Below are 72,089 nucleotides of genomic sequence, written 5' to 3'. Positions count from 1 at the left end.
CAATATGTTGGTTGGGCAGGTGGATGTCGAGGTCCCTGCTGCTGAGGAGGTGATTCAAAATTTACAAAGATCCTGTCAGATAGCTTCTGCAAATCTCCATAAGGCAAAGGGGACATACAAGGTGCAGGCAGACAAGAAGAATAGAGTAAGTCCTATTTACGAGTCAGGGGAAAAGGTTTGGATTTCCACTCGACACATGCGGTTGAGGGGAAATCGGAAGTTCCAACCGAGATTCGTGGGTCCCTAGGCAGTGGTTTGGATGGTGAATCCAGTGAATGTAAGAGTAGCGCTTCCTAAGTCACTGAAGATCCACCCAACTTTTCATGTCTCGTTGATTAAAAGAAACCCCCAAAATTTCAGACGAGTCCTACCACCAGCCCCAATCCAAGTGCAGAGTTCTGAGGAATTTGAGGTTAAGAGGATCTTGGACTCGAAATTGAGAAGAGGGAAAATCTTCTATTTAGTGGACTGGAAGGGTTATGGTCCTGAGGAAAGGTCTTGGGAACCCAGTAGCAATGTTCATGCTCCAAGATTGGTCACAGAATTCCATAAGACTCATCCATTGAAGCCCAGGGAGGGGGCTTTGGTGGGGGGTACTGTCAGGTCTATGCCAGGTTCCATCAGTAGGCCCCCCTCAGTTCCTATTTTCAAGGGTAAAGTAAATGCTTTGCAGCAGTTTCTGATTTGGAGTTCCATCCAGAAACAGGTTCATGCCCGCAGTCTGAGGGAAGGTTGGTTTACGCTTCCTGATTGCTCCGCTAGAGTGTTGGGTTAGCGTTCTAGTCTTCCTTGTTCGGTCCGCCATTTCCTTTCCCTGCACGTTCTAAGTGGCGCACTTCAACTGTCCTTTCCGGCAGTTCGACGTCCCGCTTTTGGCTCCTGACATAATCACTAGTTTAGCCTAGTTTCAGCCCGTTTCCCATCAGAAAACTCTCTAAATCATATTTAGTGGGCTAAGGGGAGAAAGAGAATTCTCTGGTCCAATTCTTTTCACACTTCGTTTCCTGCCGCAGCTCCTCTCTTCGACTTTCCAGTAGAGTCGGTAGGAATTCCTGAGGCAGCTTTCTTCTGCGGATGATTCCCAGTTGGCAAGTAATTCTTCCGCTTCTATCCTGAACTTGAGCGGTAAGAATATTCATTTCTTCATTAAGACTTCATTGCAGCGCTTGTGTAGTCCAGTGCAAATCTTGAACTATACCTTCTGAGTGGCAGAGACTTCATTGACAGGGAGAGTCTGCGCAGTTCTAATTGACTTTGTCAGCAATGCCTAATCTTTGAGCTGTTATTGAAAGGCAGTTTTCAATTGTAATTCAGTCAACAGACTCTCCAGTTATACTGCTAATCCTTGAGTACAGAGAGCTTTGGATATCCTTCTGTAATTCTACGATGGCATAAACTCTGCGAATTTCTACAAGTAAATTGGAGTATAAATTATATGCATATGGTTATACTGTTATTTACCACCTCTACTAGACGCAACAATCAAAATAGACATTAACAAACAACTAGAGTCCTACTATTCAACAAGTAAAGACTATTGGTAGCGTGCTCTAAGAGAGAGGCAAAATCCACATTGTATCAGGTATTGAGAGGTGGAGCGGAGAGAGAGTAGAATTTCCAAAAGTTGTCTGAACTGTAGTAATGATTTGTTAATTGTTTCAGGTGTTCGCCAGCTTCTCGAATTCAAGAGGTTGTGAAGAAGGCACCAGTGTGGAAGTCTCTCTTTGTTGTTTGTTATCCACTTCCCCTTTCCCTTCCATTCCTGGGCTTGGAGAAATCCGGGTGCAGGGGTGTTTGGAATTTGGAAATATTCAGCATTGAAGCTTAGGTCATTCGCTCCCACGGAATCAAGATAATTCAGGTACTGCTTCTGACACCTATTAGCAGAGATTACAGATTGAACCATGGAAAGAGCATTAATGGTGTGAACCCTGAATATCAAGGCATGCAAATATCGAGGGTAAAATAGTATATACAAAATATTGATAGGTACATACAGATTTTCGATACCTGACTCCACAAATTCAAGGCAAAACTAAATAAAACAGATACCTTTTTCCTGGCGTACCCTGACATCTGGGAGTCAGGCTATACCTACCATGCCTCATTTTCTTTATTTTTCAACTTTTTTTTGGGACTTGGCTTCAAGTCAAGTCCCAAGATGGCTAACAACACTTCCTGTTGAATTATTGGAGCCAATCAAATTTCAGCAGGATCTGCAAGTCCACTGTATGACTCACGTCCCCAGAGATCTATATTGTTTAAACTTAAATATTTCTAAAAGTACAAATCACAAAAAGCAGGCTTTCTGGGCTAACATCTAGCTTTCTGCCAAATTTGATGTAATTCCATTCAGCGGTTCTGGCTGCAGTCATGTTCAAAAAATGAAAAATCCCCCTGGACATAACATGGGGAAAACACATTTTGGGACTCAGACCTTGCTTTATGAGTCACGGTTCAGAAACATAGCAACTGAACCAATAAGGGCACATTTTTGTAAATTTCCTGAAGATTCATAAAGCAGCACCAAAGTTATTGGCAAAACAAAAAATTGTTTCCTATTGAAACTTTGGTCCAGACTATAACTACCTACTGTCTAACACTAACAGAATTCTTGGTTGCACATTTTGCAATTCAGCCACTGTATGCTATTTCAATCAATAAATCAATCAAGCAAGCAAGGGCTTGTAAAGCGTGGCTACTCAGCTGGGGGACTTAAGATGCTGGGGGTTGGGTGTCTGCTGGTGCCTCTGGGTGTAGGATCATTCAAAGAGCCAGGTCTTGAGGTCCTTCTTGAACTAGGTCAGCGACAAGGTTGAGGGGCAGTGTATTACAGGTCTTGGCAGCAAGGTAAGAGAAGATGAGCTAAATTATAACACTGTGTTAAACAAATACAAGCTTTGGATATTAAATAGAGGCATTTCAAGGAGTCTTTCTAGAACAATGGTACTGAATTAATGGACGGCAGATAATATTTATTTTAAATTTTAATAAAAAGCTGAAATATTATAAATGATTTAAAATTATTTCTTATGTTTCTACCTCCATTACTTTCTATGGTAGTGTGTTCTAGTACCTGTGAGTGGCGATGTCCGGTTCTAGACATACCCCAAGGCTGGGCTGGAGTACATTTACAACTGTTTTATGGCTTTTTGAGCTGTAGTAACTTTAGATGCACAGTATATCAATAGCAACGCTCCTACTTTTTAGTGGGTAGCTATTTGTATTAGCGTGCCCTCCCTAAACACCTCCCTACCTAAGCCAAACCCTTCCATTTTGCAGTAAGCATTCCCTTGTATTCCCGCCAATAATCCTGCAACCTCCAGTAGTTCCTCCCATATTTACACTTGGGCCTTCAAGAGGAGCTGAAATCCATCTTGGGAGTCAGGCCTCATTTCCTGTTTGTTTTCTGATTGAGTAAAGGTACACCGCCCTTCCTTCTCGAAATAACCTTCCCCTGCCCTCTTCTCCTGATCCCACCTCACACCTCCACTCTATCCAGTGACTCCTACTTACATTTACCAGCTAATCAGAGCAAGTGGTGAAAGTATGCATTAAACCCCATAGAATTGCACCTCATAATGAGGGCCCAAATAGTTTACTTACATGTGAAGATGTCTTTACATAGAAAATATGAGAGAGGTGGAGTTGGAGACTTCGACCCATAGGTTTGCAAATTACTTTTCGTTGCACATAAGTTGTACTACTGTGGCACTGCTATATGTATTAAAAAATGCAGTTTGGGAATAAGGCCTAAGGCATTTGTTCCTGTATGTAAGCATGATGAGAATGTTTACAATGTATAGCCTTTGCAGGTACAATGTTTAAACCGACTACAACTCATTCATATCCACACTATATTTTTTTTAAATACAATAATATTATTATAAATTATGTATAATAACACACATCCTAGAAATGTACACTTTTGAAAAATTTAGTTTATCAATCAATTATGAAAAAGCATTTAAAAAGAAGCTAATTTATGTCAAACAAGTACATAATAAATCCTGTTACATACTAAATGCTTCTCAGTGCAGAATATCTGAGTGTACACTACTAACATCCTCAAACTGTATCTTAAATTGTGAATATTATCAATTTTTAAATCTTCTGTCAGTTACAATGTTATTTATCTTGTCTACTTGCTGTCTGATAGATGAGGCAGGAAATGTCAATGCGTGCTGTAATACACCGACCGATGTGCTTCACCACCCTTACATTAAAAGAAATAACTGAGTTTGAATTGAAACTGTTGTATTGAGGTATTCGTATTCTTATTTTTCCTCTCCTCATTCATAAAACACTGAAGGCCATTGGTGAATGTGTAACACACTTTAGAAATGGTTGTTAAAAGATTTCTGAATTGCAGTGTGACCTTTGGAGAAAACGTTTGGTCCCATGCATGATTGACAAGAGTGGCTTGCTTATTTGAACTTATTTTTTATCTCCTAAGTGGTGATGGAGTGCTTACTCATAATGTATAATCATGTCTGTTGTTTGAGAGGATATGAGTTATGAGTGCGGCCTATTCAGAATGTATTCTAGTGTTGTGTGTCATGAGTAGTCAATGAACTTTTGTTTGAAGTGCACCCTAGTATAAGAGATATCTGCACATGTGGACTTACCCTGCTTTCTAGATAAGGACAAATTATGATTCTTGATTAGGTTTTCTGCAGAGGAGGATCATCCCTCTTACCTGTATGTAGTGAACCACAGCACATTTTCTGAACACTCTTCTGAGGAGGTACAGGTAAGCATCCGAAAGGTTTGCAGTGTACACAGAGAAACCCTATAATCTTAAACAGTACCTTTTGTGTAAAACTGTAAATACTGGAGACCAAAGTTGTATTCAGAAGTGAACGGCAGGCACTATTGAATGTTGATTTGCAGAATATAAAGGATGCTTTGTCGTGCTTTATCATCATGCTTCAGTAATCCACCCTCAGACACTCTCTTCTCCTATATCTTACTGTTTTGGGTTCTCTTTTTTCCTGCTTTCTCTTTTTAGCAAGTTATTTCTGTCTTTTGCTTCCACCTTGTCCTCCTTCTGTTTTTTTCTCTCTATTCATCTAGCTCAACATCTGATGAGGGAAAAATGCTAGTCCCCAAAGATGAGTGCTGTTGGATCTCTTGTTTATCAAAAAAGGAGACAATAAGGGGGGGCTTTTTAGAGGTCCAACATACGTGCCCAATGTAACAAGATAAAAACGGAGTATGCAGTTCCTAAATAGACTAGAAGTGACTAGGGAGAAAGGTGCAATTAGCTGTCTACCAGGAAGGAGGATGGGGAATTCCTCCTTTTGGATTTAGGGCCTTCACACACCCAGCCAGCTGGGTGTCATGCTTCCTCATTGGGCATGGTCCTCGTCAGGACGGCGCTGCAATACCCTCAGTGGGTGTTCTTTGGTGGAAATCTTTTAATCCTTGCCGTTAAGATGAGTGCGTTTAAGGGGCCTTAGAGTGTAGAAGTGTAGTGAAATGGTGTATAAAAAAGTGAGTTAAAACAAGGAGAGGAAAGGATCAGGGCAACTAATTTAATAATCCTGTCTCCCACCCTGGGAAGTGTTGGCGACTATCTATAGTAATCTTATAGGCAGTTGCTCAAAATCTCATGTGGCAACATGTTTCTTGCCTTGTTTGTCCCCTAGGGGATCAGGCGGCAATTCATCAGAACCTATAAATAGAAAGTTGTGATCTACACTATGAAACTGATAATGAGGTGTAGTATTCTAAGTATTACCAGTCTTGTGGCGCCAGTGGCGTCCGGTGTCCATTGGTGAAGTAGACAATCTATATGAAGTGTAAGACTGGCCCCATCGGGATTGCGTCATCAAGTGGAAATGTTCATCCTACAAGTGTCAGTAATTTGCGGCCACTCGGCGGGAAACCTGACCCTGTATGCCGGTTCTAGGTAGACCTTCCCGGAACCGGCATATAGATTGTCTACTGCACCAACAGACACCGGACGCCACTGGTGCTACAAGACTGGTAATATTTAGGTTACTTCACCCTGATTGGGGGGGTCTCTCTTTGTCTATGGGGGCCATTCCTGGCCCCCACCGGCCCAACCGGCATGCTACTTGGGGGCGGGGGAGGGCTCCAATCTCTAGTCAGCGCTCCACCCTCGTCCCTATCGAGTCCTGCTTCGCCTTTCTGGCCCGGGTCCAAATTTACTTCAAAAACAAAATTTGAAACTCTTCTAAAAATTAAAGGAATTGCATGACAAAGTAATCAGTGCTATATGGTTCTCTCAGAATTTAAAAGAAAATTAAGACTAGAAATGAATAATCTATTCTCCATCTTCGCCTTTTATATTATGTTGTCTTCCTTTTGAGTGTATTACTTTTGAAACTGCTGCATTCTCTGAAAAACATATTGATGTATAGGAGCCTCCTGGACTTTCAGTGATTTTGAGGTAAAGATAGAATCCTACTGGTTCTGAGCATTTTGGCACTTACTTTCAAACATCCATCTATTTTCTAGGGGGTATGATACTGTGAAAACATGTATAAATGAAAAAGAACTAATAAATTATGTTGCTGCTTTTCTCACCCTACTCCAAACAGATTTTCCCACAACCTCAATGTGTATCCATTTAATGGTGCCACAGAATTTTGATGAGAGTCTCCCCTTCATATCTAAATCATTCAAAATGCGAAATAATTTTATGTCTCAGGTGCTGCAAATAATGTAATTGTATCATTTAACATTTTTTATTAATTTGTTGAAAGAAACACAGTTAACATGAGATTATGTTTCTAAAATACTACTATAAAAGCCAGGAAATTATTGTGCCCCTGACATGAAAACTTTAATGACCACCAAATGAACTTCTTGAATGGCTCCCACTATGTATAGCAATAAAGAACTGTAATTAACAACACAGTATCATTAGATTATAGACGTGCCCACCAAACGATGGTGCTGTACCCATAGTGATATAATTAATGATGCCTATGATAAAGTGATATGTAAGAGCTCCAGTGATATTATATATCTAATTTGTGATCCAGTCTGTAACAGAATGTTTGCTTTACTAAACATAATTGAAGAAAAGTGGGAATGCACATTTAATGGCCAGTCCATAACGTGTCTTGTCTTGCATTGAACTGCCAAATTAATGACGTTCTTTGGGATTTTTACTGACAATTAATGGTCACTCAGTGTTGGTGAGGATGGACAGAAATGCTCTCTGACATTGTATGAACAGAAAGCGTGGTATGAGTGTACGTCAGTGACTTTTATTTCCTATCTAATTTTCCTTTGTGCCAAGGTTAACCTCCTGCCTCTATCAGCAACTCATTTGTTGAGCAAAGAGGACACCTTTCTTAATCATATTGCCTGCGTGCAGTTGTCAGCAGATCACTGCCCTTGGATCACTGACATTTGACCTGTTTCATCCCCAACAAATAAAAAGCTACCTCCTTTTATGTACTGGCTTCCAAGGATGTGTAAGGGATGGGTAGTGGAAGCCCTGTCCTTTCCATATTTGAGAAATCTGGTATATATCTTTCCTCCCATTTCCTCCTCCCCATGGACCTGGAGAAGTGTTTGAACAAACTGTATTTCTGATTCCTTTATGGCAAACTCAACCTTGGTTTACACTGATGAGAAGTGTTGCAGTTAACAAACACTTTGATAACCCTTCTCCTTCCCTCTCTTTAGTCAAATCCAAGGTGTCAATAAACAATTTTGGCAGTAGAGGGGCAGGGGAAGCAGGTCACTTACCTGTTTGCTTTTGGATGGCCAAGACACATGCTATGGGGGAAATTGAAATAGGATTGGAAAAGTCTAGATGTAGTGCAGTAAAAAAGGCCTCATCTACAAGAAGTGCCCTTTTCTGCAATTCTGACACTTTCTCAGGGAACATTTTGAGAGAAGATTTTGTCCTCTCATCTCTTCATTGCCAGTGAACTGATATCAGGTATTTCCAAGATCCATGATAGTCTCTGGCTGAAGAGGAATTTTCAGGTGCCAAATATCTGTAAAGGTTCTATGACAAAAATCTTAAATATAAGTTGCCCTTGCCTAACCGGGATTACCATTTATGGATCTGGGGTTACAGTCTGCACCTTTTGAATCAGCGGAGGAAACCCACAATGGGATTCTGAGGAAAGTTGCATTCTTGGCAGCTATCAGTTTAGCTAGGAGAATTAGATGCTCTGACTTTTAAGAAACCTTATCTGAGGATTTGCAGGCTTGGCTAATTTAAGGTCATGTTCTTTCCATGTTCCGAGTGTTGAGTCAAAGTTTGACACCAAACAGAACATTGATATTTTTTATTTCTTTACGTGGATTCTCACTGAGAACTGGAAAGGCGCTGAATCCATCCTTGGATTTCCATAGAACAAACCTAAGCTAGTTGGACAGAATTAACTGCTGAGTTACTTTTTGCTATCATTTTGCAAAATTAAAGGTTAAAATACCAACCGTCCCCCTCTTCACTTGTCACAGAATCGAATATGCCATTGCAAATTATTAGGATTCAAGGCTGTTTCTCTTCCTCTGGGTTTTCAGTTTTGATGAACCAGGTAGCTGTCAGTGGGATCCAGGTTGGAGAGACAGAACACAGTCTGTTCTGGTACTTCTAAGACAACTACTTCAGCAACTAAGTATACCTTTATTCACTGTTATTGTCTAACAGTGAAGAGCACTTGGGTGAATGTCTTTGTTGACACTGACCTTATCTCATTCTGCTAGAGATGCAGAATAACATCTTTACTTAGGCCCTGATTACGAGTTTGGCAGTCTTGGAGCAGGCCACCATGCCAGTGCCCAGCACCAAGACTGCCAAACCAGTAGTCAGTCCTACCATTGAATTGTGAGCTGTAATCCTGGTGGGGGGTCATGTGGCAGCAGTTTCTTGGCAGTACCTTTCAAAGGCTCAAAGGAGAGCCATAGAAAGGCAGCACGGGAGTGCCACTGCACGTTTCTGAACAGGAAGAAATGTTCGATGTCATGCACTTCTTCCTGTTCAGGAACTGTGGGTGCAAACATGCAGCAGGGCACAACATTTGCCCCTCTGAGTACACCCCCATGCACTGAGGCCAGAGCCCCCTGAGTTGCCTCATAAACACCCTTTTAATGGTGGGGCTCACTGCCATGGAAAGGGTCTCATTGGCCAACTCCTAATATGCTCAGCAGTGCCACATTATCACCAGCAGTATATCGTGGTCTCTGACCAATGCTCCACTTATGTGGGAACCTTGATCCCCGGCAGTTGTGGCTGTCCTGTGGTGGTCCGACTGCCAAACTCAAAATATGTCAGTCGGACCGCTGATGCAACATTTGCCGCACTGTCACCAAGAGTTTGGCAGTCCTATGGTCCACCGAACTCGTAATTGGCCCCTTTGTCTGAAGGAAAAGAGTTGTCCCCTTCGAGCACATAATAAAGCAAGGAAATCGCGTTCTAGTATGTGTGTTCTTGGAACTAACAGTGTAGTCTATAGAACAATGGCTGCCATAAATAAATGTTTCTGTGTAATTTGCTCATGTTAGTCAAAAACATGTTCAAGTCACAATCTTAAAAAGATGCTAAATAAAAAAGAAAAACTAACATGGAGACTAAATATAATCCCTGTCACCCCCCCCTGTGGTTGGTGGATGGGACTATATAAAAATAGCAGTAGCACTAAGTTTGTTCAAAAGCCTTGTGATCATAAGACCACTCTGACAGCACAAGCAAACTAAAAGCTCATAAAAAACTGCAGATAGAAACACAAATAATCTATGGAAAAATGGAAAAATTCCAATAAATGTGAATCTGAAAGACTAAGAGGCTTCTGAACAAGAGGATGGCATCTCAAAAGCATCCACAACATCCATGTCAAGAATGTCATTAGGGCCCAGGAGGGACCCCGCATGGGCTGAAAATCCGTTCCACTCGCGGAATTAGCGAATTTTTGGCAATTTCGCGGTCCGAGAAATCGCGCGAATTTGCCCAAAAATCCGCAATTCGCAAGTTGGCGGATTATTTTGCTTGGTCGCGCTTCAAAATACAATCTCGCGCGAGCAGCGTTGACTTACCGTGATTCTGAGTTCGCCGAGTTGTTTTTCCTCCGGTTTACGTGCGCTGCACCATTTTGGATTAGGGTGCGTGATCGCGCGAGACTTTTCGACCGCGAGTACTTCATAGCGACCCACCATCTTGCACTGCGAGAGTTTCAGAACTCGAGTACGTCATAAGGGCCCGCGATCACGCATCGCGGGAATAAACAATTGCGAACACGTAGATGCGACGCTCAGCTGACTTCTGGAGGGAGATTTGAATAAGCATGGGCTGAAAATTTGTTCCGCTCACGGAATTTGCGGATTTACAGCGATTTCGCAATCTGCGAATCTTGCGAAATCGTGGTAAAATACGCGAATCAGCGGGGACGCATTTTCACCCAAGCACTTACAGGGTTACAGCAGCAGGTGCAAAAGTTGAAGCTAATTTTTTGTAACCTTTTACAAAAGGGTTACAAAGAAATTTACTTCAACTTGGGCACCTTCTGCTGTAAGCCTGTAAGTGCTTCCTGGCGCCTCGTTGCCTACTTGCAACTATTCTCTGACCCTGCTCTGACCCTTGAAGCAGGGTCAGAGAATAGTTACAAGTAGGTAATGAGGCGCCTGTCACGAAAATTAAACCTCAACAGGAAGCACTGACAGATATAAAAGCAAGCATTTGCAATGCAATCGGTCTCGCATTAGGAATGTTTGAGCTATTAGTCTTGTAAATGACAATTAATTTTATTTATGTGTTGGTTTTGAAAATAGTTCAAATAATGGCTTTGTCATTTACAATGTCAATAGTTATAACTTTCGCAAATGTGACACCTATAGCATTTGTAATGCAACATGTTTTGTATTTACGTGACTTAGCAGTATTGATATTACAAATTACAATGGCGTTAATTTTTTTAAAATAATTAATACTTAAATAAAAGTGATTTTAATTTATAATGGCAATAGCTTAAACTTTTGTAAATAACATTTGTGAAGATTATGTTCAGTGTATTTTATTGTGACAAAAATCCAAGAACAGAAGTGAAATATTAACATCTTTTTGTGACATTTGTAATAAAGTTTGAAACATTGAGAGAACATATTTGAACCAGTTGTTGTTGAATGGTTGTGCAGATTGATGATGGGGTGGCGCTGAGTGGTGCTGTGGTGGTGCTGAGTGGTGCTGTGGTGATGCTGAGTGGTGCTATGGTGGTGCTGAGTGATACTGGGATGGTGCTGAGTGATGCTGGGGTGGTGCTGAGTGGTGCTGTGGTGGTGCTGAGTGATAATGTGGTGGTGCTGAGTGATGCTGTGGTGGTGCTGAGCGGTGCTGTGGTGGTGCTGAGTGGTGCTGTGGTGGTGCTGAGTGATGCTGTTGTGGTGCTGAGTGATGCTGTGGTGGTGCTGAGTGGTGCTGTGGTGGTGCTGAGTGGTGTTGTGGTCGTGCTGAGTGATAATGTGGCAGTGCTGAGTGATGCTGTGGTGGTGCTGAGTGGTGCTGTGGTGGTGCTGAGTGGTGCTGTGGTGGCGCTGAGTGGTGCAGTGATGGTGCTGAGTGGTGCTGTGGTGGTGCTGAGTGATAATGTGGTGGCGCTGAGTGATGCTGTGGTGGTGCTGAGTGATGCTGTGGTGGCGCTGAGTGGTGCAGTGGTGGTGCTGAGTGGTGCTGTGGTGGTGCTGAGTGATGCTGTGGTGGTGCTGAGTGATGCTGTGGTGGTGCTGAGTGGTGTTGTGGTCGTGCTGAGTGATAATGTGGCAGTGCTGAGTGATGCTGTGGTGGTGCTGAGTGGTGCTGTGGTGGTGCGGAGTGGTGCTGTGGTGGTGCTGAGTGATGCTGTTGTGGTGCTGAGTGATGCTGTGGTGGTGCTGAGTGGTGCTGTGGTGGTGCTGAGTGATAATGTGGTGGTGCTGAATGATAATGTGGTGGTGCTGAGTGATGCTGGGGTAACGCTGAGTGATTATGTGGTGATGCAGAGGGCAGAAAGGCACAAAAAGCAGTCTAACAAAGGACAGAAGGGCAGAAAAAAAGGGAAAACGAGTCTAACAGAGGGCAGAAGGGCACAAAAAACGAGTCTAACGGGGCAGAAAGGCACAAAAACAAGTCTAACAGAGGGCAGAATGGCACAAAAAACGAGTCTAACAGGGGGCAGAAGGGCTGAAAAACAAGGGAAAAACGTGTCTAACAGAGGGCAGAAGGGCAAAAATACAAAGGAAAAACGAGTCTAACAGAGGGCAGAAGGGCACAAAAAACGAGTCTAACAGGGGGCAGAATGAATCCCACCCTGCGTGTTTGTCCACGAAGATGCCACCTTTTTGTGCAATGCCTCTACTCAACTGGAGTACTTTCTACTGTCTAATTAGTAAGTGCTCCCTCGTTGGCTAAATGTATAGGGGCAGATTTACAATAACTGGTGCATCCCCAGGGACGTGCCAGTTATTGTGCGCTGCAGCTCCGCCACCCATGGTGCGTCGCATTTACAATGCGGCGCACCATGTGGCAAAAACGGCACAGATGCGTCACACATCTGTGCCGTAAAAGCAGCGCATTGCTGGAGCTGCGTCATGCTTGTGACGCAGCTCCAGCAATGCTCTGGTGGCCCTATCTCCCCAATGCTGCATCAAGCCTTGCTCCTGCTTCAAGCAGGCGCAGGGTTTTGACAAAGCATTGTCCTAAAAGTGACTGAGTGAAATCTCACTCAGCCACTTTTAGGAGGCGTTCGTGTGCAGGAACGCCCTCCCCTGCGCCGGAATGCCTCCTGATGGCGCAGGGCTTTACAACGTGACGCATCTCTTAGAATCATCTCATTGTTAATACCCAGCACCATGGCGCATCTTTTGTGCTGCTGCTGCCTCACAAAAGGTCTCGGTAGAGGGTGGCAGTGGTGAACCAGAGGGTGGCAGTGAAGAACCAGAGGGTGACAGTGATGAACCAGAGGGTGGCAGGGGTGAACCAGAGGGTGACAGTGCTGAACCAGAGGGTGGCAGTGCTGAACCAGAGGGTGGCAGGGATGAACCAGAGGGTGGCAGGGTTGAACCAAAGGGTGGCAGTGATGAACCAGATGGTGACAGGGGTGAACCAGAGGGTGGCAGTGGTGAGCCAGAGGGTGGCATGGGTGAACCAGAGGGTGGCAGTGGTGAACCAGAGAGTGGCAGTGGTGAACCAGAGGGTGGCAGTGCTGAACCAGAGGGTGACAGTGGTTAACCAGTGGGTGGCAGTGGTGAACCAGAGGTGCTGTGATGAACCAGAGAGTGGCAGTCGTGAACCAGAGGGTGGCAGTGGTGAACCAGAGGGTGACAGTGCAGAACCAGAGGGTGGCAGAGGTGAACCAGAGGGTGCTGTGATGAACCAGAGGGTGGCAGTGGTTAACCAGAGGGTGGCAGTGGTGAACCAGAGGTGCTGTGATGAACCAGAGGGTGGCGGTCATGAACCAGAGGGTGGCAGTGGTGAACCAGAGGGTGACAATGCTGATTCAGAGGGTGACAGGGGTGAACCAGAGAGTAGGAGTGCTAAACCAGAGGCTGACAGGGGTGAACGAGAGGGTTGCAGGGGTGAACCAGAGGGTGGCAGTGGTGAACCAGAGGTTGACAGTGATGAACCAGAGGGTGGCAGTGGTGAACCAGAGGGTGCTGTGCCCATACACGACCGCATGGGTAACTTTGCCATGCAAGAGGCCCGCGAACACGCAAAAAGCCCCCAGAACATGCAAAAACCCCGCGAACACGCAAAAAACCCGCAAACAAGCAAAAAAACAAAAATCCGCAAATTCGCACGAATTCGCAGATTTTATGGATTGCAAATTCGATTTCGTGCAAAATCGCGGATCGCAAATTTGCAAACTTCGCCCATACTTAGATTTGAACAGCTCGCTTTCCCGAACTTGCAAAAATTGCAATTCTGCACAGGAAATCTACCGCAGGCAGCATAAACCTTCTGAAGATGATGATTTGGATCAGAATAACAGATTTACATTTGGCTGCACTTTATTGTGCAAGGAGTCCATTTTGGGGAGGGGGTGGGAGGAAGGAAGTGCCCCAGACTCTCCAACTTCCTGTTCCTGTCCAGCAGGCTCCTGCCAGTGCTTTGTCCAGGTCCTGGTCACTTTTCATTTGGATCTGGAGCTAGAAGGATTACTTTTTGTGGCTGCTGCTGGATATTTGTATTTGAGGACTTTCTGTTTGGATCACTTTTGGACTACTTTTGGATTTGAGATTTAGTAAGTTGGTGTTGTTTGTTTGTGGCATTGCAGGTGCAACTTTTTATAAAATATATTGCGGGTAGGCACAGTATCCAGTAGGCCGAGGGTTAGTCATGGGTGCATTATACAACTGTTTCTGTGAGTTTTGTTGAACTTAAATATCGTTTATGTCATGGAATTGAATAGCTCACTGTTATATGTGGATTTTTGTTTTTAATTTTGGGGTGTGTGTAAAGCCACACTAGCCAGTAGGCCCAGGGGTACTCAGTGGTGCATGGACCAAGGCTTTCTGTGGGGTCTCTTGAATATTTAAAACAGCATTTAGGGCATGGATGGCATTGGATTGTGGTGTTTACTGTGTGTTTTTCGATTTTTTGGGGTGGTGTTGGGGCCATGTGGGTGGGGGCCATTTTGAGGCCTGGTCCAGGCAGGGCCTGGCCATGTGGGTGGGGGTCAAGGGGCCATTTTGAAGCCAGGCAGTGTGCTTTGTGCCATAGGCCTGCACCTAGTCTGTCCTGCTTCCATCCATTATGCCCAGGGGTACTCAGTGGTGCATGAAACAACTCTCTCTGTGTGGTCTCTTGAATATTTTAAACATCATTTAGGGCATGGGATTGTGGTGTTTTTTGTGTGTTTTTCGATTTTTTGGGGTGGTGTTGGGGCCTGGCCATGTGGGGGGGGGGGGCATTTTGAGGCCTGGTCCAGGCAGGGCCATGTGGGTGGGGGTCAAGGGGCCATTTTGAAGCCAGGCAGTGTGCTTTATGCCATAGGCCTGCACCCAGTCTGCCCTGCTTTCATCCATTATGCCCGAGGGTACTCAGTGGTGTATGGACAAGTCTTTCTGTGGGGTATCTTGAATATTTTAAACATCATTTAGGGCATGGATAGCATTGGATTGTGGTGTTTTTGTGTTTGTTTTAATTTTTTGGGGTGGTATTGGGGCCTGGCCATGTGGGTGGGGCCATTTTGAGGCCTGGTCCAGGCAGGGCCTGGCCATGTGGGTGGGGGTCAAGGGGCCATTTTGAAGTCAGGCAGTGTGCTTTTTGCCATAGGCCTGCACACAGTCTGCCCTGCTTTCATCCATTTAGCCCAGGGGTACTCAGTGGTGCATGGACCAAGGCTTTCTGAGGGAGGTCTCTTGAATATTTTAAACATCATTTAGGGCATGGATGGCATTGGATTGTGGTGTCTTTTGTGTGTTTTTTTTATTTTTTTGGGTGGTGTTGGGGCCTGGCCATGTGGGTGGGGGCCGCTTTGAGGCCTGGTCCAGGCAGGGCCATGTGGGTGGGTGTCAAGGGGCCATTTTGAAGCCAGGCAGTGTGCTTTGATCCATAGGCCTGCACCCAGTCTGCCCTGCTTTCATCCATTATGCCCAGGGGTACTCAGTGGTGCATGGACCAAGGCTTCTGTGGGAGGTCTTTTGAATATTTTAAACATCATTTAGGGCATGGATGGCATTGGATTGTGGTGTTTACAGTGTGTTTTTTGATTTTTGGGGTGGTGTTTGGGCCTGGCGATGTGGGTGGGTGCCATTTTGAGGCCTGGTCCAGGCAGTGCAATGTGGGTGGGGGTCAAGGGGCCATTTTGAAGCCAGGCAGTGTGTGCTTTGTGCCATAGGTCTGCACCCAGTCTGCTCTGCTTTCATCCATTATGGCCAGGGGAACTCAGTGGTGCATGGACCAAGTTTTTCTGTGGGGTTTCTTGAATATTTTAAACATCATTTAGGGCATGGATGGCATTGGATTGTGGTGTTTCTGTGTGTTTTTCGATTTTTTGGGGTGGTGTTGGGGCCTGGTCATGTGGGTAGGGCCATTTTGAGGCCTGGTCCAGACAGGGCCTGGCCATGTGGGTGGAGGTCAAGGGGCCATTTTGAAGTCAGGCAGTGTGCTTTTTGCCATAGGCCTGCACCCAGTCTGCCCTGCTTTCATCCATTAAGCCCAGGGGTACTCAGTGGTGCATGGACCAAGGCTTTCTGAGGGAGGTCTCTTGAATATTTTAAACATAATTTAGGGCATGGATGGCATTGGATTGTGGTGTCTTTTGTGTGTTTTTTTGATTTTTTTGGGTGGTGTTGGGGCCTGGCCATGTGGGTGGGGGCCACTTTGAGGCCTGGTCCAGGCAGGGCCATGTGGGTGGGGGTCAAGGGGCCATTTTGAAGCCAGGCAGTGTGCTTTGATCAATAGGCCTGCACCCTGTCTGCTCTGCTTTCCTCCATTATGCCCAGGGGTACTCAGTGGTGCATGGACCAAGGCTTCTGTGGGAGGTCTTTTGAATATCTTAAACATCATTTAGGGCATGGATGGCATTGGATTGTGGTGTTTACAGTGTGTTTTTTGATTTTTGGGGTTGTGTTTGGGCCTGGCAGTGTGGGTGGGTGCCATTTTGAGGCCTGGTCCAGGCAGTGCAATGTGGGTGGGGGTCAAGGGGCCATTTTGAAGCCAGGCAGTGTGTGCTTTGTGCCATAGGTCTGCACCCAGTCTGCATTGCTTTTATCCATTATGGCCAGGGAAACTCAGTGGTGCATGGACGAAATTTTTCTGTGGGGTTTCTTGAATATTTTAAACATCATTTAGGGCATGGATGGCATTGGATTGTGGTGTTTTGTGTGTTTTTCGATTTTTTGGGGTGGTGTAGGGGCCTGGTCATGTGGGTAGGGCCATTTTGAGGCCTGGTCCAGGCAGGGCCTGGCCATGTGGGTGGAGGTCAAGGGGCCATTTTGAAGTCAGGCAGTGTGCTTTTTGCCATAGGCCTGCACCCAGTCTGCCCTGCTTTCATCCATTAAGCCCAGGGGTACTCAGTGGTGCATGGACCAAGGCATTCTGAGGGAGGTCTCTTGAATATTTTAAACATAATTTAGGGCATGGATGGCATTGGATTGTGGTGTCTTTTGTGTGTTTTTTTGATTTTTTTGGGTGGTGTTGGGGCCTGGCCATGTGGGTGGGGGCCACTTTGAGGCCTGGTCCAGGCAGGGCCGTGTGGGTGGGGGTCAAGGGGCCATTTTGAAGCCAGGCAGTGTGCTTTGATCCATAGGCCTGCACCCAGTCTGCCCTGCTTTCATCCATTATGCCCAGGGGTACTCAGTGGTGCATGGACCAAGGCTTCTGTGGGAGGTCTTTTGAATATTTTAAACATCATTTAGGGCATGGATGGCATTGGATTGTGGTGTTTACAGTGTGTTTTTTGATTTTTGGGGTGGTGTTTGGGCCTGGCGATGTGGGTGGGTGCCATTTTGAGGCCTGGTCCAGGCAGTGCAATGTGGGTGGGGGTCAAGGGGCCATTTTGAAGCCAGGCAGTGTGTGCTTTGTGCCATAGGTCTGCACCCAGTCTGCTCTGCTTTCATCCATTATGGCCAGGGGAACTCAGTGGTGCATGGACCAAATTTTTCTGTGGGGTTTCTTGAATATTTTAAACATCATTTAGGGCATGGATGGCATTCGATTGTGGTGTTTTTTGTGTGTTTTTCGATTTTTTGGGGTGGTGTTGGGGCCTGGTCATGTGGGTGGGAGTCATTTTGAGGCCTGGTCCAGGCAGGGCCTGGCCATGTGGATGGGGGTGAAGGGGCCATTTTGAAGCCAGGCAGTGTGCTTTGTGCCATAGGCCTACACTCAGTCTGCCCTGCTTTCATCCATTAAGCCCAGGGGTACTCGGTGGTTCATGGACCAAGGCATTCTGTGGGAGGTCTCTTGAATATTTTAAACATCATTTAGGGCATGGATGGCATTGTATTGTGGTGTTTTTTGTGTGTTTTTCGATTTTATGGGGTGGTGCTGGGGCCTGGCCATGTGGGTGGGGGCAATTATGAGGCCTGGTCCAGGCAGGCCCATGTGGGTGGCGGTCAAGGGGCCATTTTAAAGTCAGGCAGTGTGCTTTGTGCCATATACCTGCACCCAGTCTGCCCTGCTTTCATCCTTTATGCCCAGGGGTACTCAGTGGTGCACGAAACAACTCTCTCTGTGTGCTCTCCCTTCTGTCAATGTAAACATCCATTTTTGATTAGAAGGAATTGCAATTTTTATTTTTGGTCTTTCCGTTTTTGTGTGTGTTGTAATAATAATAAATGCCTAGTTGCAAATAATAATTGAAGCACGACGTATGCAACATTTATTTAACTTATGTTCCTCTGGCTTCCTTTGCTTTTAGGTACACAAAGAGTACCACAAATAATCCTCATAGTTTATCATCAGTTCAGGAAGAAGTCCAGCTGCGGTGTGCGCAGCACAACATCACATGACTTCAGAAGTGACCACAGACAACTTTGCAACTCGTGCAACTGCGGCCTGCTGTTCTGCCATCTTAAGAAGATGGGCCCAAAGAAAGGTGGCCATTGCTCCTCTACCAAGAAAGTTGCCAGTGTCACTGCCAGTAAGAAGGAGCAGAAGAAGCAAATGGCGCATTTTACCTAGGAGACAGGTGTGCCCACAGACACTTTTTTGCGGAGAGAAAAAATTTACGCCTACAGCAGCGGTGTCCACCGGGGACCAAGCTGGGAGCAGCACCTCAGCTTCATTGGTCTCAGTGTCACCACGCCAAGTTAGGCCCAAGACCATGAGTGCCGCAGAGGCAGCCACTTTAATTGCTCAATCACCATCGACCAGTGATGTTGGCGTTGACTCATCTCAAGAAAGTAGCATTGAATCAACGCAGGGTGTAACTCATCTGACGAGTGTTCAACCACAGCCGCAACGACAACCACAGGTGCAACAGGGAGATGCACAATGAGAGGCGCAAGGAGTGGCGCAAGGAGTGGCGTAAGTAGCGGTGCAAGTAGAGGTGCATGGAGAGGCGCATGGAGAGGCACAACTGCCCACAATGCTTGTTCCTCCAGAAGTAGGGGCACATCAGGAAATCAAGATTCAAGCAGAGGATTCATCCGAGCAAGCCACTCCTCCTGATGATCCATTGTCTTCCAGATCCCCAGCGAGAAAAAGGTCATGGAGGGCTAGTACAAGTTCTTCTTTAAGCCCCCTTCCTTCTGATGATCTTCATCTTGATTAGAACCCACCAATGCAGTCTGGGAGGGAGGCATGCCATGAGTCGACAAAGGTAGCTAAGCTTAAAAGGAAGGTTCCCGCAAGGCTTTCACTTATGGGTGATGACGACGAACAAGAAGTAGAAGTGGTGGATTCTGCTGCTGATGAACAGTCTGATGATGACGACCCAGTCATCACAGTCGTCACTCCAGCCCCAGCGGGCATGCAGCAGACAGACATTTTTACCCTATCACGAATTGCTGCTGAGCGGGATATGGGCGGCATGGCACTGGTACCACCACCAACAAAGGTAACTACTACACCAACACGACCTACAGCTGCCATATTTTCTCTTCAGAAGGGCTGGCAGGGACCTCGATCCAGCTCGACCTCCGTTACCTCAAGTAGCCCATCCTCCACTTCATCTGGCATTGAAAGTAGCACCTCCACCACCATCACCAGAAATCTCCAGTACCCAGTTTGGGACTTCTTTAGTATTAGCAAAAAGGCGGAAAACCTAGTCATTTGTAAACAAGTAGTTAATCGGGGTATGCTTGGTACCAACTATGGTACCGGAGGCCAGAGAGGTCCTCTCAAAAAACACCAATTATCCAGTGGGAGGCGCACCTAAGTAACATCCGGAAAGCCAAAAGTACAAATCCAAATGTAGACATTGATATTGCATCTGATGATGAAGAGGAGCTGATCGTGCAGGGGGAAGTGATTAACCGAGAGAAACCTTTTCTGGTACACACAGAACCCTTGGCAGCAGCACTGCAGTGGTAGTGCCTACACCCTCCTCTACCCCAACAACATCAAGGAGGCACAGTAGTCTGGTAGAGACACCAATGCGAACAAGTACATCAATGAGTTTAACTGGGTTGAAGAGGTCTGCATCCTCATCACATATGAAAACGGTCCAGACCACCATAAAAAGGATGCGCCATTGGAACGCAACCACCCAACGGCACGTCTTTATAATGCAATGCTGGCTAAAATGTTAGTGCTGGACCTTCTCTCTTTTTCATTCGTGGAAGGGGTGGGTTTTCGACAATTTGTGGCAACAGTCTGCCCTAAATGGAAGGTTCCGAGCCGGTCCTATTTTGCGAGAATTGCGGTTCCAGCACTACATCAAGATGTGCTGGAGGTGATTGGGGCAGCTTTGCAGAAGAGTGCTGTTCACACTATCCACCTGACAACAGACATGTGGACCATTTGCCAAGCCCTTGATTACATTTGCATCACTGCACACTCGGTCTCTTTTGCAGGTGTTAGAGAAAAGATGTCTCAGGTGTTGTTGACACTACCACAATTGTTTAAGCTAGTCGAAAACATGCAACAGTAGCCATGTTTGCCATGGAGAAACCTCATACTGCAGTAAACATTTTGGAAGAGTTTAACAGTAAGGTCTTTGAATGGCTGCATCCAAGTGCATGATTGGTTATGTTTCCACGGATAATGGCTATAATATAGTTAGGGCCAATGAATGATGGTGGCTATTTCAGAGTGCCGTGTTTGGCGCACAGTATTAACATTGTTGTTCAAGATTTCTTGAAAAAAGAAAACACAGTCAGCAAGTTACTGACCACCTGCCGAAGAATCTGCACACATTTCAGCCATTCTTTTAAGGCCCGGAAGCAGCTGAGGAAACTTCAACATGACTGTAGAGTGCCAGACAGAGGTCTCATCCAGGAGGTGGTAACACGTTGGAACTCAACCTTCTACTTGCTTGAGCGTCTGTCTCAGCAGTACTTGGTAATCAATGAGTATGTCTTTGCACTGCGTTCTTCTATGAAAGACATGAGGCTAGACTTGGAGGAATGGGACCTAATTAAACACCTGACAGACATGCTTCGTCCTTTTGAGGTCTTCACGCGTGAACTCAGCAGCGAGGACTGTACTTTGGGCAAAGCTATCCCATTGTTGTGCATGCTAGAGCACCAACTGAAGGCGGTGTCTTCAACGTTCAAAGATGATGCTGACAAGCAAGACGCATATCCGTTGGCGGAGAGCTTATTAACCCGCCTAGTTGACAATGAAAGGCTTAAAAAAATACATACCGAACAACATTACATTTGTGCCACTATTCTGGATCCACGGCACCAAAAGGCACTGGCCAGCAAAACATTCATTCCTTTTACTGAAGCAGATGTTACAAAGTACAAACATTGGCTAGCTCTGTCAGCCACTCGGTTCGAAAAAGAGCGGCAGGAAATTAAGGGAACCGGCAGATGTACTACTGAATCAGCAGGCCATCCGGCATCAAGGTCCTCTTCTGTGGCCGAAGGCAGTCACTTTCCCTCACAGCCGTTACCTACACCAGCAACCGTATCATCATCCTCACCTGCACCATGCCCAGCCATAATATTGTCGGAAACGGATTGGATAACTCATCAAGGGTTTGCTCGTTACAGTGCTGATGCAAAGGCCACAGATGGTACGCAAAGTGGAGCAGCCCTGGATGACCTTGAGTGGATGGTGCAGGCCTATATGGATGACCCAACAGAGGTCTACATTGATCACAACCGATTGCTGTATTGGTTTGGGAAAAGGGGTCAATGGCCACTGATCACCAAGCTGGCTCTAAATTATTTGTCTTGCCCACTTGCAAGTGTGTCTTCTGAACGTGTTTTCAGTGCTGCTGGTGCCATTGTAACTTCAAAAAGGACCCGCCTCTCGCCCAAAAATGTGGAGAGGTTAACAATGATCAAGATGAATCAGCACTTCATACCACCAGATTACAAAATACATGAATCCTCACAGGAAGAAGAGGACACCGACTTAGGTGACAGAAGTTCTTCTCTGTTAGCTGACCTACTCCCGTCTCAATTCACAGAGTTTGAGGATGAGCTCTCCTTCACTGACACCTAGGCCTGAAACTGACTTCCTTTTTTTTCGTCCTGACTCCTTATTCACTTTTACTCCTGTGTGTCTTTCTTTGTTTTGCAACTTTTACCAGAACAAAACTCTAATCACAACAAATCCATCAGCAGCACTGTCTGCGTCTTATTTCCTTATTGAAGGTGCCGCTGTCTGTAATCCTAACTCAGTCATGCTCCTTTATCCTCCTCCTTCAGACTCCCTCTATCCATTTCCCTCGAGGCAGATGGCTGGATTACGCAGAATGAAGAAACTGTTGCTTCGTAGACGAGTCCTCTCAAAAGAAGTGGGACTGGAATCACTGACTATATGCTGATTGCTGACAGTTACTTCTGAAATTGACACGAGAGGCTGCCCTGTGGGCCTTCACTTTAAGAACAAGATGCGGACAAAAAGTGGAACAGGTAATGAATAATGAAATGGCATGCAGTGGACAGCACTGGCTGTCTGGCTCTGATGAAACCAATTGCTGTTTGTTTGTTGTGCATGAAATGAATCATCATATGTCTTCTGTTATTATTTAATCTTTTACACACTAAATGTAACTCAAGTATACTCTGTTTTTTTACCTTGTTTAATTCAAATTGTACTTCTACTGCAGGGGCCACTACATCAAATTTTTTAATATGCAAAATGTCCTTGGACTCACTGTGTGTGTAGACTGAGACTGCATGAACGACATTGAGTTTGTCAATACACCATGATGATGATGAGTGTTGATGATCAAAGCTCCATAATATATTTTTTCCTTACAGTCACTCACTGGGATGGATGGATCATCATCGTAGGTTTATGGAAGAACTATGGCCATTTTGTGAGTGGCAAACAGGTAAACCAGTCAACAACAACTACAGCAGAACTACATGTCTGTCTAGTCGTGTTATGGAGTGGTCGAGCCAGTGTAGTGTTGTTATGCCAGAGTCCAGACAGCACTTCATGTAAAATTGTGGCTATGGCTATGTGGCTTGCTGCATACAATAAAAATATGCTTTGTCTGTCTGTGCCAAAGAGGTATGCTACATCAGGTTGCTTCACTCAGTGGTGCCTGCATTGACCGTCTGCATGGCCCTGGCCTGCTGTGCTGTGTGCTAATTACTATCCTTGAAAAGGACTCTCAGAGTACCCACTTTAGAAATGATGCTTGTATGTAATACTACTGTTGCCTCTGAAACTGAAAGTGTTATTTTTGCACTACACACCGTACCTTATATTTTTTTCTCCATGGTGTTTTTTAATATCACTTCCTGTTTCACAATTACAGGTCGCCTTTTACCCTGTGCGATGGGAAAAACGATTAACTCAGGCTTACCATTAGCGATCCGCAATCCCGCATCCACCAGGTAGGCAGTGGACAGTGTGTCTGTCTGGTCACCAAGATTGATCGACGGAGCGTCATATGGAATGGAGGAGTACCGCGAATAGGAGGAATGGCTGGATGCATGCCACTTCCCAAATTGAACAGTACAACTACAACATACAGTTACAGTATCCTCTTCACTTCTCCTTATCTTTTAAATATTGTTATTGTTGTTAACTTCTATGAGTGTGACTCTGTGCGTCTGTTTCCTCTCTGCTTCAAATTCATCCCTCCAGCTATTTTATGAGTTTCTTTGCTATTTTTATAAACTAATTTAATGTACTAATAAGTGTTTATTCTCTCTGAGGGCAGAAAGGCAAGTGAAATTGCGTAATTACTGCAGCCCTGTACTGTCAAATAATGTTTCTTCATAGTAAGTAGGTTGTAGTAAGTACTACTTTTCAGTAACCTAACCATCCATTTAGCAAACAACTTCACGCATGCAGTAGTGCACTTCCTTTATGTCCCTTAAAAAATTTATGGATATCTTTGCATCCAAAGACTTGTTTTTCTTCATTTGTTTGTCCATGCTGTGTTTTTTTTCCTCTCTCCACAAAACGTTCCCAAAAATCCCCATTCCATCCAATTTTCAAACCCGAACCCTCTTCCCCCAGGCTGTGTGGTTTTCAATGAGGTGTGACTAAATGACAACAATAATTCCACACACTTAATGGGGGGATAAGGTCAAAGCAACAGAAAATCAAGTTCAAGGCTGGTAAAGGAATCCGAGGATATATTCTTACTGTGTACTGTACTATCTATAGTACTGTTCGAATGATACGCTCAGGCCACTCAATGTTTCATTTCCTTTTTTTTCATATGATTCTACTGCCAGTGTGTACCACTACTACTACCACCACCACAACAATGACATTTCATCTGTCCAGGATTTCATAGACAACCTTAATCGCCATTTGCCATGCAGCCAGCCCTGTGCCTAGCCCTATTCTCAAACACGAATCACAGGTAAGATAAGCATTTTGGGGGAGGAAGAATAATGGAGTAGGAGGAGAGGAGAGACTGACGCAAGTACTTGTAAAGTAGTAGGAAAATTGAATTCACTAACTCTGTCAGTGGCACTTTTGTACAAATTTGGGCGATTAGACAATTTGAATCAACCAGCCAGTTAAGTTTCAGGAAAACAAACGTACAGTTAACCTCCCCGCCGCCTCCCCCACAAAACAGTAAAAAACCGTGTATGCTATGTTTAAGTAGAGAAATAAATAATGTTTGGAACCCTAACAAAAATAAACTATCCCACAAGAAGACCCAACCCACCCCCCTCCCTAACCCCAACCAATGCCAATGAATCAAATCAGTCCCCAGAAGTCCAAAAACCCCAACGCCCACTTCCAACCCCCCTAAAAGTCTTTAAAAAAGGGGCAAGGGACAGTCTCTCCTCTACTTTCACCAGTGGTGTCCTTTGGCCAGGTGGTCACGATGCTCTCTGCGGAGGTCCTTGAGCAGGGTTTTCAGCCTTGCCACCTCCTGCTCAAGGTTGGACACTCTGAGGTTCAAGCGGTGCAGACGAGTCCTGCACCTGCTCTGGGGGGCAGCTGAATTTTTTGCAGCTTTGCAGTGGTGGCTGGGTGCCAGACCATGGCTCCGTACCGCTGAAAGCTTGGGCTGACTGGATGACCCAGGGTTGGTGGAGGATGTTGATGTCGATTGCGTGTCCTCCTCCTCCTCCTGGACCACCAGCCGCCAATATTCGGCGACAATTGCCTCCAACTTCCGTTGACGGGCCCGTCTTGTCAGGTGTACTCCACGGGATCCAGTCGATGCCAATATGGTTCCACCTCCAAATGTCACCAACACCCTGAAGTGTAAACACAGGGTGTTCGAGCCATTAGGCGGGGGAGAAAAATAACAAACTAAAATAAAAAATGTGGGATGGGTAAAGGTAGGGTCAGCAGGGAAAGGATACCTGTAACAGAAGACAAGACAGGCATAAGTGAAGGGCTGTTCCAATATACAAGGCTACTCTTATATAGTCTCACTAAATAACCTAGGAAGTAGACAAGTACCTTAGCACAAAGAAAACACGACCATGGATAGGAAATACTATTGCCCTTCTGCCACAATCTGTGAGGAAAGCCTAAGAAACACATAAACATATAGTTAACGAACACACTCCTGTCGTACCAACCACACCTGCGTCATATTAAGACATCAAACCCACTACTCACAACATACCACAAACATGGTAGAGGACTCAATGTACAAGGGGGTTCCGCATAGTCAAAGCAAGGATGTATGTTCCAACACAAAGGAAGGGGGAAACGGTAGTGTGTAGGAAGCAAGAACTACAACACTCCGCTCTCCAAGTAAATGACCCAGTAGAGAATATATGGTGAAGGTCAAACAGAAAAACGTAGTTGCGACCACCACTGAATTCTGCCAACAACACACCCCACGGTGCACAACACAATGAGAACTGGGGTAGCCTGTAGTTACCTCACTACATGCCCAGTTATGGAGGTTCTTGAAAATACACAGATGTACAACGGAGACGCGTAGTTGTCCTTACTACCGCGCCCCGTTAAAAGTACCAAAACGATCCCCTATGTGAACGGTAACACGTGGTGAGACCCGCCACTGTGCTCCGCCACACAATACAGCCAATCAGGAATTTCAGCAATTGAAGAAGTCTGTTAGCAAACAGTCACTTAACATGCCCATAGAATCCGTTCGGGAAAGTAACAGCTGACCGCACGGGCGGTCGAAGAGATTAGAGCGGCTTTACCTGCAGGCGCTGGAGGTCCGTCACCCGCCGAAGAACGAACACGGAAGCACTCCCCCGCTGAGCCTCAGGGGGAGGGGAAGGTGATTGTTCACAGGAGACTCTACAGAAAAGCATGCCGAGCGTCCGCTCTCATGCCGGAGTTGACCAGAAGCCAGAATAACGCGCAACAGATAAACTTCCTGCAAGCCTCCCGCCTACTCATGGGAAATGTAGTTCCGTAGTGCGGTAGGCACTAGGGGCTGCGGAACCTGACACGTCTAGCCAGCTCCTTCCTTGTTAGTTTAGAAGGAGCATCTATATGAAGAAAGTAAAACATACTGTAACCAATGCTCTTTAAGATTAACACAAAATAATTCAGCAGAAAGTTGTGTCACAGTAGCACTAGCAACTTGCAAGCACAGTACATAACATTTGTGGCACGTATCTATCGAACCTCCCACTTCGTCGCCCTCTGCTCTAACATTAGTGGGAGTTTCAGGAATTCTACTAGCACTATATGGACCACTACATTAGACTCAGACAGTACACCAGTCTTCTTCTTCTCTCTTGTTTAGCGAAATTGGTACGTAAACTTGTGGAAGCCGGCATAATGCCAGCGCAGTCAACTTGCACCCGAAAAAAACAGACGCAAGCCATGATGACACAGACTTGCGTTACTGTTACCAGTCCAGTACATGCAGGCGATGAAGCTCTTACTTTTCTATTATGGGTGGCACTGGCCATACTCTGTTACAAGGGAGAAAATTACAAAAAACAATTTGATGGACAGAATGTAGATCAATGTCTTACATTCACCCCAGTACAAGGATCTGGGCATAAATCCATCGTTTTTTGCACTCCACACCACCCTGGGTCAGATAATGGCTTTATGCAAATCAGCTCTGACCCTGTGCCCCATGGGAACAGTCCAGTTCGAACTACAACAGCCATATCTTTCCCAGACCGGAATCAAGCATCCGAGGACCGGACCGCTTTCGAGGTAACACCTCTCATCAGCCCAGCTAGCTTGACTCCAGTGGTGTGGAGGCTCTGGGACCCACGTCTGAGCTAACCCAGTACACTCAGGGAGAAAATTACAAAAAACAATTTGATGGACAGAATGTAGATCAATGTCTTACATTCACCCCAGTACAAGGATCTGGGCCTAAATCCATTGTTTTATGCACTCCACACCACCCTGGGTCAGATTTTGTTTGCAATACTCTGTTACAAGGGCTACTGCTTAATTAATTTAACGTTCACCCTGCCCTGCCCCTGACTACTACAAAAGGAAAATGAAGAAGATAAATAATATGATCATCTATCCCTTCACAGGATATTTGCTTACATATGGGATGACATTTAAATGCTTTGTTTTTGATTGAATGAACACCAATAGGCCACACATGAATGACACAGTTGTAAAAAAATTATTATATTAACAGAGGTAGTGAGTGAGTGGTCACTGTATCGCCGATATATGCTGTGCTTGCAAACTACTGTTACTAGTCATGATAGTATTCTGAAAAACTACAACTTCTACTTTCCTCGGCTTTGCTACTCTGGCACGGACATGCGGTGTTACATGCTCTTCAAAGTAACACTCTTCTTCATCCAGTGACCGTCTACTCTATCTACATACACCTATGCTAACAATGAGGAAGATACCATCCAGGCAGGCAGGCATCCATCCATTCAAAGTAAATGCCAATCATTCTTCTTAATGTCTGACTCTCAACTGGACCAACCTTACATTTTCTCACCGAAAAACAGCCTTTTGCTTTTTTTTGTAAAACGCCAGCCATGTATCCGTGCTTGACTTGCATTTGAATTTGAACCACACATACATATTCTGTTTCACCCACCCAGGCAGTCCTCTTTTCTTTCTCCTTCCACCCATCCTTGCTTCAGCCTTCAACTAGCCATGCATCAGACCATGCATCAGATTCCCTGCCACCTCGGGCAGCATTCAAAAACATGTATCATTCTTTGCCAGTCATTAATTTTTACTCGCTCGTCCTTCCTTACACCCTTCTTTCCTTTTTTGTTCATCCCATCCATTAAGTTCATCTCTGATCTGACTTGGCTTCTCGATAAAACTTTCACAGCTGAGTTGAAGTCAAATTTAGAGGAGGCCATTGGTTACTTGCCGCTATTGCTAATGAGAAGTCAAGGGTGACAGTCTTCTACCTGGTTGACAAAAATGTAGTCCTAAATTTGTAAGTCTTCTTAACAGTAAAGTGTACTTGTACTGTACAACATATACACCTCTGCAGAGAGCCCACTCTGCAATCTCAATAAGTAAGGAATATAATAGCTTACCAATGCCCGCCACTACCGTGGCATCCCCCACAGCAGTTCCTGCTGGCTGTGGCACCACATCCGACCCTGGAGTGCCCACCTCTGCGCTGGCCCCGGCACTGGTGGTTGGCTGTGCCAATGGTGTTACGCCTAGAAAAAACATTTAATACTTTTAGATGCGATATACTATATATTTTGCCTAGGAATGATAAAAAGTTACTAGTACTACATAAACAAATTTAATAATTTGTGACTCTCTAGTCTAAACCAAAAATGTCCCTTTCTTCAGGGAAGGGCGTTTTTTATTGATGCTTAGCCATAACATGTGATGCTACCCTTTTTGACACAACTGATGAATGCTTGCTTTTTATCACACACCATTTTCTCATAACAGACAGAAGCTTCCCTTATAGTAACAAGAGCAAGATCATCATCATTTCTTAGTCGGAGTCGTCAATGATTCATCCCCACCAAGACTTTAAATTCCAACCAGGTGAAGGCTCTCCCACAATTAATGTGTTTACAGAGTACAAACATAGCTACTTGTTTTACTTTTAATAAAGCTTTAAAACTTACATAGACTCTGGGGTTTTTGGTCATGAGTGAGTGAGCGAAAGGGTTTGCAATTTGCAAGCATGAGTCCTTGACTCTGAGAGGTCGGGACTCTGACTCAATAGTCTTATGTTCTCTGGGTTGGATAATCATTGAGGATCATCGCTGCATTCAGGAGCAAAATAATTACTCTCTGACACACTAGCTAGTCAGTAAGGAGATTGGGGGTTCAACTTCTGGTATGACTGAAGTATGTGGAAAGTCTAACTGCGCCTATTATAATTTATAGCCAATGCCCTATTTCTTGTCCATAGTTCTGTATGTGCAGAATAGTCCCTGCAACAGTAGTAGTATGTCCGCCTGTCCAATCAAAAAGTAAACTAGTATCTTATTCTTGGTGGCCATTGAGATTTTATTGTTGGGAATTGTCAAAACATAAACATTTAGAAGACTTCAATAGACATTATGGACAACCCAGATGACTGCACTCAGTGCCTAGAGCTATTGCTTAATAGAAGTTTTGTTTAACTGTACACCTTTTGCCAACTGTGCAAGCTTAGCTAGCTGCACAGACAGACTAATAATAATCTAGTGGTAGCACAGAGAGTCATAGTAGAGGCAGGATAAGAATTCAGAAACCGTCTACAATAAGATCAAAGACGATTTAGGAAAAAATAGAATTATGAGAACCATTTGGAATAAATAGGTGCTGTAAAAGATAGGGCAGTATAATTAATAATATTAACAGGAAGACTTACTGGGGCCAGCAGAGGAGCCCTCGATGGACCTATCCTGGCCTTCCTGCTCTGCCGTCGCCGCTACCTCCACCTCTGTCCTCTTGCCCCTGGGGGGATCTGATGTACATGAAAGAAAGACACAAACACACGAATGTTTGTTGTCAACCCAATCAAACATTTCAAAAAAACAATAACAAAATATTTCGGGGAAATAGACAACAATTGCACTAAATTTATTGACCTATCTGATGTGGTCTACTAGGATATTAGTATTGCTGGATTCGCGGACCATCTACTTGGAAAGTTATGTAACTCACTAAACCAACTACAAAAAGGTTCTACTAGGACTGGCAGGTAGCACTCCGCAGCACCCGAAGTGACATGCACAGTCCGTCATGATTGCAGACCACTAAAAAGTTTCCTATTAAAAAACCAGTCATAATATAGTCAAACTATCAATCCACCACCTCTATCCCTTGGCAGGAGTACAAAGGAAGGACTGGACTTGAGTCTCTAGTGTCTAGCATTACGCAGCTCTGCAAAGTACTCACTCACACATAATCACTGAGGCCAAATGAGCACAAAATTGAAAACAAGTAAGCATAGTAGCACCGCCAGTGAGCAGGCAAGCACCTGCAATCACAGAAGCTTTTGAAACATAATTTACCTGCAATGTAATCAACTGCATTCTTGCTCTTCAGAAAATCTAATTGCAATATCATAACACAGAGCAGGAGAAAACAAAGTAGTGATTAAATACTAGCTACTACTACTCACCAAGGCCCGGGATCTCGACTCCAAGCAGGTCGAGCAGGTCTTGCTCCCGGTCTAGGATGTCGGACCACTGGTGCGTCATCTGGTTGTAGGTGCGCCGGACCCCAGACTCCCGATACATGACACCTTCCACCATAGCTGGCGACGCTCCCAGAGCCCGTACCTGGCACCTAGGCCTGCCGCCTGCCGCGACGGTCTTGGGGAGGTGGCGCTGGACAGAAAACCAGTGCGGCCACCTCCACTGTGCTGAAGATCTCCCGGGCTACTACTGCCTCCCCCCTCAAGCGCCCGCAAGGGAGCCGGGTACGGGGTGTGGGTCCCTTCCCCTTCATGTTCTTCCCGGCTCCCTTTGCCATGGTCCTGGACAGGAAAGGAAAATAAAATAGGAAAGAATGAGTAGGGAAAAAGTTAATAAAAGAAAAGAGTTAAAACAAGTAGTTTTAAGTAACCAAAAGTAGAAAAAAACACAAAATATAGATGTAGAAAAAAATGAAGAGATAGATAATGAGTAAAAAAAATAAAAAAAGTTCAAAGAAACAAAGGATTGCAACGATTAAGGGAGGATTGAAAAAGCATGCCCAGAACCATAGCAATGAATGAAAAACAAGATATCACTTTCAAAGAAAAGGCTCGGTCAGCACACCAAATAGTGGTCTCAAATATGCTAATTCTAGACAGTACTAGATCTCCATAAGGTGAATCAAAGTTTCACCCATTAAATAAGGAGGCAAAGGTCAACAGGAAAAATGTCCATTCAAAACGTTGTATTTTAAAGATATAAAGATCCAAAGCAGAAGATATTCTTCAAATTCTTTATTCCAAAAGTTCATATAAAAAACTTCTCAGCTCACAACGCCGACACGTGTTTTGTCTCAATCCTGAGACTTTTTCAAGGCTGGAAGTGTCAAACAAATACAATAGTGAGTAATCCATCCAGTATCTAGGTAAAAAACCCACCATCCTAAGTCTAGACTCAATAATTAATCACAAAACTAATACAATGATATCACCTAAATAGCAACATTCTAAGCTAGAACAAACAAATTAGACAATGCATTACAACTAACCCTGGGCGGAGTTGGCGGAGTGGGGCTTCGCGGAGCTACGCGAAGTGGGAGAGAAACTACGCCCACCTCCGCACTCCACGTAGCCCCACTCCGCAAACACCACTGGCCGCCAGCCCCGCCACCCGCCTCCCTCCCGCCCTTCCTAAATACTTTCAAATAAAGGTATCAAATAATTTAAAAAGCACTTACCTTGCCCGCCGCTGCCCGCCGCGTCCCCGGGGCTCGCTATCTTCCGTCCGCTTTACTAATGCGCATGCGCGGGCGGCCGAGCATGCGCATTTTCTCGTGAAAATGCGCACGCGCGGCCGCCCGCGCATGCGCATTAGTAAAGCGGACGGAAGACGGAAGATAGCGAGCCCCGGAGATGCGGCGGGCAGCGGCGGGCAAGGTAAGTGCTTTTTAAATTATTTGATTCCTTTATTTGAAAGTATTTAGGGAGGGCGGGAGGGAGGCGGGTGGAGGCCAGCTACGCTCCGTCTGCGGAGCGTGCGTAGTGCCGCCTGGCTATGCCAGCTCCGCAAAATGCGGTGTAGGCGGCACTACGCACACTCCGTGCACGGAGCGTAGCTGGCCGCCCACCCCTAATTACAACACAAACAAAATGTGAATCATTATTTACACATTAAAAACACATTATGTACACATGTACAATAACTCATTGTTCTCTATCTGCTATTGGCAGAGGTTTTAATCTTATAAAAGTCTAAATTTAAGGGAGAAACAAGCAGCACTTAGACATCGCTGTTATCCTGAAAGTGTTCAATCACCAGAGGACTGTACACCTCTTCAAATTCAAGGTATTCATCTAGTAACCTCACATAATTAATCTGAGTCAGTCAATTGTGGTTGAAAAACCCCATCTGCTAACGATACACATACCCTATATTCAGGATGCTCATCTACATGACAGTCTGAAAAAGTCAGTCATCAAGGTAGGCCCCGTCTAATAACGTTAGACATACCATATATTGTATGAGAATCCTTCTGTTCGCTAGTTGTACGTGGTGGATCAATCTATCCGTTGATGCGAGAAAGAACAAGGGAAAAGTACTGGTGCACCCCAAATCACAGGCTGTTTATGACTTAATAGTCACATTGGCTGCCTGATGAACACATGGTAATGGAAGAATATATATGTAGAAACAAGTACTACCAATCAAAGGCATGATGTATCAAACCTACTGGGATAATATGGCACCCTCACACACATGTCTATCACATTGGGATCACTGATTTAGGCGATTGCTATACAAACACATTCCGTGATGCAAAACTGCCCATCTGGATAAATAGACTAATCTCTATAAAACCCCTATAAAACCAAAGTACAAAAAGGCTCAATTCTCACCTCACGTGTCTTCACAAGGCACAATCCATTGCGTGTATAACAATTGGCAGCACCTAAAAGAAGTATATAACAGCATGTAACATGTCTAGCCTACGCTATGTGGAATTAATTGAGCAGATGATAAGTATATGGTCAAGCTGGCAAGAAAGGTAATGAAACTGACCTCTTAATAAAAAAAATAGGGTAACGTGTAGGCCAAATTTTTTAAAGATAGTCTGTTTCTTCTAATATTCATTAAGACAACAAGTATCTGGGTCTTTCACCTATTGAGAATCATAAGGGCAGAAAAGATGTAAATATTCCACCCTTGTATCGCGTGTGTAGAGAGCAAGATTTACGTGCAAACACGGAGTTACTGTAAGTGGAGACCCTCTTCGACTGCTGTTTGCTATCTTCGTTTCTTCAACAATAACAACGATTCTAGGTAAGTCGCCTATACAGAGAGTCAGATAAAAAGAGTTATAGTAAGCAAACCTCAGCTAGGCCTACTTAGTGCAAGGGGTTCGCCCTTCTCTGCACGGAGTCCTCAGACCTTAGGAAGAAGTTGGCAATTAAACTGGAAAATACAAAAGCAAAGTTTATTAAACCTTTAAAGGTGGTAATACAGTCCACACAACACCCTTCAGTATTGTATAGAGTAGCACACCGAACTAAAGCACATGGCCCCTTTTATACACAATGAGGGGGCTCAAAAGAAGGCGGTACAGAAGACAAGAGCAGTTTCATGACCATAAAAGGACATATTGGAAGGCACAATCGATAAATGGGTGGAGTTAACAGTCTTCGGCAACTGGTAAACACATTCCTATCTGGAACCAATTAGTAACGGTCATTGGCCCTACAGCGCATGTCTGGACATGCTGGAAGCGGGGAATGCTAAATATAGCCTGTTGCCGGGCAGACTTAAGGCGCAGTTAACAAGGAGGTAGGACAAAGCACATGACGAGCACATGGCGATGTATGGCATACAAAATGGCCGTTGCAAATACAAAATGGAGTCGGTACATTAGTTACGATAATGGTCAAACAAAGCATGTCTTCTGCTAGTGCTTAACCTAATTGCTGTTGATTTACAACAGACAACCCTTTCAGCATTAGCTGAAGACATTCGACTTCCTGGGAAAAGCTAGATACTCATCCCTTATATCAATGACCATCATGCTAGCTATCTCCTCCTTCAAATCATTCTGCATTTTGACTTCTGCATTATTGCTTTTGCTCGGTATGCAAGCAGTAACACACATAGAACATCTCATCGGGCTGCACTGGATACATATACAGCAGGTGAAGATTATTGCAATTATGATACATAGGGGGGTCAATACTTTCCAGCCCCAAGCAGAAATCAGAGTCCAAAGCCACCCTGTAAAAGTCCATGTACCATTTTCTGTGTGAAGGTCTGCAGCGATTTTATGAAGTTTATTAATCGCTTTGTACACTGATGGGGTGTGGTCAGGTATGAACATGCAGCAGCTACTACCTATAACACGGCATGCACCACCTCTATCTGCTAGCATAACATCCAACACCATTCTATTCTGCAAAGCCACAATTCTAGCAATTTGCAATTCTTCAGTGATGTTTCCTAAAGCTACAGCTGTTTGATCTGTGAAAGCTTCCACTCCTCTAGTCAATCATCGCACTTTTCTGCTGTTTAATGCGGCACCCACAAAAAAAACAATCCTAAATTAAAATCTATATATTGTTGTAGGCTAGTGTCAGTTTGATCAATGCTATCAGTAGTCAAGGTTCTTTTGTATCTATTTACAGTAATATTGTTGAACAATTTAAGATTTTGATGATACAATGCAATGAAGGTGCCAGAAACACAGGGGGCAACAAAAATGACACATAACAGATGCCGGTCCAGCCGGCTGGCAATTGATAATATCCACGATTTCCACACACGAAATAAGTATTATGTGAAGCTAAAAAGGTACTATTATTTAAGCCATCTATATTCAACACAGTAATACAGTCACTGATCCCAACAGGGGTATGTCCAATGCTCTGTACACATAGTTCTGCTTGAGGTTGAGTAACAGAAATAACAAAATGTTCTGCATTGTTTGAGTCTCTTGTGTTGGTGAAGATATATGCCATTGAAATATTGTCCGGTCGATATTCGTCCCACTCCCATTTAGTTCCATTCGCCTGGATATACCCATCTTTGTCTTGATGGCACTCTTTATTTAACCGGAAAAGCAGTCTGCCCACTGTAGGCTTCTTGGTCACAAAGAGCAAAGTATACCAAGCTCGACAAGAGCCATTATGCGAAAAAGGAAGAGGTATGAACGGTGAACCTCCTTTCTTTTGATGTGCAGGCATCATCCCACAAATCCAACAGTTTGTAGCATTCGTAGCAATGTGGGTATGATGTAACATTTGAATGAAGGTATTATTGAGATAAGATTGTCGATGTTTCAATTCTTGATATGGGAGCGTAAAGAAATAATGCTCCTCTGGTGTAGGTGTAGTAACAACAAAAAACTTGCGAGCAGGAGTTGTCTCCTCAACAGACCATGTTATTGTTGCTGCAATCACCAAAGCAACAACAAACCGTACAGCACAAAAAAATCTTCTTCTTCTTTTCCATTTATTCACAACACAAAACAAATCTTCCTGAAACTAAAGTAGTTTTCAGAGCTCTTATCGCTGGGTAGCCGTTGATTTATTCACCACGGGCCAAGACGGGTGTCACTACTCTAATGCAGGGCTGATCCCCCCCTTGCCACATCGGCTCTCCGTTTCACTGACCCAGGGAATGCTCAGACAACTTTCACAAATGCTGCAGATTTCTCTCTCGGTCTCAAATTATATCTTGTTGCTCCAGGGACGTATGGTCCGGGAAGAACTCCTGAGATCCATCAGGTGTCACAGCATGGCCTTTCTCCACAGTCAGAACCTCTCGATGGTCGGTCAACACAACAGGCTCCACCAAAGTCGGAAGTACTCGTTGACAATGGGTACCATGGACCCAATTTTTCTGGTTCATGACTCGAACTGCTGTTATTTTGGCAAGTAACACTTGCTCTGGCCCATGCTTCCTTAGCTCCAAACTGCTCGATCTCTCAAAGGACTTCAGGAGAACGAAGACACCAGACCGGAGGTTGTGGCCCTCACCTGTGGATCTGTTAGGAAGTGCTTCTCAAACCTGTTGATGAATAGAAACCAAGTTATCAGTTAATTGTGCCAAATAGTCATTCATTAAGACACAAGGTACATCATACACAGAACTCGGTTTAGGAATTCCCCAGATATTCATGGGCCTTCCAAACAGGACCTCATAGGGTGTGAGACCTGTTCGAGAATGAGGCACTGATCTTATTGACAATGCCAGTGGCAACGCATCTGGCCAATTCAGAGAAGTAGAAGCCTTTATTTTAGCTAATTTCAGTTTCAGAGTAGCATTGTATCTTTCCACCAATCCTGCTGATTGTGGGTAGAACACTGCATGAAACTTCTGTTTGTTCCCTAATCCTTTCAGGACATACTTTATAATGTCCTGTACAAAATGAGGTCCGTTATCGCTCCACAAAAATCTACAAACACCATAGCGTGGAAAAAATTCCTTCAAAAGCACCTTTGCAGTACTAATTGCAGTGTTGTTGTTATCCTCTCAATCCTCAGGATCAGTGTAATGATGAAATATAGGCCACCTCCTGATCTAACCAAACCCAAAATTCTGTGATAGCCGTGGGTTCAGGAAGGATCAAGCGAGGGCAGAGAAAAAGGCGGGGAAGGAAGGGAAAAGCAGGGAGGGAGATCTGAAATACAAAGAACAACAAGATTGGTACTAGGTTCTACAATCCCTGTAGCAATAATACACAACAAACTAATCTGTACCCTCTACCTGTAAATGAAACAAATGTGTAAGAAACTGAGAAGATACAACTCTTCACCACATCAGAGCCCTGGACGGATGAGAGCTTTGCTACTTCCTTCTGTAACACACAAATAACAGCAACCTTATCTTCTTGTTCTATAAGTTTTTATCAATAGTGTGAAGCAAGGGTGAGGAGATACATAGCCCTTGTGATTTTGCTCATGATGGGAAATGTGGAATAGACTCGAGCATATCCTTGGACCCAGTGTTAAATAGTACAAGAAACAATCAAGTAATGTCAATGGGTTACGTCACCCAAAGGTAGAATGAACGTACAGTACCTGTGTTACCCCACAGTAGGTTCCCACGAGATTCCTTTGTCCTAGCTACCAGACGCAGACTCTGCCAACAGAAGATTGTTTTACCAAGCCTGGTAAAAAGGATGCAAATATATACAATGATGAGATTTCGTCCTCTGCACGAGCCGTGGAAATAGGCTCACCAACAGAGGGCAAACGTGGCAATGGTAATCAAGGAGAAACTCGGGTCGTCCTCGGCATGAGCCGTGGAAGGTAGGCTCACCAACGGAGGGCAATGATAAACAAAAAAAAGGAAACTCGGGTTTCCCTCCGCACGAGCCGTGGAAGGTAGGCGCACCAACGGAAGGCAAATGCGGCAAGACACTGTACGAACTCCGCTTGCTGCATTAATCTCGTCTTCCTCCGCACAAGCTGAGACAACAGGCTCTGCCAACGGAGGAAAACACGCAAAGATCCAAAACCCAGTCGAGGAGGCCGAGTCTTCACAATCCATGCATCCACATGGACTAAACAACAGCTAATTCTCCTCCTTCTCAGGTACAGACAGGCAGCCACACCAGAACTTCGAAAAGCGCTGCCTCCAGGTCGATATATGCAAAATATCCAACAAGAAGAACAGGAAGTTTCCTCCTATATAGACCTGCTCTTCATTTTGCTATAGGCATTCTGGGACATGTAGTTGTTCATATCCCTGGGACACCCAGATGTATTACGATGTCCTGAGGCGCTCCTGAATTCTGAAAGTTGTCCTTTGTGGGGTACGCCTCAATCCATTTATTGAAGGCACATACCACCACTAAGACATACTTCAGATTATAACAGTGTTCAAGCTGAATATAATTCATCTACAAAACTTCAAAAGGTGCAGTCGGTGTAGCAAATCCTCCTGCTTGAGTTTGTGTCCCTTTCTCAGGATTAAATCGCAGGCACGTCATACAGGACTGTACTATCTCTTAGCTGTGCTAGCAATTTCTGGATGCTCCCAAACTTATGAAAGCAATTTCACTATTGCTGAAGCTCCAACATGTGCTAGCCCATGTGCCATCTGAACCATAGGTTGTACGAAGGCTTTAGGCAACTTCCATCTATCCATTTGTTTATTTCGCCAACAACCTTCATCATCTAACTCTCCATTCCTGGACCATTGGTCTTGTTCTTTGTCAGAAGCGGTCCTCTGTATCTCTAGTACTTCCTACCTAGCATCGTGCCACCGCTCAGCTTGTGACTTCACTACATACATAGAAGTAGTGTCAGGCTGCAACTCGATCTACAAAAGCATTTCCTTGTCCCACCTTATCTGTCACCTTTTTATGCGCACTGCATTTCCCTATAGCTACTTTCTTTGGATATGTCAATGCAGTCAAAAGATTATGCACTTGTTCTCCGTGCATTATCTGCACCCCGTGTGAGGTCAGAAAGCCTCTTTTCTTCTAGAGCAGACCAAAAACATGCGCCACTTCAAAAGCATAGCGGCTATCTGTATAAATATTCACACACAATCCTGTACTAAGCTCACATTATCGTGTCAAAGCTATTAGTTCTGCTGCTTGAGCTGACTTCTGTGGTATGCGAGCTGTCTCCACTATTGTGTGAAGCGTAGTAATTGCATATGCGGCTGAAGTTGTACCATCCGGTAACTTCAGACAAGACCCATCAACCCACAATTCTCCATCCACATCTGGAAAGGGCGTATCTTGCAAATCAATACGACCCTTTGTCTGTTCCTCAGTCAGGAAAATACAATCATGTGTTTCCTGCGCCTCAGGCTGAGACGCTGGAAATGGCAACAACGTGGCTGGGTTTAGTGCAAAGAAGGGGTCACACTCCGACTCCACCCACCAGCAGGTGTACCCCAGGAGCATCATGGTAGATGGGAGCTCGAGCTGACGAGCTCGGATCACGCACCCGCGCCTTGAGAGGTATCAACCTGAGAACACTTGGCAGCCTGCACAGCTAACCCCCGAAAAACCTACACTCTGCTGGCGAGGAAAAACAATTCCGAAACACCGGTGTCCAGAGTTGGTGCTGCAACCTTGCTGAAACACACTTTTCTTGGAATTAGCGCACACGCTATCAAAGACTGCATCTACCATGATGCTCCTGGGGTACACCTGCTGGTGGGTGGAGTCGGAGTGCGACCCCTTCTTTGCAGTTAATTGGCTCCCTCGAGCTAGAGCTGACGAGCTCGGATCACGCACCCGCGCCTTGAGAGGTATCAACCTGAGAACACTTGGCAGCCTGCACAGCTAACCCCCGAAAAACCTACACTCTGCTGACGAGGAACAACAATTCCGAAACACTGGTGTCCAGAGTTGGTGCTGCAACCTTGCTGAAACACACTTTTCTTCGAATTAGCGCACATGCTATCAAAGACTGCATCTACAATGATGCTCCTGGGGTACACCTGCTGGTGGGTGGAGTCGGAGTGCGACCCCTTCTTTGCAGTTAATTGGCTCCCTCGAGCTAGAGCTGATGAGCTCGGATCACGCACCCGCGCCTTGAGAGGTATCAACCTGAGAACACTTGGCAGCCTGCACAGCTAACCCCCGAAAAACCTACACTCTGCTGACAAGGAACAACAATTCCGAAACACCGGTGTCCAGAGTTGGTGCTGCAACCTTGCTGAAACACACTTTTCTTCGAATTAGCGCACACGCTATCAAAGACTGCATCTACCATGATGCTCCTGGGGTACACCTGCTGGTGGGTGGAGTCGGAGTGCGACCCCTTCTTTGCAGTTAATTGGCTCCCTCGAGCTAGAGCTGATGAGCTCGGATCACGCACCCGCGCCTTGAGAGGTATCAACCTGAGAACACTTGGCAGCCTGCACAGCTAACCCCCAAAAAACCTACACTCTGCTGACGAGGAACAACAATTCCGAAACACCGGTGTCCAGAGTTGGTGCTGCAACCTTGCTGAAACTCACTTTTCTTGGAATTAGCACACACGCTATCAAAGACTGCATCTACCATGATGCTCCTGGGGTACACCTGCTGGTGGGTGGAGTCGGAGTGCGACCCCTTCTTTGCAGTTAATTGGCTCCCTCGAGCTAGAGCTGACGAGCTCGGATCACGCACCCGCGCCTTGAGAGGTATCAACCTGAGAACACTTGGCAGCCTGCACAGCTAACCCCCGAAAAACCTACACTCTGCTGACAAGGAACAACAATTCCGAAACACCGGTGTCCAGAGTTGGTGCTGCAACCTTGCTGAAACACACTTTTCTTTGAATTAGCGCACACGCTATCAAAGACTGCATCTACCATGATGCTCCTGGGGTACACCTGCTGGTGGGTGGAGTCGGAGTGCGACCCCTTCTTTGCAGTGGCTGGGTTTAGTGTTGCACATCTGTTCAATGTAATGTGAGGAGCGAACAACGTCAGCTCGTATCCTGTCAGACGAGCGCTAGTTAAGTGCTGCATCTTTGATTCAAAAGGGCATCAACAGCATGGGGTACCAACACCAACAGTTTAAGTGATAGACTATTCCTTCACTCTGGCGTATTCACACCGCTTTTGCTGCAACCGAGCGAAAACAACCAGGCAACGCTCGAGCAACAGGATCAAGTAGTGCTGAAAAATATGCACAAGGGCATTACTTATCACCATGTGTCTGTACTAAAACTGACAATGCACATCCATCCCTCTCGTGTACGTACAATGTAAAGAGCTTCGTGTAATCTGGAGTACCTAACACTGGTGCTGAACAAAGAGTTGTCGTAACTGTCCAAAAGCACTCTCACATTCATCTGTCCAAGGGAGGGGTATTGGAGTGTCTCTATTGTCAAAAGTGATAACAAAGGTTTAGCGATATATGAAAATCCTAATATCCATTGCCTACAAAAAGAAGTGAGACCTAAAAATGCTCGAACCTCTTTCTGTGTGGAATGTACTGGTGTGTCTAGGATTGCTTGAATGCGATCTGATGTGAGTGCACGCCCCTCCTTAGACAAAAGTTGACCTAAGTAGGTTACCTTTGGTCTACAGTACTGCAGTTTCTTTCTTGATACCTTATGGTGATGTAAGGCAAGGAAAGAATGTAAAGACAGAGTGCACTTATCACATTTTCAGGGGTATCGCCTGCCAACAAAATATCATCAACATACTGTATGAGCGCCACACCCTCGGGTAGAACAAAAGAATCAAGTTGTCTTTTCAATGCTTAGCTGTAAATACTAGGGCTCTCAGTATAGCCTTGAGGAACTCTACAAAATCTATACGATTGATTATTCAAAGTGAAACCGAACAGATATCGGCTATCATGATGAATAGGGATCGAAAACAAAGCATTCTTCAAGTCTATAACAGAGAACGTAGTTGCAGTAGGTGGAACTAAAGTAAGAAGTATTGTGATGTCAGAAACCACAGGATATTGTGGTACCACTATCTTATTCACCTACCGCAAATCAATAATACATCTGTAGATCATGGTATCAGTGTCTTTCTTCAAAATTGGGAGGATCAGACTATTACAAATGTTAAATGGAACTTTCTCAACAACCCCAACTTCAATAAAATATTTTACAATTCGTATGAGTGCTTCCTCACCCTCCTGTGAAATTCAATATTGAGGCAGGCGTGGCAACACAGCTCCCTCCTTTACACTAATATGCACTGGTGGAATAACAATATGTCCCACATCGGTATCTGAAGAAGCCCACAGAGTTTTAGGTAGGGAGGCTAATGCAGTATCCTCTTGAACAATACAAACACTGTCTGTTACTGGATAATTGTCATTCAAAATCACACGTACTCCTTCAGGGGAACATCTTATTGTGGCTCTGAAATACTTGAGTATATCAAGACCCACAATATTGTCTGGTGTATTGGGGGAAAGCAAAAATGGGCATGGAGCAGCAAACTTATCAACATGAAATGCAAGTGGTTGGGATGTATGACATTAAAACGCATACTTTTACATCGCATACCATTACAACGCGATATTTACAGCGCAGGATCCTTTACAAAGAATGCCTTTACAACGCATGTCATTACATAGCAGATACTATTACAACGCATGCCATTACAGCGTAAGTATAGGTAAGTATATTTTTTAAAAAAAATTGTAAGTAATAAATGTTTAATTAATTTACTTTATGTAAAGTAGTTTTTTTTAACTGAACCCTTAAAATACCCCTTTACCCCTGTACCCCAAACCTATCCCTAATCCCTAAAGCTACCCCTGTACCCCATAACCCAAACCTAGCCCTGAACCCTAAAAATACCCCTGTACCCCATAACCCAAACCTAGCCCTGAACCCTACAAATACCCCTATACCCCAAAAACCAAACCTAGCCCTGAACCCTAAAAATACCCCTGTACCCCAAAACCCAAACCTAGCCCTCAACCCTAAAAATACCCCTGTACCCCATACCCAAACCTAGCCCTAAAACCTAAAAATACCCCTGTACCCCAAAACCCAAACCTAGCCCTGAACCCTAAAAATACCCCTGTACCCCATAACCCAAACCTAGCCCTGGACCCTAAAAATACCCCTGTACCCCAAAACCCAAACCTAGCCCTGAACCCTAAAAATACCCCTGTACCCCAAAACCCAAACCTAGCCCTGAACCCTAAAAATACCCCTGTACCCCATAACCCAAACCTAGCCCTGAACCCTAAAAATACCCCTGTACCCCATAACTAAAAACCTAGCTCTGAACCCTAAAAATACCCCTGTACCCCAAAACCCAAACCTAGCCCTGAACCCTAAAAATACCCCTGTACCTTATAACCCAAACCTAGCCCCGAACCCTTAAAATACCCCTGTACCCCAAACCACAAATTAAATAAATGTTAAAAAAAAGATAAACTTACCTATACTTACATTGTAATGACATGCGTTGTAATAGCATCTGCTATGTAATGACATGCGTTGTAAAGGATCCTGCGTTGTAGTGGTTGCGTTGTAAAAGTTGTCCGTTGTAACAGTTGCGTTGTAACTGTTGTTTCCCAAGTGGCTGTGACAATGGGCTAAGGGAAGGTGTTCCATCGAACCCTATCGATGTAATTGTTAAGCCAGACAGGGGAGCCCTTAGAACCAATTGTTTAGACAAAGCGCTATGAGTAGCTCCTGTATCAACCAGAAATTGATCTGTAGAACCCAAAACATGTGCTGTAACTTAAGGACCCCTCTGATCTACTGGAACTTAAACTGATTCCTTACCCCATCCTACGTAATCCTATGCATAAGCAGAATCATGCGACTCAGGCTGCACATAATCAGACATCTGATATTGGTTGCTCCTATCAAAAGTATTGAACCCATTTTGTACCCGCACATAAGAATCAAACCTAGCACAATAGTTCATAGCACCTCTGGGTCCTGAGTTTCCCGTACGATTTTTCATAGATCCTCGGCCACGGATATAGCATTGTGAGCGCAACAATGGACACTCATCTGCCCAATGGCCAAATTTTCTACAATACGCGCATTGATCAATGGCCAAAGAGGGACGAGTAAAAGAGGAACTATAAAATCCTCGTCTGCCTCTATCGTTACCTCGAAGAGGTGGACCATAAACCTGAGATAACATAACCTTTGTTTTTAATTCTTTAGACTTTTTATCCTCGCTACCCTTCGCTTCTAGTTCCTGACGCTCGTAATATTGAGCCATCGTCAGGAGGAGAAGACGTTTTCTAAGAGCTTTTGCTAGCTTTCAAGCGGCTAGCCACTCCTGGTAATAGATTCGTAACATACTTATCTACAAACAAGTGCCGGCCCGTATCGTCCATTAGCGACTGGCCACTGAAATCATGAAAAGCTTCCTCAAAACGCGTGAAGAAATCTGAAACTGATTCATCTGTCTTTTGCTTACAAGATGCTAGAATAGTCCAATCAATCTTTTTAGGGGGAATAATCGTTTTTAACTTAGCTAATCTTGCACCGGGGAAATCTGAAAAATCAACTGACATGGCTTTGTCGCTGGTTCCCTGTCCTCATCTTCCCTCTCTGTTTCTTTCCATATTGCCCCATACGCTGCACGATCATCGACTTTACGCACGGATCTCCACATATCAGGCGGCAATATTAGCCCGAAAAATAAATCAATATTAACTAATGTCATGGTACAAGAATTTAAGGCTCCCTCAACTTCCTCATAGAAAGCGGCAGGATTTTTACGCGGATCAGGCAATGCAGCTTCAAGTGCCATAACATCTCCTCTATTCCAGGGAGTATATACCCAATTATAAATAAAATACCCTTTAGCATCTACAGAATATTTATCGTCACTTGTACCCGTTCCTTTAGGAGGAACATATAAAGGCTTGGCCTCTCGCATAGGCTTTGCATGCACTATGGCGGTCTTATCTGTTTCAAAAATAGATGATTGTTTCCCACCGACCAATCCCGTTCGCCCATCTATTTTAGCTTTCCGTTTCTCCTCCCATAGACGAAGCGCCTATGTTCGTAGTTTAACCAGCCGCCTGATCGTATCAGTCACCTGGGGGAGAGTAAAAAGACCTTTACGTAATTGCTTACAATCGATTGCCACATCATCAGGTTCGAGAATGTCAGAATTTTTTTTAAACATGTCAACAACTTCTTCTGCAAAATGCTAAGTAAAATATATCTGCTCTCTATCTTGCCATCCCTTTAAAGTCTCTAAAATATCAGAAACAGCAACAGTATCCTGAAGTGACTGTCGAGCAATCTTTCAAAGTTCAGCCGCACGATAAACCGGCATCATGGAGCGGGTATCACGTTTTGTTTTATCTGCCCCGGAATCCTCATCTTCGTCAGATGGAGCGGACGGAACGACATACGGAGGCGGAGGATGATCTAACAAAGAAAAATCATCTTGCGGTTGATTAAGGACAGGATAAAGAGGTTGTCGAACAGCATATTGGCCAGATATCTGTAATCTGTGCTCCTCCTCCTGTCTCTCTTCCAATTTTTTTGCCTCCTTCTTTCTTAGTTCTTGCGCTTTTTCATACACATTCTTCCGTTGTTCTTTCTCAATCAGCGCTTGCCCACGTTTCTCACGCTCACATACTTCTTTCACCCACATTCACACACTCTCAAACATATCTTGTCTAGATTTTCGCTTAAACATACACTGTTCTACATACTCAATCTTTCGCATATCAAACGACCCATACTTCGGCCAACATAACTCAGGATCCTTTCGCGTGTATTTCCTCCACAATGTGCTGTATATTATAGAAGAAAGACCGTATTTAACGTACATATCTCTATGAGGCGTCCCCTCTGGGGGAGCAGGCTGCGATTCCTCAAGACCTAACCGGTTATTTCCACAAAAGCAGCACAACATATGAAGTGCGCTAAAAGCAGGCATGCCAAAAATAGTGCAAAATATGCAGTATTATAATCAAAGTAGCACTTAAGGTATCTGTAATACGTTGTGCCATTCAAATCAAAATCGAATTGTAGAGGAAAATCTCTTCATTACTTGCCTAAATGTGTTAGAACACATATATTTCAAATACACATACACATCATTGACTAGTCATTCCAAACCAAAATTACCACAGCAAGCGTATCTTAAAACTGCCTTGCTAATCCCAGGCTTCCAAAACTCACAGCAAGTACCGTACAACGGTTCTTACCAATCACAGGGCGTCCAGATTCCAACTGCCAAGTTCTAAATTCAACCAAACGGCCACTGCACGGCAAACCAACAGAAGAGATCTCAGTCGAGGACCGACACCACCTGGATGGTCAGATCGGAAAGAAAGGAAAAAACGCCTTGGATGCCAAGACTCGGGTCTCCTCTGGCATGCGATTGCGTCTGCAGCGAGATTCCAATCCTCCGTCACGACCACTCCTTCAGGCTTCCGAGTCGCCGATGAGCCCCACGTGTCGGGCGCCAATTTGTAGTAAGCAAACCTCAGCTAGGCCTACTTAGTGCACGGGGTTTGCCCTTCACTGCACAGAGTCCTCAGACCTTAGAAAGAAGTTGGCAATGAAACTGAAAAATACAAAAGCAAGGTTTATTAAACCTTTAAAGGTGGTACTACAATCCACACAAAACCCTTCAGTATTGTATAGAGTAGCACACCGAACTAAAGCACATGGCCCCTTTTATACACAATGAGGAGGCTCAAAAGAAGGTGGTACAGAAGACAAGAGCAGTTTCATGACCATACAAGGACATATTGGAAGGCACAATCGATAAATGGGTGGAGTTAACAGTCTTTGGCAACTGGTAAACACATTCCTATCTGGAACCGATTAGTAACGGTCATTGACCCTACTGCGCATGTCTGGACATGCTGGAAGCGGGGAATGCTAAATATAGCCTGTTGCCGGGCAGACTTCAGGCGCAGTTAACAAGGAGGTAGGACAAAGCACATGACGAGCACATGGTGATGTATGGCATACAAAATGGCCATTGCAAATACAAAATTGAGTCGGTAGATTTGTTACGATAATGGTCAAACAAAGCATGTCTTCTGCTAATGCTTAACCTAATTGCTGTTGATTTACAACAGAGTGGGATTAAGCAATAAAGCCCTGTCTCTTACAGGAAACCAAAAAGCTATGAGTATAAACTAGACTTACAGTGTAATAAATGGTGTTATTACAAGTGACCGCCCTTTTTCGTACTCTTGGAATGGTCCTTACGTATTCAGCAGTATTAGATGAAGACCCTGATAAGTCTAAAAGTGAGTTTAAGGACAAATTAGTAAACACTAATGTATCGCTTGCAAATTCCTTATCTGTCTCCCATATCGCAGGGCAGTGTAAGGGATAACCCATCGAGGACACCTAGTCTGAGCCCTCCATTTATATTCCAACCTTGTATTTAACCATTTCAAAACCTCGACAAACTTTCCAGTGACATAGACTTATATATTGAGCTGGCCATAACTTAGAGCCATTCCATTAACGGAGCCATTCCATTAACGAAGATATATATAGATAAATTAATTAAAACAATTGCGCCATAGATCATGCTAATGTGTATGATATCTAACCAGACAGACTTTCATTATCCATCATGGCTGTTAAATACATAACCAATAGAACGCTCACCCACACATATTGGAAACCTGTCAGGCCTGTATCAGTTAACGAGGGTCCCTCATCAAGGTTAGTCACACAATAGCGTTACCCATATCTAGCGCCTAAAGGGTAATATAAGTTTTAAGTAAGTACTCACCTACAAAGTAACACTTAACAACCGGCACGACAGGTGTGTAGCGTCTCGCACCTACATAAGCGCCCATTTTTAAAGTTACCTATGACTCCGCCTTACTGACCCATGATTCGACGAGGCACACACATTGGTTACAAGTAGGAAGATCACAGATCCAACGCCGCGGCCATCTTGAGACAGTGTATTGTGGACCAGCTTACTCAGGGAAACATAAGGTGTCAACTAAAGTATTGCCCGCTGGTTCCCTCACTTGAGGTTAATAATATCCTTCGTGTAATTCTTAAGGAACGAAAGAATATAATAAACACAAACCTTCTCGACTTTACGTCATTTTGGGTATTATGACTTCCATATACCCTATGTCTCCTTAAGACCGCAGAAAAACAAGATGGCCGCGCCCATTGCCACCACGTGGGTAAGTTTGCACGATATTTCCCCCGCGAGCACGCAAAAACGGACGCGAACACGTAATTGCTGCCCGCACATAGGAAATGCACAACGCGAGCATGCAACTGGTGCCCGGAAACTGAAATACGCAACGCGAACACTGAAAACAAGATGGACGCGCCCAAGTACGACCGCATGGGTAACTTCGCGGTCGTTGCGCTGAAAAAAACCCTGCGAACACACAAAGCGCCCAGCGAACACACAAAAATAAAAAAATACGAAAATTCGCACAAATTCGCGGATTTTGTGGACAGCAAATTTGTTTTCCCGCTGATTCGCATACCGCAAATTCGCAAATTTCGCCCATACTTAATCACATTAAAATAGGCCTGAAAAGAAAGATCCACATGACAAAGTTATCCAACATACTGATCACCAGCCAATTCAGCAGATGTCGAAGGTGACAGTGCCAGGAGTGCAGTGTTAGAAGAGTGCATAAATGCCAGGAAACCAAAAATCAAAGGAGCCTCCTGCATTGGTGATGTTAGTGTATTATAGGCTTCTTGAAGCAAAGAAGGCAGCATCACTTTACAACATGGCTGATGGAACCACAAAGGACGTACAAGCAGATTTATATCTGGAGACAGCGATAATTGAGTAGCATAGCATATGTAGAGCTCACAATTGAATGAGCACTATAGACAGTAAAACACAGGCTGCACACACTGAAGACAAATGGGTCAGAAGTACAGAGACCAGCTCTCAGTCACCTCCAGTAATATTGACTCTCGGAAATACTGTATCATGCATTCCCAACGTAGAAGGAGGTGTGGTAGTTCCATTTCTATTTGGCCTCGTCATGGGACGTCCATTGTGGATCAACAAAAATAGAAACAGAACAGTAACTAGGAGAAACAACAGAAGTGAAATGCCTTTAAAAATGCTCGAAAACTAAGGGGCAGGTTTACAAGTAAAGTGACTCAGTGCTTGCCGCAAGCCATTTGGCGTGCCACACTGAGTTCTTTCAAAGCACATATTTACAACAATATGTTGCATTTTTGTGCTTCCCCCTGCGCTGGCGCACAAACTGCTGTCATGTGCCAGCACGGGCACTCTTGCACCATAGTGCAATGATGCCTGCATTGTGGGGAGGTTGTTTATGTGCAAGAAAGGTTCCCTTCCTGCAAATAAACAAATAGAAATGGTGTTTTTCAACTTCTTTGTGTGCCGCATTAGCACACATAGAACTTGCAAAACGTCATTGTTTTACTGATTGTTTACGTGTAGGAAGGGACACCTTCCTGTACATAAACAATCAGCAGAAGTGATTTCCTCTTTCTATGTGTACTGTAGAATGCAGCAGGCATTGAAAGAGGAAAAAACCGAGCAGCATTCAGACGCATTTCCAGATTTACAATTTCTTGCGAATCTGGAAATGTGTCTGGTTCCATGGGTGTTGCATAGAAACACCCACAGCAACACCCATGGACCGCCCTTTCACGCAAACTGCTGCATGTATAGGAGTCATATTTACAAGACTAGGAAAAGTCATGGAGGGTGGCTTTTACTGTCCTTGTAAATATGGGGCACTGAAATGTGCAGCTGTTGCATCACAAAAAGTGTCGCACCGGTGGTCAAGCGGCTTGTAAATCTACCCCTTTGAGTGTAGAAAGGATGGAATAACTCCAAGCAGCGTCTGGAACGTGGCAACCAGTCCAGACCTAATCACTTTCAAAAGTGTGCCCCTCCAGCTATGTTAGAAGCAGTAATAATGCGGTGCACAAGTTCACTGAAATGCTGTGCAAATGGAGTTCCTAAAAGAGATTGCACCTCTGTCGACGAAAGTGCTACTTTGAGATCAAACGTTTCTTGAGTAGATGTGAGAGCCACATCAGTTTGCAATAAAAAGGGTTTGAGTTGAATTAATCTATCAAACTGGATTACATGCATGTGGACTTTGAGCTAAAAATTCACTTCCTCAGAAGTATGTGTGGGAGGATATAAAATATGCATACAGCAAGTTCCAACCTCAAAAACAGTGACTACATCAGGGACACCAAGTTTCATTCTGCCAGAACCTTGATCATTTAAAAAGAGGTATCTCCTATGAGTAAACAACAAAAATCAGGTTTGATCAATTGTACGGGAACACCTTTTACGTTGCATGCTAAATTGGCCATCGAGGCATTGCAAACTCCGTGAAGTGTAGTCAGTATGCAAACCAACGAGTGACCTAAGGAAGTTCCACAGTCAAGTAGACTAACAAAAGTCTCTTTTTCCTTGTGAGTGCATCTGTACTGAAAAGGAAGAAGACAAGCTTGAAGTAAAAAATTGGTACCCATCTCCTCCTATCTGCCTACTTCAAAATGCCAAAGACATGATGTAAAATGAAATGTGGGAATTGGAAGAGAAATGAAACCATGAATTACCAAACTGCAGAGAAAGTCACAGCAATCAAAAAGGCAACTTTTTCGAAATGTTCAATATTAAGGATGGTGTACATGGCTTCTTTTTTAGCCATTATTTTTTGCAAACATGTGAAATTATAAGTCAAAAACTACTCACTTGCATTCAAATAATTCCATAGCATTCTATTACATTTTAAACACTGTAAAGTCCAACTCAATTACAAAATCAATCTTAACTGGCTGTGACCGTGTTGAAGAATAGATATGTAATTTTGTATGATATTGAATGCAGTGGAAACAATATTGTTTTATGAATAATCATGAGTTGCCAATCTGGTCATGCCATTATCGACAACAATCAAAGATTTTTCCAAATTTTCCTTAGCAATATGTCTCAAGTGTTCAGAAGAGTTGTTCCAAATTTCATTACAGCTGGAAAATATAAAATGTTTGAATGAGGAGGTCATAGACTCAACAAAAAATCCTGTAGATCCATATTAGTTGAACGTAGGTATAATTGTTTTATTTTAACTGCTGACAATGTTGAGTATTCTGACCATTGCCAGCATAGTTTTCCTACACCATAAGTAGTGACAACCCCAGAGTGTAGTGACTGAATATACAGTTGGTCTGGCCTATTTCCCGTAAACCCTGTGGAAGAGTTACAGAAAACAAGCATTACAGCCATTGGTATCAAGAGGCCAAAAAATCTGCCCATCTCAACAAGAAATTGAAGAATTGTATGTTCCAATCTGCACCATTTCGTTACGTTGTTCTTCTGTGTAATTAACCAACTGTTGCCAGTTATTAAACCTTCAATAAAGTGAATGCTAGGTGTATTTAAATGTTTAACATTGCAAAATCCAAGACGTAATCTGTTGTACTGTTTTGTTTATGAAAGATCTTTTGATGAGGGATCAGATATGATCTAATTAAAGTGTCAGTGCCCTGTACCTTCCAACTTTGTGTTCCCCAAACAGACTTAAGCTCAATACCATAGTTTCAATACTCATAACCCCATGGGGACAGTTGTGCAATAAACAAGTCAGAATAAGCCAACTTTGTCTGTGTGAGCATGTGTTTCTTCAGTGGAAATGACATGAGCTGAAAAAAATATTAAACTGGGTCAGTAGGAACATGATGAGAAAAATAAGGAAACGTTTTCAAGTATACTTTGGTACTACTTACATTGGGTGTAAAACAGTGTTCCCACTGTGTATAATTAAAAACAGCATGTGGAATACTAGTTCTGTGTAAAAAAGTATGTGCATAATGATGGTAACAAAACATTTCAGCATAATTCGCATAATTCAAATACAAAGCCTCATTTTGAAATACAGTGTATGATTCTAACTCAGATAGCATCTTAGTAACAGTTACAACATCGTATTCACATGAAATGTAACCTGTGGTAATAATGTCATCCGTAGCAACTTTAAATACATACAGAATTTGTAATGTTTATGTAGGACCAAAAATATCATAGGGAACTTTATCCCACATAATACCATCATGAACAGGTAATGCAGTAATGTTCACAAGGGAACATTTTCTCCAGACTTTATGTTATGAAGAATGGGGTGTAAACATCTCATCCACTAGTTTTTGAGAAGTACGGTCTGAAAAATAGTAAAAAGAAGACTGCAAACAAATCCAATCCAAAGTATGAGGCAAAATAATGAAAGAAAAATCCAACAGTAGGACCAAGGAAGAATCAAATATCATTGTTTCAGCCAAAGGTTTGTATCTGAAGAGTCTGAAGAAAAATCATCAATGTTGACAAAATAGCCAGAGGGAGTCTGCGAAAAAAACAAGGACCATGTGTAGGAGATAAAGCAGATGCCGCCAAAGTTGGTGGATTATACTTAACATCATCGCAAGCAACAGCAGCAGAAAATGCCAAACTCACATCCTTGTGCTTCCATCATCAATCTGAAGATTAGGACTACTTATTGCATGTAGAGGGATCTCATGCAGGGTAGGGACAGGTGAAAAGGAAATACCCAGAAATTTTTGTGACCTATATGGAGGACTGGACACATGGTGTAACTTGATCAAATCAATACTAACTTGTTGTTTTTGTTTAAAACCAGCAAGCGATGGCAAATTCACAGTTTGAGTACCTTTGATAGCAAGGGCAGACACTAATAAAATTGAGGAAGCCAAGCAGTCCACTAAGGAGCTTTTCTCTATTTACAAATCTATTGCAATAGGGAAATCCGCCACAGCACCAAAGAAACTTTGCACTACGGAGGGCTGCAATCGTATTGCGGAGTACTTTGCAACCAAGGTCTCCAATATATACAACTCTTTCCCCCAGAGGACAGATAGTGGCATTGCCCTCTTGGAACCTCCAAGAAGGGAAGGAGAATATCGGCTGACCACGTTTGTCACCCCCGCCACTACGGAGCTCCTCCGTATCTGTGGATCCATCAAATCCGGTTCCCCCAGAGACCCGACCACCCCCAGCCGGCTCAAGGATAGCTTGCCAGTGCTAGAGCCCTATGTGCGTCAGCTTCTGGACACTTCCTTTGAGTCTCAAGTGGTCCCGAAGGCCTGGAAACAGGCGGTGGTACTTCCCCTGCAAAAAAAGGCCAACGTTAGCTTTGAAAAGCTGGACAATCTCCGTCCTATTTCCCTCCTTCCCTACATGGCGAAGGTGGCGGAAAAAATAGCCAACATACAGCTCATGCAGTTCGTGGAGACGGCTTCGCTACTCCACGACTCGCAATTTGGCTTCCGTCCCCGTCACTCGACGGAGTCTGCTCTCCTCGTGGCGGTGGAGGCACTCAGACAGGGAGTAGATGAGGGCCAGACGATGGCATTGATCCTCTTAGACCTAAGCGCAGCATTCGACACTGTAGCACATTCCACCTTGCTACAGTGTCTGAATGGAGGTGGGGTGACAGGAGCTGCGCTTGGATGGATCAAGTCCTTCCTCTCTGAGAGGTGCTTCCAAGTCAGACTGGGTGAGTGCTACTCTAGGGAGATTGAGCTGGGCCAGGGCGTTCCTCAGGGTTCGTCCCTGAGCCCAACTCTATTCAACATCTACGTCTCCCCCCTAGCAGCCATTGTGGAGGGTTATGGCCTTCGCCTGGTGTCCTACGCCGATGACACGCAGTTGGTCATCTCCCTACCGCGCGCGCCCGGTCTTGCGGCAGACATCTTCAGGAACTGCATGAACGATCTTGCTGCGTGGATGTCTGCCAACTGTTTAAAGTTGAACGGGAGCAAGACCGAGGTGCTCGTGGTGGGGGGTGTACCGTCGGCGTGGTCGTCGGCGTGGTGGCCACCTTGTTTGGGGGAAGCTCCCGCTCCCTGTCGTGAGGCCAGGAATTTGGGCGTGTGGCTCGACAGGGACCTTACCTTTGGCCCACATGTCGGTCGGGTGGCGGGGGTATGCTTCAGTGTTCTGAGAGCCCTCAGGAAAGTCTTAGACCTGCTTCCTATTTCAGCTCGTCAGACGCTGGTGCATGCCCTGGTCACCTCCCGACTTGATTACGGGAACCTACTCTATCTAGGGGCCACAGGCAGGGTCATCGGTCGTCTGCAGGTTCTCCAAAACGCGGCAGCGCGGCTGGTCCTCAGACTCCCCAGGAGGGCATCCGCCAAGCCAGCCCTGCGAGCGCTCCATTGGCTCCCTATTGAGAGGAGAGTGCAGTTTAAGGACCTTGCCACCTGCCACCGTATTTTGAATGGCAAGGCACCTCTCCCGCTTCAGAGCCTAATAGCCTACTATGAGCCTACACGCAGCCTCCGGTCCTCGCAGACCGGGCTGTTAAAAGTACCTAGAATATCTAAAGCTCGCATGGGAGGCAGATCCTTTAGATACCTTGCCCCTAAATGCTGGAATAATCTGCCACTGGAACTTCGGCTTGAATCTTCCGAAATCCAGTTTAGGAAAAAACTTAAAACTTATTTGTGTCAGTAGATAGCCTGGTTGGGAGGAGGGGGGACAGTCACTCCACTTATCATAGCGCGGGGACACGCCAGTGGCGTAACCAGGCGCTTAATAAATGCCTAATAATAATAATAATAATAATAATAATAATAATGCATGATAGGTCAGACCAAAATAATTGTTATCTGTAATCTACTCCCAGACTAGATTCCCAACTTTAGGAATCCAACCTGAAACTGCTGGTTGCCCCTTCACTTCATCAGTGGCAGATTATTTAGAACTGAGATTGGAGTGTTCTTCTTGGAAGTATTTTAATTCCTGCAAGACAGTGAAATGTTCATTGATGTCAAAGGTAAGGGTGGGTGGAGCTTGCAGAGCTTCACTTAGCAGAATTTCACTGAATTACATGAAAACTCGATGAGATTCCACGGATTTCTGGAATGGGTGGAAATCGGCACCTCACATTGATTTTTAGTGCCATGAACCTGTTCTGTGCAAAAGACTCAGCACAAACAGCACCACGTGGTGCACCAAAGGGCTCTGCTTCGCAAGTTGAATTTGCTGCAGCTCAAGTAGATTTTCTACTCAAGTGGCATCTTTTTCTCTGTCAGTCAGAACATCCCACATTGGGAAATTGTCGTTGCGTGCCCTCCTAGCACCCTAAAATCTCTCTAGGGGATGCAAATTCTTGCATACATTTGCCGACTTACTGTTGGTCAGATGTGCATGAGAAAAAGCTCCTCCACACGGTGGTTGGCGGAATTTGGACAAAATCTACATTACATGCGTAACATAAAGTGGCCAAAATTCCACCAGCTCCAACGGTGGAGCAACATTTATCACCCAATCCTAGTGAAATGGTGCACCCTCTGCCACTGCAACAGAGTTATCAAGATCTGATATGAGCATTGGAACCCCAAATAAGATTTCATATGGAGTATTAGCACCCAACATTTGTCTAGGCATATTATTTTAAGCTCTCTGTACACCATATAATTGATGGATCCAATTACAAACTGAACTTCATACTCTAGCTATTAAGGAATGCAGACTTAATAGACAGGAGCACTTTGCTGAATAGCCTTTAGGTAAAGTTCACCACTAGCCTAGACAGAAACTGAGCCAAAATGTCATCATATATCCCTGTTTGTGAAAGAGTAATCACAGCCACTTATACAGTCTGGATCAAGCTGCGCATGGGCTAAATCATAGCAGCTGGTGCTCACATTCACTGTGAGAGGGCAAGTTTGATTTTTTTTTGGCGCATTGGTTACCGATATTCAGTTTGCATTCATCTGCCCAGGTGATATCGCCATTTTTGTCGCGAATGGGGACAGGCACCCTTTGATTTATCTGGAAGGGGAATACAAGACATTAGGAGGTTCATTTGCTTTGATAAAATCGCTATTTTAATTGGGAAGTGAAAAGTACTATTTGATTTCTGGAAGGTCGCCCTTAGAAAGAGGGAGTTTCCCGCTGTGTATATTAGTGGATCCCTAAAACGTGGAAGAGATTTTGTCTGTCTCCCGAACTTTCCATTAGTGTGTGTATCCCTGTCCTGAAGAGGCCAATGAAGATAAGGCTGAAACGTGTTCAAAAAAAGGTTTATTGTAAAATTTGTTAAAATGATCACAATTTCCGCATAATAAAATGAGTATATAAAAACAATTAATGTCGAACCACAATAAAAAATGATCTAATCAATTTACAGCACAATATCCAATACATGTTGTTAAAAACAATTATTAAAATTTGTATCAGAGCCGGCTCCTGCCGTCTCTATGGGGTCTTAATTGTCTTTAGGTTCAGTTTATATTTTTTATGAAAGTCCCAAAATAGACTGGCCTTGGTGGCCTTCCTCCTCAGTATTCTTCCTGATCAAGTTGCCCTAAGCATTTTCTTACCTCTGCCAGGAATTTTACTCCCCGGCAGGCAAGAATTATGGAGGAGCCTCCCAGCCAACTTGTTACCGCATGTCTGCACGTTTGAATTTTTAGGTCATTAAAGATTGATTTCAAGTACCGTTGCCTCTGGACCATTACTGCTGGGCATACACAAAGAAAATGGGCTAGGGATTCTGTTTTGTATCCACAAAGACGACATTGCTCCGTTTGATGATTATGTTTCCAGGAGAGGAGGGTAATAGATCTTTTGAGACATGCTGTCCCATCAATATAAGATCTTTTTAAGTGCCCACTAAAGTGAGAGGATAGAAATGCTTGTGGTTTGAGTGATGTAAAGGAGGTGATGATGGTCCACCCATGCCGACGTTTGGAGATTATGTTTTTATCTTCCAGGAAAAATTTCTTTTTGGCTGCCTCGTTGGATGAACTACTAAAACCTGCTTTGTCTGCTCTGGTTTTCCATGCTGTTTCTAAATCGAGCTCTGTCAGACAGGTTTTCAAATGCCGTCCCCAGGCACTCGGGGTTTAGCTGTCCGCCTGCTGTTTAATTTCTTCCTGGCACAGGAATTTGTGGCAGAGCTTCACGAAGCCCCTCATGCACCGAAATTTATGGTTTTGCAGTCCAAATTCTAGCCGTACCTGCGAGGGAGAGGCAGATGTTGGCAGGTTGAAGATGGCCTTGTATATCTTTGTCTGCAAGTCGTTTAATAGATCAGTGTCCTTGCCACGCCAAGTTACTAGGCCTTAAGACAAGGTGGGCAGAATTTGGGCAGCCATAACCTTTAAAAGGTGATTGTAATTAGGACAGTCCAATTTTGATTTTAATAGCCGATATGCAAAAATTAATGATTGTGCTTTTGCTTTTATTACTGCTTTCTGCTCCTTGTGTTTTAATACTTGCTCTATTGTAATTACAAGGTATTTATATAATCGTTGTTCTTCCAATGTTTCCCCGTTACCATCCATTTATACTTGATCTTTTTTGGTTCCACTAATCGAACAACTTTTGTTTTAGCTTTGTTTAATTCCAACATTTCCCGATTCAAATAGGCTGCTAATTTATTAATTGGTCTTTGTAGTCCAATTGGTGTTTTGCTTAGCACTACTATGTCGTCTGCGTATTGTGGGAAATAAATTGGATTGTTGGCCAATATCGATGGGTGACATTCTGCAGCTACCAACACTTTGCTGATATCTGAGAGGAAATGGTTAAAAAGGCTAGGGGCTAACACGCACCCTTGTTTGAGACCTTGGTGCGTTGTAATACTCGAGGTTGTGCTGCCTCCATTGCCTAATTTTACTCTTGCCCATGTGTTGTTGCAAAGGGTGGTTATGGCCTTTAAAATTTGGATTGGAAGTCCCCAGGTGTTTAACTTTGCCCACAGGCGCTCTCTGCTCACCCGATCAAACGCTGACTTTATATCAATAAAACAGGCGTATAACCGCAAACACTTGGTTATTGCTCTTTTCATTAAGAGGGACAGACTGGCCAAGTTTGTTACGGTTCCCATCCCTTGCCTGAACCCTGTTTGAAACTTCGGAATAAAGTTTGTGTCTCCTATCCAGTCTTGTAGCTGTGATAGAATACAAGAGGCGTAGAGCTTAGCCTCAACATCTATTAGGGATATCAACCTATAATTTGCGGGGTTGCGATGGTCTCCCTGTTTGAATATCGGATGAATAATGTTCTCTTTCCAGGAGGCGGGGACGTTAGCTTATGTGTATATATGGTTGAAAAGGGGCGTTAAGATCTCTGACCAGAATTCCGGGTTGTTCTTAAAAAGCGCTTTGGGCAGCCCGTTCGGACCTGCTGCTCCTTCTGACATTATTCTTAGTATTATGCCCCTCAATTGTTTTTTGGTGGTTAGAGGAACTATTTCGGTGGACCCATTAACTCCTTCCCAATCCTCCTTTCCTTTATTCTCCAGGCCCTTGTCTCCTATTTTTTAGAGATTGCACATGGAGGGCCCAGGTATCCTCTCCGACCCCTGCTTCTTGTTGATGACTTGCTCCTTTATTAAGATCGTTGATGATGCCCTAGAAGTCCCTGCTGTTCGGCAATTTTCCCGCGCTCAGTAGCAACCCTCAACGACTTCCTGTAAACGCTCTTAATTTCCTTTAGTTTGCGTTTGTTTGGAGTAATCCCCATTCTTTTTGTCTGTGCCAGTGCTCTAACCTCTCTTGCGACCCCTCTCTTGTGCGCTCTTAAGTCCATATTGAACCATGGCTCCTTCCTTGCGTTAATACTTCTTGGATATCCTTGCGCTGCTGGAAATTTGTGCAGGAGGTCCAGGATCAGCTGCTCCCAGTTTGTTATATGTTCTTCCTCGGACTGCGGGCCTGAATTGGACATATAATGTTTTGCTGTGTCCTGGATATTTTTCAACCCCCGCGCCATTTTAATTTCTTTAGATTGAACTTTTCGGCGTGTTGTAAGAGAGAGGCTGTTTTTTGTGCCGAGCTAAGTGCGATGTTCATTCTCGTTATTTGGGGGATGCGTTGGTCAATTTGGAATGTTTCAATACTAGGAAGTAGCTCCTTACTTATAATTGTGTAATCAATTGTTGAGTGAGCCTTGCTGCTCAAATATGTGACATCTGCCGGCCTGTCATCCTTTGTTTTACCATTCAAAATTACCAAGCCCAGGTCTCCTAATGTAGTTTTTATTTTTTGTCCGCCACAGGTCGCTGTTGTGTTCTCATCCGCCTGCTTTTTTCCTATGAGGTCACAGTTGAAGTCCCCTGAAATAAACAGTGGGCATTGCGCATAAGATCTGTGCATCACTTTTATCAAGGATATTAAGTTTGCATGTTTTCTTTCTGGGTCTTCCTCCCAGGGTTAATATAGATATTAATCACTAAAAGTTGCCACTTCTGACTTCCGGGTGGGGACCTATCTATAATTCTGATCACTTGGGCCCAATTAAAACCCACGTCCAGCTCTTCTGTTACCCAGTTGTATTTTTGGGCTACGTAGGTTGACAATCCACCGCCGGGATGCCCAAAAGGTGAAAATCTTTCGGCAAATATGTGATGTTCTTTAAACCCTGCAATTGACGTGGGCGTCAATTTCCATGACCCCTGGGCCAGGATTACATCTTGTTACTGGAAGAAGGCTAGTGTGTCGTGATCATGGGCCATTCCTTGAAAACCGTGGACATTCCAAGAGCAGAACGAAATACTTTGCTGCCTTTTTCCCTTCTGAATTTGGTTCCGTCTTTCTGCTGTCTTGAGGAGATTGGGCTCTTTGTTAGGTATTTTTTTTGCTCAGGGTCATGGGTACCCATGACCAATCCGTCCTGTCCAACGCTTGATGTCCAGTATTTTGTTTGCTTTCAAGTGTAGCAACACTGTACCCTGTTGTTGTAGATTCTGGCGTGGATGCCAGTAAGCAAGTGGTTTGTCTTTCCCGACTCCTTTTTCTTTTTTTGGATTTTGTGAGCTGTCTAGTAAGGGATAGGGATACTTTGCACGTTTGTGAGGCAGAAGGGTAATACCCCATGTTCCAAACTGTGATATTGTGGAGAATATCTTGTCCACCAGGTCCTTCGAGGCCCAAGTTGTTACAGATTCCTCGGTATCCGCGTTGTGTCTGTTCAGTTGGAATTCGACGGCTATCAGATCTTGGGAGTTATCTCTTTAAGTTCTGCTATTTCCTTAAGCAGTTTTAACAGGTTACCTCGATTAAGGATATCCTGCCTCCCCTTTGTTGAATATTTGGGCACGAATGTCAATTTTAATTCAAAAGCATCTGTATGGTTTGGAAGATCTTTAGGTAATTGTATAGAATCTGGTTTGAAGGGTAAAAGATTATGAGTTATGAGGGTGTCGCACCTTGTAAAAGATACTTGTTGCTCTTGATCTTCCTTCACTTCCTCGTTTTACCATTTTTTGTATGTGATGATCCTGTTTTAATTGACCTTGTTGATACGGGGAGTGAGTCCCTTTGAAGTTGCATACATCTACGTTCCTTGTCTGTTATTGTGACTCTCAAGAGTGTTGGCCTGGTTTTGCTTTCTGGTATTGTTTTTTCCCCATGTATTTCGTTTATTTTGTTCTCCTGTATTGTGGATGTGTGCTGTGCATTACTGACTTTTGCTCACTGTGTAAAAACCTCACCGATTACGCTTTCTTTACGGGTATTATCCGCCAAGTCGAGTGTTGCTATTATTTGGGAGGGACCTACTTGTCCTGCGACCATTATGGGCTCTATTTTATCTTGTCGTAATTCTTGTCTTTTTTTTAATCATGTGTTTTAGTACTTTGCTGATCGGGGTCTGCGGGGGAGGATTTGCTCAGTTTGCATTGTTATAAAGGGGAGGTGGTTACTCCAGAAACCAAGCATCCTTCCCTTGATGAGGTTACTAGAGTGTGCTTGTGTGATGGTACATTAACTCCATCCTCTCCACCTGGCAGTGGCTGACTTTTACTATCCTGAGGAGCAATCATTTTGAATATAGAAAAGATGTTTCCATGATCTGTATATTGTTGCCTTTTGTACTTTAGCCTGGCTTTCCTTGACTTTTTCCTTTGCCTCTTAGTTGGCTTACCCTCGGTAGGGGACTTATTGGTGGACTGAGTTACTTCCATTACTTTTACTATGCTTTCTAATTTTTCTACATCTGATGTTTGTTCTTGGTCGTCTGTTGCATTGCTTCTTAGGTATCCTGGTGCATGATTGCTTTTTAAGGTTGGCGGCGTGTCCTGCTTCGGGAGCATTTCCTGTTCCTGTTTACTGATGCGGGTTAGTTTTACCTCCCCTAGGATGTCCTTTAAAATGATAAGGCTGAAACGTGTTCACTTCAACACTCAGTTGGAGGAATCTGAGAAATTATAAATGTGTTAAATTGCTGTGTGCTACATTAGAGCGAGGCTTATTTAGTAAACAGCCTTATAATGTCGCACTGGTCAGATTTCCTTAGAGTGGTTCTCTTACAAACTATAGGGGGGCACTAGCCTGTTTAATTTGTGTAAGGGTTAATGTTATGTGTTATATTGTGTATTCGTCTTTTTGTATGCTTAAATGTAATTTGTGTTTTCTCTACTATTGACAAGCACTTGTGCCTTTGTGATGTAAAAACTGAGGTACATTTATGATGAACAATGGTCATTTTTGAGAGAGTAATTAAATGTACTCAACTCGTTTAAAGTATTCAGTATTATTCATTTTTATACCAATTTTGTTTGTACAACAACTTATACAGTCTGAGCAGCCACTTTGACAGCTTCATCACCCAATGAATTACCTGTAAAATGTATACCAACCAACCCTGGGCGGAGTTCACGGAGTTGCACTACCCGAAGCTTCGCGAAGTGCAAAATAAACTCAGCTACACTACTCGGATCTCCGCAAGCATGGTAGAAAAAAGCTGTTCACGGTGATTGCACAGTGCCGGAAGCTTGTCCGCACTGCACAATCATTGCGAACAGCACCATGCACAGCGCAAGCTTACCTTTTCTCCCGCTTGAGTAGATTTTTACTGAAGTGGCAGCTTCCTCAATGCGAACGGGCAGTTGCTCAACGGGAGCAGTCGGGAGCATACACGATCACTTGCAATGAGAAACCTGACCCCCCCACGTTGAGAAATCTTGCGGGAGGTTTATTTTCCACTCTTGCACTTGCCAACTTGATGTTGCCGATCGTGAAAGAGGAAAAATCTCGCCGGGAGGTGGATTTTCCTCACTCGTGCTCGCCAACTTGACGTTGGTGAACGCGAGCGAGGAAAAAAACTCCGCTTTGCAAAGCGGAGTGGGGGAAACTGCAAACTCTGTGAGCGGGTCGGAGTTTACTGCCTAGGGTTAAAACCAAAATCTTGATAACTCAATGTGTGGAGCACATCAACCCATGGTAAAGCATCTTTCAGAGCTACCACCTTCCTCCAAAGAAGCTTATGCTTAATACTATAAGTGTGGGGAATTCTGGATCTGCATTCTGCAAAGCCATAACTAAAGCTTTCAATTCAGCCAACTGATTGGTACAGTCGCCTAAAGTTTCTGTATACATTCTACGCCTGAAATACTCCACCCCTAACTGCAGCACACATTGCTGAGTGCATTTGTGTTTTGTACCCAACACCGGCTTCACTGAACAGTCACTATAGATTATGAAAGCACAGTCATTTAGGGGCAATATATCATCAATTATGTAGTATTTCTGTTCATACTGGAGATATTTCTGTGCAAAAAAATGTAATAAAAATCAGTAGCTGTCAAGGAAGTGGCCCACTGGATCTATCCAGGATGTAACTCTTTCACTTTAGCAATGCTGACCTTGGTGATGGCCTCTAGAGCCAGAATAGGAGACATCACAATTATATGTCTCCCTTGTGCCAATGAACATTTCTTTAACACTTCAATGCTGCTGTTTGAACTTTAATCAAAGGGCCATGTGCATCAAGAACAGAAATTGTGATATTTGCTGAACTGCCATTTGGAAATCACAATTCCTAATATATCAGTTAGTGACATTGATTTTGTGATTCCTTATGATCAGCAATCACAATTTATTGATTACCAAGTTGTGATTCCCTAAATTGGTAATGACAATTTGGTAATTGCAAATTTGCAAATGTCTCTTTCTGGAGCACTAAAATGACATTCGGTGAGGAAGTGAGTCATTCCATGCTATTTTCAGAAACCAGCTCCATAGGAGAAGGCAGACTGTGTCAGAAGAGCAAACTTGACCTTGTGAGTAGCTCACCTCTGAGGCGGAAGCCGGAGGCTTGCGTGTGCTTTTTTAATTGTGTGCATTTGGATTCTTGTTTATTTCATTTATTTGACAAAGCTTTTAAACCTCACCTGCCTCATTGCCGAGTACCTCTCTTCTCCCAGCGCAGCAGACTACGTGCTGACGCTGTAGGAGAGAGGGCTGACAGCCGCCATACTGGAAGGAGGAAAGGGTTGCGGTCCAGTTGCTGGCCGCATCCCGCCCTCCTAAGGCATTTAAACAGCTCTTTAGCGCAGGCGTGCTGATTTTGACTAGCTCACCTCTGAGGCTGAAGCCGGAGGCTTGCGTGTCCTTTTTTAATTGTGTGCATTTGGAAACCTTGTTTATTTAATTTATTTGACAAAGCTTTTAAACCTCACCTGCCTCATTGCCGAGTACCTCTCTTCTCCCAGCGCAGCAGACTACGTGCTGACGCTGTAGGACAGAGGGCTGACAGCCGCCATACTGGAAGGAGGAAAGGGTTGCGGTCCAGTTGCTGGCCGCATCCCGCCCTCCTTAGCACCGGATATAAGGACGATGTCATCTCGTCCGCACAGCGGGCGGGCGCAGCGGGCGCGCTGCGCCAAGGTAGCGCCTTGTGCCAGCTACGCTGCCTGTTTCGGACCTACAGAAATTGGTCAGTTACCATCTGGCCCTCCCTATTCGAGAGAGATGCTCATACAACTGGGTAAGCTCCATGCAGACAAATTGGATATCCTCTTCATGACGGAAACATGGACTCGTCCTGATTGCTTGGTTGACCCCAGCTGTGCGTGTCCTCCTGGGTTTAAATTTTTACATATTCCCAGGTCTATTGGGAGTGGTGGGGGGGTAGGAGTGATTTTTAATGCAACCTGTAGTATTATTGTTATCGTTTTAGATCCGGTTAAGGGCACAGAGCTTCTGGGTCTATCGATCCGGACTCATTCCGGGACTACTGTTACCGGGGTACTATGTTATCGACCTCCAGGGGCTTTTAGCCTTCAGCAGCAAGATGCGCTACTAGCTACCCTGACTAATATCGCAGTTTCCCATCACAAGTTGGTTATTCTGGGAGACTTTAATCTATGGCGCAATGGCTCCCTTGATTTGGGACTCTGCAATATACTTCAGTCTTGTGAAAGTTTTGGTCTTTCCCAGCTGGTCGCGGGTGCCACCCACAAGGCGGGACATCTTCTAGATCTGGTATTCGCGGCACCTGACCTGGTGGTTATGGGGGAAATCTTACCCATGGAGTGGACAGATCACTTCCTTGTTAAATTTTTTATATATATTAATGGTGGGCATACCAAGGCTCCTGTGACTACTAGGGAATTTCAGTGAAGAGACTGGAGGGCTCTTGCACGTCTGAATTCCCTAGGGGGGGTTTCATGTGAAGCAGCTCTTTGATGTGGAAAAGCAAGTAGAGGAAAATTATGCCTCACTATGCACTGGAATCACAGCTGTCCTAGATGCTCATGCTCCTCAAAAAACACGTAGTTGTAGGGGTAATGACTCTGCCCCCTGATTCAATGATACACTGAAAAACCTGAAGCAGGGATGTAAACAAGCTGAAAGAAGGTGGAGACAGGATTATAAGGAAGCCTTTAAGGAGGTGTGGAAAAACAAGGTTTTAGAATACAAGATTCTGATTAAGAAATCTAACGCAGAATACTATTCCTCCTTGATTTGTAACTCCGCCAACAGCTCCAGGAGCATTTTTAATATGTTGAATATTGTTACTAACCCTGAGTGCTCCAAGAAAGCTATTGTCCCGTCCCAAGAACTCTGCGAGAATCTTGCCGAATTTTTAAAGGAAAAAATTGAACAAATCATTAGGGATTTGGAAGTTTCTCCTGAATCTGATCCTCCCCTTGATACGAGACTTGGGTCTCGAGTGGACAGGATGGCTGTGCCAGCCGGGGTACCGAAGGAGCTATTACTTGAGTTCCCACTCCTTACGCACGAGGCCTTTAAGGGGCTAGCCTGAGGGATTTCCTCTGGGTCTCCTCTGGACCCTATGCCACACAAAATTTGTAAGGAATATGAGGAGGAATTATTTCCTTCACTTCGCCTAATATGCAACCAATCACTTGTTACTGGTATCGTTCCAGCTCAGTGGAAACGGGCGATGATATCTCCTTTGCTGAAAAAGCCCTCTCTGGATCCGGATTGTTCAAAAAACTATAGACCCATCCCCTTGCTGCCTTTTCCAGCCAAGAAGGTCGAGCGTCTGGTTAGTAACACTCTCTCCAATCATCTGGAACGTCACCAATTATTAGATGTTGATCAATTTGGTTTCCGGCCAACCCATGGGACCGAAACAGCCTTAATCACCGCTATGGACGAGCTTCAGAGGTGTGCAGACAGGAGGCAGGGAGCGTTCCTGATCCTGCTAGATATGTCTGTCGCCTTTGATACGGTGAATCATTACATTTTGTTGAATCAGCTGTTTGAGGCGGGGTGAGAGGTACTGCGTTGTTGTGGTTTCAATCATTTTTGCAGGATAGGCAGCTTGCGGGGTCTCTGCCCCCATTTCAATCAGCCTTCTCTCTAATATCTCATGGGGTTCCGCAGGGTTCCGCAATTAGTCCCATACTTTTTAACTTGTATCTTAGACCTCTGATTTCACTCATCAAAAGCTTCAACATCAGGATTGTAAACTATGCTGACGACACACAGATGATCCTCTCCTTGGAGGGAGAGGATTCAACATCTGTGGAGGTTTTCCACAATTGTCCTTGTGATACGTCACGATGGCTAAAGGACAACTCCCTCCAGTTTAATGCGGGGAAGACGGAGGTGCTCTTTAGCGCCGGGACTAAGATCTCTCGGCCCTTTTCTCGATAACTTTTGGCCTCCTGAAACAGGGACCAAAGAACGGCCTGTGGATTCAGTCCGCAATCTAGGGGTCATGTTATACCAAAGGCTTAGTATGGAGACGCATGTAAAAAAGACGACCGCCTGTTGCTTTGCCATGTTACGCTCCCTGAGGAAAGTCTTGCCTCTTTTACCATCCCAAGCTCGTGTTCAAGTGGTGAGGTGTACTATCCTCAGCAGGCTGGACTATTGCAATTCCCTTTTGCTGGGGTCACCTGGGTTCTTGCTGGATAGGCTCCGAAGGGTACAATCAGCGGCTGCTAGGTTGGCTCTGGGGCTTCCAAGAAGAGCACATGGGCCGTCCACTCTCGGCAAACTGCACTGGTTACCGGTGAGACAGAGGATACAATTTAAGGCCCTCTGTATAGTTTTTAGGGCTCTCCATGGAATTGGCCCGGCCTCCTTGCAATTGAAACTTGCCTGGTATATTCCAACTAGGCAGCTTCGTTCCTCTATGGCCAAGCTGGTAAGGGTTCCCAGATTTAGGAAGGTCAGAGCTGGGGGCAGATCCTTCGAGGTGGCAGCTGCCAAACTCTGGAATCTGCTCCCGTTTGAGATTAGGCAAACTACGGAACTTCTTCCATTCAGCAAGGTGACAGTGCGCTTAATAAGTGTTTTAAATAAATAAATAAATAATAAATACATAAAATACATTGTGTGGAGGTGTGTTTGGAGCAAACAGCCACAGATGACAATGTTAAGGATGCAGGAGGGTACAAGAGAAAGCAAGAACTTTAGGTGCTCCCAGAAGAGTGCATACAACACCATGATAAGCTTTTTGGAAAGAGCTCACTACAAGTTCAAGAAAGGGAGAAGAGCAAAATCAGAAAGGATATCCAGGCAAAGATCAGTGTGGTTAGTGTAACACAGCGATCTTTTAAAGAAATTCGCAAGAGCTGGTATGATCTTCGGAAAGGTACCAAAGAAACGTGGCTAGCAGACTTGTAGAGGCACGGCAAACATGTGGAGGACCATCCACCTAGCTACCACCTAGCCCTCTAGAGGACATGATTGAGGCTATGTTGCTACCAGAAGCCACTGTTGTTGTCTCTGGCTCACCCATTACCACCAAAGATAAGACAATCATTTTGCTAAACAATTTTTTGGGGGGTATAATGTACAACTATTAGAAACAGTCACTTCAGGTGCACCCGATTGAAATGTTTTGTAACCGAACTTGTAATTTTTAAAGGATTATTTTAAATTGAATTAAGGATATTTGTATTTTGCTATTGTTATACAGTTGCTCTTAACGTATGCTTTGCATAAAAGACACTTTAGGTACTTTTTTGGCACTACTTCTTATTGCTGCCAGTTGGGAAACTGCATTTTTGCACCTTGGAGATTCTTTATGGTTATTTGGTATTTTAATGTGATGGTTTATATCTATTACATATAGAAAATTATAAATCACAATTTGTCTTTATTTATAAGTAAATAATTTTGAGTTTTTATGTGGACTTCTTCAGAGTTCCATAACATAATTCTACTATTAGAAATGTATACTTAACTTGAAAATTAAATCCACACCTTTCCACAAATTATCATTAGCACACCAAAGTATTGGATTTTCGGACCAGATAGAATCAGCTCACAAAGACACCACCAACCCAGCCGAAACGTAACCACCTTCCTCCTCAGGACCTACTTACCAAGGCACCTGGGTACCTACCTAAGGATGGGGAATTAGCAATATACAAGCTTAGATCTTCTAAAACACCTCACTCATACCTTATCGTCTCGCGGCAACATAGGCCCAGACTAGACTACCCTGAGGCAGTTCCGATTACTTACCATCACACACTGGTCACAATCAGTGCTCACACAAGCCACAATCCTGTGGGTATAGGCACCGTGTCCCCCCGGCGCTCTCACTCTTTCACACAAGCCACAATCCTGTGGGTATACACATTGACCACAGTCAATGTTCTCACTAACGCCACCTTCCCTGGCGGTGATCTCACTACGCACTGTGTCCTTCCGGTGCTCTCACAAGCCACAATCCTGTGGGTATACACATTGATCACAATCAATGTTCTCACTAACGCTGCTACACAACGACGATCACTGTCCTATGAATACCTTCAGCTCTCTCTCTCTCTGTATTGGGAAGTTTCTCTATCCAATATCTACTGGGGATGTAATATTATAGGTTAGGTAATAGATAGACAGTTCAATCCTCTCACACAAGAATGGCCAAATTACAATATGCAAAGGTTATTCTCCGATTCAAGTGCTCCTCTGCTCCCTTGCTCAGTTACCATTTACCCGGAAGGGAGACGCATCCGTCCACATAACAGCATCTGACTAGAAGAAAGGTTAACTTTATTATAAGAAAACAACAGTTGCACAATGGTTCACTAGGAACTGGAGTCCCTTTATTAAACAATAGTAAATTATAACAACAATATAATACTGCAATATAACATATAGCCTGAAAAGCAAAAGAAAGAATTAGAATGTGTGTGCACGCTAATAAGAAAGGGTCGACGTCACCTTATGAGTACGAAGTCTGGACTCAGTTGTCATCTGGGTTCCCTTCTCTTCTGTGCCTTGGCTCATTTTAGGATTACCCCTGCAGTCACGGATACACGTCTGCACCGCTATGCTCTGTCTCCTCTGCTCCCCTCCAAGTCACTGGAACCTTCCTCTTATTCTCTGTTTCGTCTGCTGCACTTTCGCTGTTCTGCACTACTCCTCTCTCCTCTCGACCACGGACTATCTTCACCTTCCAACTTCGATCTTATAAATCAGTTTCTGCCACTCTGGTATTCATTCGCTCCGCTACCGGCTTCGCTCTGCATGCTCTGATCTTAATGTCAAAGCTCACCAACTGCTCCAACTAAAATAACTTCAATCTTTCTGAGAGCTTATCAGCCTTCGGTCTTTTTCGGACTTCAAAATGGCGACTGCCTGCATTAAGTTGATTAACTGCAATAATGCTAACGACTAGCTGCCGTCTACTAACTGACTCAATGAATAACTCACTTGAACTCTCTGTGCTTTCACTAATATGGAACCTTGTTCCTGCATGGAAATTTCCAGCCAGTAACCTGGCGCCCACCAAATTCTTGTACCACCCCGTGCCAAGGACACGTTCTCAGCCGGCCGGCCTGATGTTATGTCTTCGACACGAAGAAAAATACAGTCTTTCGATAAGGGCCAGCCTGAGCCGGTTCTCTCCAAGCGAAGAACACCTTATAACTAAAACATTACATTTGACCTAAAAGCGTCTCAAGCAGCCGAGGCAGAAAGAAAGATGGAGTCTCTCTCGTTCGAGGCCTACAAGGCCCGAAGTAAGCATAACTCTATCAGAAATATACTAATAGCTTTACAAAAGGACGAAATAATACTGATACTAAAGAATCTATCCCCTAACATAAACTTATAGGCCCTAGAATAAAGAAAAGAATAAGTAATTATGTCAAACACCTTGTAAATAGGCCAGGTCTGAGGTTCTAATCCTCCTATTAGAATGATAGCAGGCTAAAGTCACCTTCACTCATAAAGGGGAACAAAAACCCGGTCAGAACAGTGTCCAAGTAAAATGCAGATGTAAAATGAAGCATTTTGTAGTCTTATCTAAAGTGAGATACAAAATGACATGACAGAAATTCATAATAGATGTAGAATTTTATTTGAAGAAAACTTTAATTAAAATTATACATCATCAAAGATTTATTTAACCAAATTATTGATCATATATCTCACAGAACTACCTGGATGCAGAGGTATATGAAACTGGACATGAGAAAATTCATGACTCTCAGTCAGATATACAGCCTCAAATCATCCCAACCTCAGCACCCACAACAACTGCACCACCCAGACATAGAACAGCAGTGTCTCCACTCCCTGATTTTGTGAAAGAAAATGAAAACATCACTAGACATTCCTACAACCCCTTTAAACATGCGATCCCTACTAGGGGTGGGCGTTTAACTCTGCTCTGCCAGCAGAATTTGCAGTGCTTTTAGTACTCTGTGCTCTGTTTGGCAAAAAATCCACAAACACGCAGCAGAGCAGAGTTTACTGGTGTCACTAGCTTTCCAGTTACCTAGTTTCCTCCTTCACATGATGCCTACCCACGGCAGTGCAGCCCACCAGTCTTTCTTAGCCTCCTCTCTGCCATCCTGTTGACTGCTCCACACCACGCTGAATGAGAAGCCTCCACTGCTCTGATTCTGATTCTATTCACTGTTGGGGCCAGCTTAGTGCAGCAGCTAACCCCCAACTCCATGGACAGCAAGAACTGAAGTGTGCATGTCGTATTGCGTGAAGGTGGACTTGCCCGAGGCAATAACGTGATAGGGTGAGGAAAATCTTGCCTGACCCTATCATGGAATTTCCTCGGGCAAGGGATTTCCTTGTGCAGGAGCCCTCTTCTGCAGCATTTGCTGCTTTTACCTAGACCTAGGAAGAGCTCGTGGAGTTTCACTCCATGGAATTCCACAGAGTTAATGAAAAACTCTGACAAATTCAGCAGAGTTCCGTGGGCATGCAGAGTATTGCTCTGCCACTATTCAGAGTAATACTACTGCATTAAGCTAATAGGTCTAGCACAGTCCTATTTCTATGGTCACACTTTCACAGCTGATGTGCTTTCCTTTCCCATGCTGCAGCTCCGCTATCTCAGCGAGGTAATATGCAACAAGTTACCCAGAAAATGTAATGAAATGAAATGTGACAAACTGGCAAACAAAATTATCGCAGGTCAAACATTAGTATATCCAGTTCTACCTCTCACAGCACGGGGAACAGCCATTACAATGCGGGTTTTACCATGCGTTGCTTTTACATTGCATGCATTACAACGCATGCGATGTTACAACGCGTGGTAAAACCACGCATACCATTACATCGCATACACTTTTACAACGTATGCAATGTAATGTGTAATGGCGGCAGCGGGGGTGGCTATTCACATCGTGAGAAAACTTAGACTGTTTCCTCACAACGAGGTGAAGCAAGCAGGAAGGAGGAAGCAGGATCCCACGGCGACTCTGGAGAGGAGAGAGGTAAGGTTGATTGTGCATGTGGTTGGGGTTACTTTTGTAGGGTTTAGGGTAGTTTAAAAGTGGTGTGGTAATGTTTGTGTTGTGTGTGTGTTTTTTAAAAACGTTTTAGTATGTGTTGTGGTGTTATCGTGTTTGTTTAGTGTAGTGTATTAGGGAGTGTAGTGTAGTGGTTATGTACTGTGGTGATGTGGTTTTAGGGTAGTGTAGTGTTGTAGTGTTTGTTTATTGTAGCGTATAAGGGTTTAGGGTAGTGTAGGGGTGGGAGTAGTGTGGGTAGTGTAGTAGTGTTTTAGGGTTTAGGGTAGTGTAGGGGTAGGAGTAGTGTGGGTAGGGTAGTAGTGTTTTAGGGTTTAGGGTAGTGTAGGGGTGGGAGTAGTGTGGGTAGTTTTGTAGTGTAGTAGTGTTTTAGGGTTTAGGGTATTGTAGGAGTGGGAGTAGTGTGGGTAGGGCAGTAGTGTTTTAGGGTTTAGGGTAGTGTAGGGGTAGGAGTAGTGTGGGTAGCATAGTAATGTTTTAGGGTTTAGGGTAGTGTAAGGGTGGGAGTAGTGTGGGTAGTGTTGTAGTATAGTAGTGTTTTAGGGCTTAGGGTAGTGTAGGGGTGGGAGTAGTGTGGGTAGCGTAGTAGTGTTTTAGGGTTTAGGGTAGTGTAGGGGTGGGAGTAGTGTGGGTAGCGTAGTAGTGTTTTAGGGTTTAGGGTAGTGTAAGGGTGGGAGTAGTGTGGGTAGCGTAGTAGTGTTTTAGCGTTTAGGGTAGTGTACGGGTGGGAGTAGTGTGGGTAGCGTAGTAGTGTTTTAGGGTTTAGGGTAGTGTAAGGGTAGGAGTAGTGTGGGTAGCGTAGTTGGGTTTTAGGGTTTAGGGTAGTGTAGGGGTGGGAGTAGTATGGGTAGCGTAGTAGTGTTTTAGGGTTTAGGGTAGTGTAGGGGTGGGAGTAGTGTGGGTAGCATAGTAGTGTTTTAGGGTTTAGGGTAGTGTAAGGGTGGGAGTAGTGTGGGTAGTGTTGTAGTGTAGTAGTTTTTTAGGGTTTAGGGTAGTGTAGGGGTGGGAGTAGTGTTGGTAGCGTAATAATGTTTTAGAGTTTAGGGTAGTGTAAGGGTGGGAGTAGTGTTGTAGTGTAGTAGTGTTTTAGGGTTTAGGGTAGTGTAAGGGTGGGAGTAGTGTGGGTAGCGTAGTAGTGTTTTAGGGTTTAGGGTAGTGTAGGGGTGGGAGTAGTGTGGGTAGTGTAGTCAGGTTTTAGGGTTTAGGGTAGTGTAGGGGTGGGAGTAGTGTGGGTAGCATAGTAGTGTTTTAGGGTTTAGGGTAGTGTAAGGGTGGGAGTAGTGTGGGTAGTTTTGTAGTGTAGTAGTTTTTTAGGGTTTAGGGTAGTGTAGGGGTGGGAGTAGTGTTGGTAGCGTAATAATGTTTTAGAGTTTAGGGTAGTGTAAGGGTAGGAGTAGTGTGTGTAGAGTAGTAGTCTTTTACGGTTTAGAGTAGTGTAGGGGTGGGAGTAGTGTGGGTAGCGTAGTAGTGTTTTAGCGTTTAGGGTAGTGTACGGGTGGGAGTAGTGTGGATAGCGTAGTAGTGTTTTAGGGTTTAGGGTAGTGTAAGGGTGGGAGTAGTGTGGGTAGCGTAGTAGTGTTTTTGGGTTTAGGGTAGTGTAGGGGTGGGAGTAGTGTGGGTAGCGTAGTCGTGTTTTAGGGTTTAGGGTAGTGTAGGGATAGGAGTAGTGTGGGTAGCATAGTAGTGTTTTAGGGTTTAGGGTAGT

The sequence above is a fragment of the Lissotriton vulgaris genome, chromosome 11 (genome assembly GCF_964263255.1).
Source record: "Lissotriton vulgaris chromosome 11, aLisVul1.2, whole genome shotgun sequence".
Classification (NCBI taxonomy): Eukaryota; Metazoa; Chordata; class Amphibia; order Caudata; family Salamandridae; genus Lissotriton; species Lissotriton vulgaris.
This window is presented reverse-complemented; position numbering follows the sequence as displayed.